This window comes from Mesoplodon densirostris, chromosome 18 (genome assembly GCF_025265405.1).
Source record: "Mesoplodon densirostris isolate mMesDen1 chromosome 18, mMesDen1 primary haplotype, whole genome shotgun sequence".
In the NCBI taxonomy this organism is placed as follows: domain Eukaryota; kingdom Metazoa; phylum Chordata; class Mammalia; order Artiodactyla; family Ziphiidae; genus Mesoplodon; species Mesoplodon densirostris.
Window position 1 is genome coordinate 1,898,606 of NC_082678.1, and position 63,659 is coordinate 1,962,264.

The 63,659-nt window shown below is 52.9% G+C and overlaps 1 protein-coding gene across 2 annotated transcripts; it reads right to left on the reverse strand.

Moving 5' to 3' along the window:
- Positions 1-2,597: 2,597 nt before the first annotated feature.
- ITGA3 (integrin subunit alpha 3) lies at positions 2,598-31,288 on the reverse strand. 2 transcript variants are annotated; one of them, XM_060080522.1, is made up of 27 exons: positions 31,271-31,288; positions 30,490-30,697; positions 22,865-22,992; positions 22,465-22,544; positions 20,430-20,679; positions 18,817-18,903; positions 18,248-18,455; positions 17,622-17,818; positions 15,901-15,989; positions 15,638-15,774; positions 15,385-15,471; positions 14,372-14,439; positions 14,160-14,296; positions 13,414-13,563; positions 13,225-13,322; positions 12,779-12,926; positions 12,428-12,508; positions 11,734-11,813; positions 11,547-11,624; positions 10,382-10,484; positions 10,093-10,275; positions 9,789-9,911; positions 8,937-9,050; positions 7,881-7,979; positions 3,947-4,072; positions 3,443-3,584; positions 2,598-2,687 (listed from the first exon to the last, which is right to left on the reverse strand). In XM_060080522.1, the coding sequence occupies exons 2-26, from the start codon at positions 30,693-30,695 to the stop codon at positions 3,474-3,476; spliced, it is 3,168 nt and encodes a 1,055-aa protein (XP_059936505.1). In that variant the 5' UTR covers positions 30,696-30,697; positions 31,271-31,288; the 3' UTR covers positions 2,598-2,687; positions 3,443-3,473. The 2 variants fall into 2 exon arrangements, with proteins under 2 accessions (XP_059936505.1, XP_059936504.1); XM_060080521.1 differs by lacking the exon at positions 31,271-31,288 and adding an exon at positions 31,132-31,246.
- Between the last annotated feature and the right edge of the window lie 32,371 nt (positions 31,289-63,659).

The following is a 63,659-nucleotide window of genomic DNA, read 5'->3' on the forward strand; positions in this document are numbered from 1 at the left end:
TTAGAAAGGGTCCTTTTCTATAAAGTGGACATTGCTGCATCTCTGCCAGTATGTTTCTTTCATGAAAGGGTAGCTGCACCAGTCCTGAAAAATGACTACTTATTCTCACAACTGTGTGTGTGAGACAGACGGTGTGTTCTTATCCAAACAGGTGCTCACAGGAGGTGGGGGGCCTGGGCCTGTGAAGCTGGCCAGAGGGATGTGGAGATCCCACTTCTTTCTTCAGCAGGAAGTGGTTGCAAAGGACTGGACCGAGCTGCACGGAACTCTGCTCAACCTGAGCTGGGCTTTGGCAGCCCACACGTGTATTATTCCTGGCTCAGTGAATAACCCAGATTCTGGAAAACAAACCGAGGTCTCCAGTTACTGGTTCTGGGAGCTCTGGGTAGGGGCTGGGGTTTTCCTGGAGGAATTGGACATTTCACTGTCAATGAGGGGGTGGGCTCTGGTAGAGAGTGGGGAGAGCAGACAGCTGGCACAGGAAGGCAGACATGTCAGGAGGAGCCCGAGACAGCGGCTGGGTCCGAGGGCTCTGAGTAGCTGAATTGAAGATCTGCCTCTAGGCTTCTCTGGGTAGTAATTTCCGGCCTTCTTTCTTGCCAAAGGCCACCACCTTAGGGACAATTAACAGAAGGACCTGTGCCACAATTTAGGACAACCTTAGCGCAGAGGAGGCAGCAGAGAGCTTGACCCAGTGCTGTGGCTCTGGACCCAGGACAGAAGCACGTCCAGAGGAGCTGCCGCAGACTAGGGCTCCAGGGACTCCCGCCCAGAGGCTAGGACGCGGATACTACGACCTTTCGGTTTTTCCGGGCTTGGGTCACTGGTCCACCTTCTGCTCGACTCATCGTGGGGCCTAGGCTGGCTGTGGGGACACTGGGGCAGTAAAGCAGGTTCTTGTCTGAATTTCGCCACCAGACGAGGGCTCTCGGCTCTCCACCTGTGCACCCAGCCTCACTCCACCGTTACCCAGGACTACCTGCTTCTACAGCACAGTAGCCTCCTGCTTCTTCCAGACCCTGCACTCCACCACCTCTTCCCCAGGCCCTGCGCACTCTCCACCAAGAAGCCATTTTGGATTCCATCCAGTCTACTCAGGTCTTTTCGTTCATCTCATGTTCTGGATCTCAGTCATGTGACCATGACCATCCCTTAGACTGGGACACCCCTGAGAACAGGAGCAGGTATCTCCACCGTAGAGCTTCACCCTCCCAACCTCTATGAGCCCTGCACCTGGCTTTGTCCACCTGGGGGGTCAGCTAGATAGCATGATCCGTCAGACCGAATGGCGTTGGTGAGGCATGGGGGTGGATGGAGGCAGATGCAGTGTGTACAAACTGGGAGCTCTTTACTGGCTGCCGTGAGAAGCCTATATACAAAGAAGGCACGAGGAGGGGGAGGGAGCTCCCCTGCTACAGTACCATGGAAGTGGGGAGGGGTTGGGGAGGGGGCCTGCCAGTAGGCAGGGGTCAGGAGAGGTTTTCTGGAACCAGCCTCAACTTCTAGAATGGGCCACAGGGGAGAAGGCAGAGCTAACCTGGCTCTGAAAGCCAAGGACAGCCAAGAGCTTCACTTCTAGGTCTCCAACCCATGGTCAGTGGGGGCAGAGTAGGGTCTGGCTGATGTGGCATCTTGGGGCTCCCTCCCCGTTCTACATTCAAGTGTCGCTCCCTCTGTGATCTTGTGGGGGTCCCTCCAGGCCAGGCTGGTAATGTGGCTGAAAAGTGGTATCTGCTCTGCATCCCTCCAACATCTCCTTGGCCCAGGACCAGTCCCCTCTTCTGTTGAGGATTCCACTGTGCTCCCAGGGCAGTCCCAGCAGTGTGTCCCGGCTGCCTAGCACTGTGTCCACCTTTGTTTCTTAGGGCTGAATTTCCTGCTAGTGCATGGAATGGCCGTGGCTGAGGACAGAGGTTTCGCAACGATTCATGAAAGAAAGCCATCCTGGGGGCCTTCCTTCTAGTTCCTTCTGCTCTTGGGTCTGAGCATGCCAGGTCCTGTGAACACCCCCTTGGACAACCTCAGGCAGGCTCCGGCTCTCTGGCATGGGTACTGGGAGCTGCACCGGGGGCCTGTCAGTAGTTTTCATCTTGAGGACAGAGTCAATCCAGTGACTACGGCTCACGATGGGTCCAGTGTCAACAGAGGTGTCACCACATGGGGGGCCTCTTCCTCCTGGCTCTGGTGGAGGCCCTTCGGCTTGGTTATGGCCCAGGCAGAGGCTGGGACACGCACGTCCATGCACCATCTGTGGTGCACAAGCACAGTCCACAAGCAGTGGGACCCATATGTGCTCATATGTGTCCCGGGCACAGGGCTGCAGTGCTCAGCAGTGCAAGTTCCACGGCCCCAGCCCTCCTTCGGGGAGAAGGCCATGGCCGGATGGCACGTGCATACACTCGAAGAGGTGTGTGTGCCCGAGCCTGCTGGTGCCAGCCAAAGGCAGTAGCCCCTGTGGACTGTCAGGGCATAGCTTATGATAAATAGAACAAGGGGACACTAGGGGAGCAGGGGTGGGATCAGGGAGGATGTCAGTAGTATCGGTCCCGAGTCTGCCAGCTGGTCACCCAGTGCTTCTTGGTGGGCAGGGTGCTCCCTGGAGGTGGGTAGCGCTCCTCCTCCCGGATCCGCACCCCGTGGTACTTGGGCATGATCCGGTAATAGCGGGTCCGCTTAAAGAAGTCACACTGGAGAAGGGGAGAAGAGAAAGGCCCTTAGCATCCAGCTTTTGCGCCAGTGGGAAGATGTGCCCAGCCCCTTCCTTCGCCGCCTGGAGGTCCTCAAAGCCAGGACCCCTACCCAAACACAATGCCATCTCCCTGCGCTGAGACGGGAAGGACAAGGTTCCCCATCCCGGGCCCCAGAGGAAGGAGGAGCTGAGGAAGGCAGAGAGGAGAGAGAGAGGCAGATGTAGACAGAGGGGCAGTGGCTGAGACTGCTGACGGAATGGCTGGGAGGGGTGGTGATCTACCCTGACCACGATGTCGGGAGGGGTCAGTGTGTCACCCCAGGGGACTCCCAAGAGGAAAAGGGCTGGTTCCCAGAAGAAGGACTCTACTAGTCCCTTCCTTCTCTAGAAGTGGGGGATGGGGTTGTGGAATCACTCTGAAGTTTGTCTTGTGGCCTACAAAGATGGGGCCTAGCCTTGGCCTTGACCCTTTTCCAATCCCCAGAAAGCAGAGGGGGCACAGGGAGGGTTTTATGGTTCCCTCTTGGGGTCCCAAGTCCTTGAGGGGCTCAGCGGGGAGGCTGGTGAGAGCAGACACCCCGAGCTCTCGTGGGGTACGGAGAAGGAGGCCGACAGAATGGCCTGCTCTTTGTGGTGGTGCTGGGGACAGAGTGAAGTGCAGAGAGGGCCCGTAAGGGAAGAGGAGCAGAGAGAGCAGAGTCAGAGGCCCCAGCCAGCTGGGGGCTTGGGGAAAGGGGCCAGAGGCCGCGTTACCCAGGTGGACCGGGGTTGGGGGCTGCCCCCCTCAGTAGTCGTCTGTCAGCCTCTCTGTCTCTGACGGCTGGCTCTTCATCTCCGCCTTCTGCCTTTTAGCTTCATACAGGGCCCGAGTGCGGGCTCGCTTGAAGAAGCCGCACTGCGGAGGGGAGGAGGTGCGGAGGGGCCATCAGGGGGGGTTGGGGGTCCTTGCCAGCAGCACTCATGAACTGGGGCTTAGGGCTGGGGAGCCCGGATGCCTGGGTCCCAGCCCCAGCTTGGTGATGTAGCAGGAGCCAGAGCTCCTGGTTCCCCTTTCTGGCTTGCATGTCCCCCCATTAACCCAGGCAGGAGCATCCTGGATGGGGCAGGGGGTGCGACTGGGAGCTGGGAAGAGGGTGGGGGGACTCGGGGGATGGGGGTGAGATGGACATGAGGACTGAGATGAAGGGAGACTTGGTGAGGGTCTGCTGGCAGGAGGTCCCAGAGTAGGCGTCCCAGTGGCGGGTTGGGTGTCCTGACCTTCCACAGCAAGAGGATGATCAGCCCCAGCAGCAGCAGCCCGGCGCTCACGGCCACAAGCACCAGCCACAGCTCGATCTCGGCTGGCAGCTCCTCCACCAGCTCAGAGTCAATGTCCACGGAGAACTGGAGGGGGTGAGAAGGGGCTCAGCCTTGTATCCATGCCCTTAGGCCCAGAGCTCATCCCTCCTGTTCCAGCTGGACCCACGACCCTGCTTTTTATTTTTATTTTTTTAGTTGCACATATATTTTTTTAATTTTTATTTATTTATTTATTTTAAGCATCTTTATTGGACTATAATTGCTTTACAATGGTGTGTTAGTTTCTGCTTTATAACAAGTGAATCAGCTATACATAGACATATATTCCCATATCTCTTCCCTCTTGCGTCTCCCTCCCTCCCACCCTCCCTATCCCACCCCACTTTGGTCACAAAGCACCGAGCTGATCTCCCTGTGCTATGCGGCTGCTTCCCACTAGCTATCTATTTGACATTTGGTAATCTATGTCCATACCACTTTCTCACTTTGTCCCAGCTTACCCTTCCCCCTCCCCGTGTCCTCAAGTCCATTCTCTAGTACATCTGCGCAGGACCTTGATCTACTGCCAGTAGGGGGCACTCAGGGACTGGAAAAGCCCCTGCCTGCCCACGGACAGCAGCAGATTCCTCCATCCTCCCCTTTCTCCACAGGAGCAGCCTCAGATCTGGGAGGCAGCCTGTAGTCTGGGTTTGTGACCCACACATCTGGGCTTGGGTACCAGCTCCATCCTTCACAAGCTGTGGAACCTTGGACTAGTAATTTCATCTCTCTGAATCTCCATTTCACGCTCTCTGATAAGGGGATCATAATGCCTCCCTCATAATACAGTAGAGAACCAAAAGTAAAACCCAAAGCATGGGTTCTGGAGCCAGACTACCTGGGTTCAAGCCCTAGCTGTGTTATTCACTAGTTGTGTGACCTTGGGCAAGTCGCTTAACCTCTCTGTTGTTCATCTATAAAATGGGGATTATGCTAATAATACCTACATCATCACAGGTTGCTGGAGAGGATTAAATGTGTTTAATATGAGTAAACTGCTTTGAGCAATACCTGGTACACAGCAACACTCCATAAATATTTACAAAAAAACAAAGAGTAGGGCCTCCCTGGTGGCGCAGCCGATGCAGGGGACACGGGTTCGTGCCCCGGTCCGGGAGGATCCCATATGCCGCGGAGCGGCTGGGCCCGTGAGCCATGGCCGCTGAGCCTGCGCATCCGGAGCCTGTGCTCCGCAACGGGAGAGGCCACAACAGTGAGAGGCCCGCATACCGCAAAAAAAACAAAAAACAAAAAAAACAAAGAGTGCACAGCATATAGTACAATTTTTTTCTTCCCCTACAATGAAGATATATATATATATAATATATGTTTCATAATATGAAGTTATTTCATATATTTTAAATATATGCTTATATATAGAAAAATATTTTTTCTGACGCTACATTATTATTTCTTAAAAAGTTATTCTGATTATTTTTTTTTAAAGATGACAAGAAGAAAATGAAAGGTTCCCAGTAATTTTACTCCATAGAAAAAGCTATCTTCAACATTTTGTTGAGTCTCTTTCCATATATATATAGAGAGAGAGAGGGAGAGAGAGAGAGAGACAGAGAGATTTTTTTTTTTTTTTTGGCTGTGCTGTGCAACATGTGGGATCTTAGTACCCCGACCGGGGATTGAACCTGCCTGCCCTGCATTGGAAGCGTGGAGTCTTAACCACTGGGCCGCCGGGGCAGTGCTCTTTCCATGTTTGTAAACGTATGTGTTCAACATATATATTGTTTCTTCCACATAAATGGGATCTGTGTGTACTGTACGCACTCTTCTGTGACCTTTTTCATTATCTTTCGATGTCAATTAATAAAGATCAACCTCATCTCTTCTGATGACTGCATAGTCATTGGAGGAAATGTACCGTAATTTATCGAACCAATCTCCCGCTGAAAGACGTTTAGATTGTTTCCAATCTTATGCCATTATAAACAATGCTTTAAAAATATCCCCATATATTTATGTTTGCAAACTTGGCCTATTAGCTCCTTAAGGTATATTATCATGTGCAGGATCAAAGGAAATGTGCAATTAAAAATTTAATAGATATTGATAAATTCACCTCCAAAAAGAATCCATCAATTTATATTCCAGTCAATAGCATTTCCTTCTACCTCAGCAGCACCAGACAGCATTATTCTTTTTAATATTTTCTAATATGATAGGAAAAAAATCTTATTGCTATTATTTTTATTTCTTTATTATTGAATTGAACATTGGTATTTCACTCTATGTACACTGCCTGTTTATCTCTATGCCGCCCTTTATCTTTTTTCTTTTCTTTTTTTTTTTTTAATTAATTTATTTATTTTTGGCTGTGCCGGGTCTTCATTTCTGTGCGAGGGCTTTCTCTAGTCGCAGTGGGCGGGGGCCACTCTTCATCGCGGTGCGCGGGCCTCTCACTGTCGCGGCCTCTCTTGTTGCAGAGCACAGGCTCCAGACGCGCAGGCTCAGCAGCTGTGGCTCATGGGCTCAGTTGCTCTGCGGCATGTGGGATCTTTCCAGACCAGGGCTTGAACCCGTGTCCCCTGGACCAGCAGGCAGATTCTCAAACACTGCGCCACCAGGGAAGCCCCGCCCTTTATCTTTACATATTAAAAATATGTCGGGCTTCCCTGGTGGTGCAGTGGTTGGGAGTCTGCCTGCCGATGCAGGGGACACAGGTTTGTGCCCTGGTCCGGGAAGATCCCACATGCCACGGAGCAGCTAGGCCCGTGAGCCATGGCCGCTGAGCCTGCGCGTCCAGAGCCTGTGCTGCGCCATGGGAGAAGCCACAACAGTGAGAGGCCTGTGTACCGCAAAAAAAAAAAAAAATGTCTATCAATACTTTGTCATGTATGCTATAAACTTTCTTAAAAGCAATATATCATTTACCTTTTTAGTTTCCTTACCATCTCTTTTGCTGTACACAGATTTAAAATTTCATATAGTCTCTTATAACTGATTCACTTTGCTGTACACCTGAAACTAATACAACCTTGTAAATCAACTATACTCCAATAAAAATTTAAAAAATAAAATAAAATAAAATTTCATATAGTCAATTTGTCAAATTTTTCCTTTGTGACTTCTGGGTTTAATAACTCCCTTTTTCCATAATTAAAGATTATTATTAAATTATTTCCTGAATTTTCTTCTGGTATAATAGATTTTATTTCCGATATTTAAATATTTAATCTAACTCAAATGTGTTTTTGTTTATGGTGTGAGGCAGGGTTTGCCTTTACTTTCCAAATGTGTTCCCCCAATACTACTTGTTGACCTTTTTCTCCTGATTAAAAATGCCATCTGTATAATAAAGTCAATTTCTATCCTGTTCCATTGACCTTTCTGGCCCTTCCTATACTACCTTAATTTATTTTAGGAAATGTGCCATAATGTATTTAACTAAAACTTCATTCACCTCCTATACCTATCCCCTTCATATCTCCACTTATATCCTTTTCATAACAAATTATTAGCAATTTTGTCATATTTAGTCTTCCATGTGTAACTCAGAATCAAGTTTGGGAACTTTCTTTTCAAGTTTCCACAGAGATGGAACATCTTCACAGAGATGTCGTGCAGATCAAATGAGCTCAAGCAGAGGTTCTCAACCCTGGCTGCACAGCAGAATCACTGGGGGGTACTTTTTAACATACCAACACTGGGGTCCCACCTCCACAGACTCAGATTTCACTGATCAGGGGTGTAGTCCGGACACCAGAAGTCCTCCAGAGGACTGCAATGTGCTGCCAAGATTGAGACCACACAGCTAAGGCATGTGAACATGCTCTGAGGAGATGCCCGGTTCTCCCACGCCCTGGCCAGGCACTGCCGTCTTCTCCGCACGGTCACTCACCCGCACCGTCTTGTTCTCCATGTTGATGGTGGGGACCCCAGTTCGGAGGAACAGGGTGGCCCAGCTGGCTACCCTGACTCGGTCAAAGTCTTTGTAATCCTGGAGGGGGGAAGGATGGGTCAAAAGAAGCAGCTGAAGCCCCTCTGAGCCTCTCTCCTGATCCTCCCTCAGGATCAACAACAACTACCAGGACACCATCCCCCCAGCCTTAAGCAGCGCCCAAAAGGACCTGACACCAGGCCTCTCCTCCACACACGAACACACGTCATTCATTCATCTGTGCGTCAGGTCCTGTGTTGGATGCTGGGGACAGCAGAGACAATGAAGGTCACAGTCTAGGTCCGGCCTGTGGGCTAAATCTGGCCCATGACCTGCTTTTGTAAATAAAGTATTTCTGGCACATAGACACGCCCATTCATCTATGTATTGTCTGTGGCAGCTTTGTGTTACTATGCAGAATTGAGTAGTTGCAACAGAAAGCACGTGGCCCACAGAGCTGAAAAGATGTTTAATCTAGTCATTTACAGAAAAAGTTTGGTCTAGGTGGCACGAGATGGCTGGCGCTGCAACCCAGAGCAGAGCATGGTAAGTGGCATGCGTGGTTTCTGAGAAAGTTCTATGCGTGTCCAGAGGGGAGAGGTCATTTTCAGCTGGAAAAGTCAGAAAAGACCTCGCTCGTGGTCTCTTGAGGGAGACTGTGAAGCCTGAACAGAAGTTTACATGCAGAGATGACAGAGGGGAGCTGGCGTCCAGGAGGAAGGAACAGCATGGGCTAAAGCAGGGAGGTGGGAAAGCAATGGACTCATGACAGAACAATGAACATGTGAGAGAAGGTCATCTTGGCTAGAGACAAAATTGTGTCATATCCCCCACACAGATGCACAGACGAGCACTGACGCAGGACACAGTAACAGGCGCACAACCCGGCACGTATCAGTCTCCATGCAGTCACTGACACACACTCGGGCACACACACGCACTCTGGCCTCATCCTCTCCCTGTTGCTCTCCCTGCCCGGGTGGGTGGCAGTGGAGACCTCCAGACCCCAGCACTGACCTCGATGAAGGTGCTGTTCCACACTCGAGCCTGCACTGTCACGTTGGTGATGACGGGGGCATCAGGAATCTGGCACTCCAGCCACACACAGCGGGTGTGGTCACCGCCACAGCTCTGAGGTGGGCAGGGAACACAGAACACGAGATGGTCTGGGTCTAGATTCTTCAGGCTTCGCCCCTGGCTTTGTCCCACCCATGGCTGACCTGGAGGGGCCTTCCCTAATCCCTTCACTCATGCACACTGCACTTACGTGTTTAAGGCACATTCTTTGGGCCAAGCATACATAGATGCTAGCAACAGGGAGAACGGGAAATCTGATCCTTGTTCGTGTAAATGGGGCCCAATCCCAAACGCCACCTTTCCAATGCCTTCCCAGGCTGAGCCTCTGTTCCTGCCAGCTCCCTCTACTTGGAAGGCCGCTTCTGCCTCTCCACCCAGCTAGACCTCAACCTGCTGCCCAGGCCTGCTCCCCTCTCCCTGCTGACAGAGGGCGCCCTGCACCCCATCTTCATCTTGCCTCTGCCCGTTCCCAGCCCTAATGATCAAAGCTGTGAACAGCTATATCACCCCCAACAGGTTGGGGCTCCTGGGAATAGAATCAGTATTTCTTCCTTCAGTCCACTGTCCTGGCTGCTCCCCAACACAAAGCAAGGACAGCGGGGTCCCTCTGAGGGCAGGAGATGAGTCCCTCCCCCTGACTGGAGGCTCCTGAAGGCAGGGGCCACATCACCTCATCAGACTGGGTTCTCCTGGAGCGTAGCACCTATCTCCCTTGCTTCGTGTGCCCCCAGGTGCCCACCCACCCTGTGATGGGTGGGCGCAATCCCCTGCAACCTTGCCCTGGTCACTCACCAGCTGGATCTCAGACTTGGCTTTTTTGGCAGCAGCCAGAGTGACAGGCAGGGGGCCCTGGCCTCCCCCAGGGTCCAGTTGTCGCCGCCTGCGTTGTGGAGATGGCGGCCTGTCCCCAGGAACCTGAAGGGGGAAGAGGCGATTTGTTGGAGGGAGGATCAAGGGTGAGGAGAGGACGAAAGGGCAGGTGGAGGGGCAGGTCCCAGAGATGGAGGAGGGGAGGGAGAGGAAGACGCTGGCCTTTCTGCCCTGCAGCTTGCAAAGGAAATGAGACGCAAGTGAACGCTTCCCCTGGTGTCCTTACAGAGAGAGTGAGGTTGAGAGGGTTGACAAGGTCTCCAGGTGGCAGGCAGTGCCAGGACCCATTGCCGTGGACTGTGATCTCCGTGGGGTATAGCAGCCACTTGCCATTGCTGACTTCATAGGGCCACTCCAGCCCCAGGACCAGGGTACCAAGGGCTGCCAGCCCTTCCCCCACTGGGCCCACCTGTGGGTACAAGGGGTGTCACGGCCACTGTCTCCTGGAAAACCACCTCCATCTCACCAAACCCCACCCTCACACCCTCAGACCCTGGACCCAGAGGTCCCCTTACCTGGAACTCATACTTGAGAGGGCTTCCCACATCCTCCACAGTTTTCATGCCAGACTCACCCATCACTGTCCCCCCAAAGAAGCTTTGTAGCCGGTGACTCACCCTAGGAGTAAGAAAGATGCTGGAGTCACAGGGAATGGGAGGGGCCCTGGCGGGGGGAGGGGCACCAAGGTTAACTACAACTCCTCTGATACCAGGCAGACCTGAGATAAACCCCAGCTCTAGCATTTACGAGTTGTATGGCCTCAAACAAGTTATTTATCCTCTCTGAGCCTCAGTTTCTTCATCTGTAAAGTGGGGTTAATCTGTTAAGCAGGGTCACTATATAATGGGGCTGTGTGAGAAGACAATGAGATGATGTATATAAAATCCTTAGCATTGTATATATGTGCCACATCTTCTTTATCCATTCATCTGTTGATGGATACTTGGGTTGCTTCCCCTAGAGTCTATCATACAGAGTGAAGTAAGTCAGAAAGAGAAAAACAAATACCGTATGCTAACACATATATATGGAATCTTAAAAAAAAAAAAAAAAAAATGGTCATGAAGAACCTAGGGGCAAGACCGGAATAAAGATACAGACCTACTAGAGAATGGACTTGAGGATACAGGGAGGGGGAAGGGTAAGCTGGGACAAAGTGAGAGAGAGGCATGGACATATATACACTACCAAACGTAAAATAGTTAGCTAGTGGGAAGCAGCCGCATAGCACAGGGAGATCAGCTCGGTGCTTTCTGACCACCTAGAGGGGTGGGATAGGGAGGGTGGGAGGGAGGGAGATGCAACAGGGAAGAGATATGGGGATATAAGTATATGTATAACTGATTCACTTTTTTATACAGCAGAAACTAACATACCATTGTAAGGCAATTATACTCCAATAAAGATGTTTAAAAAAAAAAAATCCTTAGCACAACAAGCTCTCATGAAACGGTAGGGCCACACCAACACCTTAGCCCCAGAGGTTCTGATTCCTCCACTGCTGCCTGCTTTGCAAGGAGAATAATAATAATAGTAAGAATAATGAGAGTGAGGCTGTTATGTCTTGGCCTAAGGATACCAAGCCAGGAGAGGTGTCTCAGAGGAGCTTGAGAGACACCTTAGGGAGCGGAGACTCTAGCTCAGGCCCAGCAGGCTGGGGTTGGGGGGAGGGGTACCCACATGCTGAGTGAGGCCTGGAGTGTGTAGTCCACCAGCAGAGTCAGGGTCATGGGCCACAGGTCATCCTGGTGACTTGACCTGGGGAAAGAATGTGGAGGATAGGGGAGGTACGTGTCAGCTGAGGCTGGGGTGGGGGGGCCCAGGACATCTCAACCCCGACATAGCCTGGCTTCTCGAGGTCACTCACGTGGAGAGCTGCAGCTGTGCCTGGAGTTCCCTTGTGTGCAGGGTCACCCCAATGACCTCGAAGGCAATGAGCAGCTCCATCTGCCATGAGGGTGAGGGAGGCAGAGAGGGGCGTTTGGGGCCAGGCAGGGGTGACGCCATGGGGAAGCGAGGGGCTGAATGCTACACTAAGGAGCTGGTTCTCTGGCCTCCTCCTCCCATTCAGGGTGCGGTCTCCCACTGCCACCTGTCTCCACGTGTCCACCTTCCTGTGGCCCCGCGTCTGTTTCCCTTTTCCCATTCTCTTCCGTTAGTAACATCTCTACTACTTTGGAGCCACATGACCTTGAGCAATCACTGAAACTTTATAAGCCCATGTTTCCTTTCTGTAAATCAGCATCTACCTCCTCAGAAGGTTGTGAGAATTATATCATATAAAAGAAGCACAGCTTTGGGGTCAGGGCCTGGCACATAGTAGGTGCTCAGCAAAATCGGTTTCCTCACCTCCACCTGCTCTAGCTTTGTGCATAGCTCCCTAGTGGCCCCGTTTTTCTGTCTCTGGGTCTCTCCCCACCCCCTACTGTATCCCCCCCTCCTCCACTCTGGCTCTTTGCTTCAAGGAAGCCTGGGAAGCAGGCAGGCAGAGTGAAGACAAGGAACTCATCAGAGGAGTAGCCTGGGACCCACAGGGTTGGGAGGGTGTGGTCGGCGCTCACCCTCTGGTTCCGTTTGAAGGGGTTCCCCAGCTCGCAAACGATGGTCATGGTCTCGGTCTCGTTGGCTTGGCAAGCTCCAGGCTGAAGAAAGAAGACAAATCAGGTCTGGGTGGTCAGACTAGGGCTTGTCCCGCCCCTCCCCTGTGGTCCAGCGCCTGAAGCCCTAGAGGCCTGAGAACCGATGTGTTCCCCTAGCAGCAGAGACGCTGCAGGCACCTGAGGGAGCCCAGCCTAGAGGAGTTGGGGGGGGGGGACACATGGCAAATGACAACACATGCACAGGACATGTATGAAGGATACATATACGTGGTGGAGCCGTGATTGGGCTCCGAGGGGGCGGGAGGCACTCACGGGGCGCACTGCGGACAGCAGCAGGGCGGGAGGCATCGCCAGGGTGAGCAGCGCCTCGTGGGCGTCTTCCCCAGCCCGCTCCCGGCTTGGGGTGTTGGTCAAGTTGATGCTCAGCAGCAGTTTTCGGAAGTCTCTATTGTACTGGAGCCTGACAGGGGAGGAGCCCCGGGCTGAGCCCAAAGCCCCGCCCCCGGGCCCGCCCCAGACCTGTTAGGCCCCGCCCCCCAGAAGAAAGCCCCTTTTGTGGCCAGGGAAGGCCAGTCTTAACAGCTCCCACCCCGCTAAGTAAGGTCCCTCCTCTCCGACTCGCCTCTCTCTGAGACCCCTCCCCTCAGATCTTACCACTTCTCTCCCCTCTTCCAGACCAATAGGGCCCCGCCCCTCACTTCCCCAAAGCCAGTGAAGTCCGCCCCACCCTTGGCCAGTCCCCGCGGTCCAGAGCGCACCTGCTCAGCCGCTGCCCCAGCTCAGACACGAAGGCCGCCTGCATCTGCAAGTTGCTGTCGCACTTGTTGTCCGGCCCGCACTCCTTCTGGAACTGGACCTGGGGGTGGTCGGAGGCGTGGAGGGCCCACCACCCACAGCGCCCTCTCGCCCCACAGCTGTCCGGGCCCCTGTCCTTCGGCCTCACCCACCTCCGTGTGGTTCTCCAGAGCCTGCGCCTGGTTGAGGACCGGGTAGGCGTCCAGGGACCGAAGCCCCAGTCGGGGGCGCTCAGGCATCCGCAAAGGTAAAGAGTAGTTCATGGAGATGATGATGGGTCGGAGTTTGTCACGGACGTTGTCCTGGGAAAGGAAGGTGAGCTGAACCCAGCTCTGCACTGCCCTCCAAACCAAGTTGAATCCTCACGCCATCGTAAACCCCTAGGGAGGAGCTGAAGGCCCCCACCCGGCCTCAACCCTGAAAACCCCCTGTAAGGCTGAATCCCCTCCCATCTGATCACCATATTGACCCCACTGGTACCACCTTGACCCACAAGTGAGAAGGTGGGGCTCCTCCTCTCCAGGGATCCCTCTGCGGGGAGGGCTGAGCTTCCCTTCATCCCTGGGGTCCCCAGGTTGAGTTCTCCCTTCTCACCCTGATGTCCCCGAGAGAGCCTGAGCTCGCCCCTATGAACGGATGCCTTTCCCCCAGAGGTGAGCTGAGGCAAGAATTTCACACCCCTCACCGTGGCCCCCGTCTGCACTCCAAGGGTCTCCTCTCTCCTCTACCACGGGCTGGGTGCTGTGCACCGTACCCCCTACTTACCTACGGCCTTCCAGGCCGACCTGCCACCTCTGTCTCTGGGGAGACCTCATTCCCTCACCCTTGACCTTGGGGACTCTGGCTACCTCCTCCTGGGACCACGGAGCCCATGTGCCACCCCTCGCCCCTCCCTCACCATCAGGAGCAGCTCCAGCGTCTGGCAGCGCATCTCGGGCATGGAGAAGAAGCCATGGAAGGTAGCTGACCCACTGCGTGCAAAGCGGAGCCGGGGTGGGCGGCGGTCCCGGTCGGCCTCCAGAGTGTAGGCCAGGGCTGCAGGTGCACAGTGTGGTCAGCAAGTGACCAGGTGAGCATGCCCTCCCCCTCGCCCTGCAGCCCAGCACTCACTGATGTTCCGCCTGTACTTGGGGTCCCCGGCACTCTGGTTGTAAGCAAAGCACAGCTCTACCTGCACACTGTTGAGGGTGGGGGACATGGAGGAGGGTCTGGTCACAGTGGGACCCAGATATCCAGGCCCTGGCTTTCACCCCCTTTCCTGGGCAAGGCGGAACAGGGCCCTTCAGGGAAAAGGCAGCGACAAAACTGGGGAGTCCACAGGGTTGGGCTGGGGTGTCCCTGGCCCCTTCCCTCCCCACTCTCATCAGAGCCTTAGAAAACAGGGTTAGAGGGCACCAATGGGGAAACGGAGGCCCTGAGAGCAGGAGTTGCCTGAAGTCAGTAGTCAGTTGTTGGCCCAGCCCAGTCTCGGGCAGGATCCCCAGTCCAGATCTCCTTCCCCACCCCGCCCCCCACTTCCCTGCCCTATCTCCCCCTGCCTTCTGATCCAGTACCTTCATTCACACACAGACCTTGGGGTCATCACCATCATTATTGTAACCATCTTAGCAACTAACATTTTTTGAGCACTTAGGGTTTATAGAGAGCCATGCTAAGGGCTATTTGTATATTATCTCATTTGATTATCACACCAGCCCTGTGAATTGGTTATTAACTTTGTTTTATAGGCAAGGAATCTGAGATTCAGAGAGATTAATTTGCTCAAGGCGGCTCTCTCTCCTTCCCCACCTCCCATCACCTAAGTGTCTTTCTCTTCCCTCCCCTTCCAGGATCTCACTCCCCAGAGCCCATCCCCACCACTGCAATGGGCATAGCTGGAATTTGAACCAGGCAGTCAGAGCTCCCACTCTCAACCACCGTGCCCTATTGCCCCCACCCCCAATTCACCCGTGACCTCCTGCAAGGAATTTTGCTTTTTAATGAGGTTGGGTAGGGAGGGCCGTGCTTACCCAAGAATCAACCCTTTAATGGTGGGATACCAGGTGTTGCCAGGGGAGGGTTTGGGGGGAGTCTTCCCAACATCGGGAGGAATGGGTGGGCAGGGTGGGGCCTGAGGGTCTCACCAGGAGGTGGCTGTGCAGAGTGCGGGGTCCAGGACAGAGGGCCTGGCCACCAAGGTCCTGTGGAGGATGTTGATGACAGGCCGGGCCCTGCATAGAAAACCCACAGACATCAATGCCTCCGGCCTGTCCCAGGCCAGGCTGGGGTCGGGGCTCAGGTTTGCACGGACATGGTGCTGAAGGTGGACAGAGCTGGGCTCCGTGCAGACAGGGGTCGGGGAGAGAAAGGCCCCCGTCCACTGTGGCCCCGGCTCACCGCAGCAGCACGATGTGGTCCGACAGGCTCCCCACCAGCAGGTCTGGGTAGAGGTTCTCATCCACATCCATCTGCCCGCTCAGGGAGTAGCCGAAGGTGGCCAAGCCAGGCAGTCCCAGCTTCTCTCCGTGTATTACCTGGAGGCAGAGGGAGGTGGTGGGGACAGGCTCTGGGGTAGGCTCCAGGGAGTGGGGCCCAGGGGGAATAGGGAGGGGTGGATGAGGGAAAGGAGGAAGGGCCCCTCCGGCCCTGTCCATCCATACCTGCTGGGGCTGTCTGAGGAGCCCCCTGGAGCTGCCGTGGTAGAGGTACACTTTGCCCAAGCCCTCGAAAGGGGCTCCCACAGCAACGTCTGGGGGAGAGACAGTACAGGGTCACCCCGTGTACTATGGGCCCCACAGGTCCCCAACCCTGTGCCCCAGGCCACAGAGCCCAGCATGGCATTGACCTCCCTGTCAGACAGTGCTCAGAGCATCAGGGAACAGAGCTCTGTGGCTCAGGATTAAAACTGGGACCACTGGGCGCCCACCTGCCGCTTTTATATGAGGGAAATTAGGCCCGGAAGAGGGAAGTGACTTACCCAAAGTCACAAAGCAAGTTAATGTCTCCAGCAGGCCTAAACACCAGATTTCTGACCACTGCCTGTTGTTTGTTTTCCCTTATTGCAGTGCCTTCCTTCTCCCTCACCAACCACCCCTCCAGACACCTGGTTCTTCTAATGACATTTCCATGAGGGTCACAAAAGCAGGTGTTCTCCACTGGTGACTTTGCCCGGTAGTCATCCAGCACTCATCTCGTCCAGTCCTCACAAGGGTACTGGCAGTAGGTACTTTTACTGTCCCCACTTCATAGATGAGGAAAAAAGCTCAGGAACCCCAAAGTCGCACAGCTAAGGAGCAGAGAAGAGGCGCTAAGCCCATGTCTGTCGCTGTGTGGGGGCTGGGATTTTAACCACAACACTCTAGTGAGCTTTACTTGTTAAAACGGCCACAGGCTTTTTAATTCTAACCATTATTTCCACGAATAAATCCAAAACGTTTTGTCTTCTTTAACTTTCTAAGTTTTCTGCTTTTGACCTGATAAGGTCTAGGTAACCAGAAAGCCAGGCTTGTTAGAAGAGGAACAGTAAGTAGGTCCTGAGTGACAACGGGGCAACCCTTGTATCAGTTAAGTGCTTGGGCTTCATTGACTAGACTTTCTAGCACCCGTTTTGTCTCTTTAGCGGCGCCTCTGCCTTCCTTTTGGTTTTCAGGTATGTTCTAGGAAGTTGAGGTTGTCAGAGAAATGATTTACAGATACGCCAGGTGCTCCCGTGGCAACCGGGCTCAACCCCTTGATTTGTCCCTCTCCTTGATACACCAGGTCTGATTGGTCCCCAAGTCCTGCAGAGCGCTAATGACATCCCCTATATCTGGGACGTCTACCTTGTCCCAGCGCTAACCTCCCACACCTGATATACTATATTCTTGATCTTAACACCCCCAGCCTTGCTCCCCGCATCCATCCATCCCACATCTCCCTCCAGAATCATCTTGCAGGGTACCAAGCTATCATATCAAATCCCTGCCCCCAAATCTCTTTGGACACCCCTCTGCCATAACCCAAATATAAAGCCCTAGTTTTTCTGCCTGGCTTCCAAAGCGTCCACCCCACCCCTACACTCCCTCTCCAGCCTCATCTCAGATGTGAACAACCCACACCTACTAGATTTGAGCACATCAGGCAAGTGTACCACACTCATGTTGTGCCCCTTCTCTTCCCTCCGCTGTGCACACTCAGCCCAGCCTTGGATGCCCAGTGGTCCGTCCACTCCTCCAGGAGGTCTACCGAGCCCGCCTCTGTGGGGGCTCCCTTTGCACGCTCTCCAGCACGGCTGTGAGCTCCCCAGACCTGAGCCCCAGGCCGTCTTCTCTTCGGACCCTGTCAAGCCTAGTATGCAGCTGGCTCTGTCAGTGGGTGCTGGGGTAGGAGTGCCGGCTCATACCCTGGAATCCATCCTGGTTGATGTCACCGATGCTTGCCACGGAGAAGCCAAAGGCAGAGCGACTGGGGCCGTGAAGAAGGAGGGAGGGGTGGGCCGGGAAGGAGGTGCCTGCCTGGTTCATGAAGACATAAATGGCACCCCCTACCTCCTCTTTCCGCTCAAAGTAATAGGGGGCACCCACCAGGAGGTCCTGCCACCTGCACAGGGGAGAAGAAGGTGGAGATGGGACATGCAGCATAACTCTTATTTAGCAGACACAACTGTGCCAGGCAGGGCACATGACTCTACAAATGGCGCCTCTGGCCATAGATCGTGGGAAGGACAAGGAAGTGTCACTGTGACCCGTCTAATAGAAAACACATGTTGTGGAGAAGCCATGTAGACACAGATCACACCCAAACAGCCCACATCCACTAGAGCCGTACAAATGACAGGCACAGATGAGGAGATGCAAGCCTCACAAAATTGACATGCAAACACCCAGAATCCCATAAAGTCTGATTGCAAATCAACATGCAAAATTGACTAGCAAATCCTTGCAAACCTCCATTTCTCTGCCCCGGTTTGGGCAAGCCCGCCCCCCTCACCCTTCTCCCGGCCCCAGAGAAATGTCCCTGGATTCTCACCCATCATTGTTCAGGTCTGCCAGGGCAATGGCGCTGCCAAAATAGGCGCCCACCTGCCTGCCCTCCAGCACCTGCCTCCTCCGCAGGTCTCCACCTGCCTCCTGGCTCAGCAAAAAGACAGCGCCCACATGTTGGTGCCGAGGGGCACCCGTCACAATGGTGGTGTTCGTAGGGTGCAGGATGGCACTGCCCACCTGCATCGTGTAGCCTGGGAAGCGGGGAAGGTGATCAATCAAGGCTCCAGTAAGTTTTGTCCCCTTCTCCTCTGGACCCATCTCCCAATATCCCCCCATTATCTTCTATTCCTCTATTCTAAGTTGGGCAAGAAGGTGGCCCTTGGATGCCCAGCCCCCAGTCCTGCCTGCACACTGGACCGTGAGCTCCATGAGGGTCATGACTGTGCATCTTGGGGGCATCCAGGTGGTGGTCACCAACTGGGCGCTAGCTGAACTAAGTGCCCCTCGTCGCACTGCACCCTGGTCTCACTCTTCCACCAGACACTGAAGGTGACAGGGCCACTGAGCCCCTCTCCTCCTCTCCACCCAAAGGGCCACCACACCTGGACTCACCAATGTAGTGGTTGCCTTTGTCCTCCGGGTCCTTGTAACTGTATTCGGATAAATCCCAGTCCTTCCTCTGAATCATGTAGCTGTTTCCTTGACAAGGATTTGAGGAGGGGGAGTATAAGCCACCACTCCTTTCCTCCACTATGTCCAGGCCCCCCACCTCCAGATAAGGATAATCATAACCCCTTTTATTTGTGAGTACGTTGCCATCTGCCGATCACTTCCTCTTTATTTTAACGATTCTGTGAGGTAGAATGATGACCCCCGTTGTGCAGATGAGAAAAGTGAGGCTCAGGGATGGAGAGCCAGTTGTCCAGCTGGAATCCAGTCATCCAGGCACCCGGCTACTAGATGACACTTCCCTCACCCTAGACCGAAGCCAGACTCCACACCGTTATGTCCTCCTAATCCTGCCCCAAACTCGGGCTGCCTACCCCGACCCTGCTCCCCAGGGCTGCTGCTGGAGAGTACCTGGGGCCCTGCCAAGACTCTGAAGGAACAAGGGGTGGGAGGTAAGACTAGCAGAGGGATCAGAGGCCTCGGCCTCAGGCAAGCCCAGAGCCGGGACCACGCCCTGCGCTACCTGCTGGTCAAGAGGGGGAAATCAGTCAATCATTGGGATGAAACACAGAGCCTAAGAAATATAGGCAATAACAATGTAATCACTTTGTATGGGGACAGATTGTTTCTTCCCTTATAGGGGTGAACATTCTATAATGTATTTAAATGTTGAGTCACTATGTTGTACACCTGAAACTAACAAAATATTGTATGTCAACTATACTGCAATGAAAGAAAACAAAACAGGATTCTGGGTTCCCTCTGCCTGTTGATTCTGCAATGGTAGGTGCAGTAAGGGAAGAGGGGCCACTGTCGCTACAGCCTGTGTGGTGGAGAGAGGCAGGTGGAGGGGGTGTGAGCTGTCAGACTCCTGAGAGGCAGTATGTGGTGTGGCAGATACAAGCATGACTTTGGATACCAGGAACTCTCTGCAGCCCTCCCAAAAGATTGCCCTGTATGTACTGAAATGAAAAGATGCCCACAGTTTATCGATATGTGAAAAGGAAGTAGCAGAACAGTATGTTTAATGTGATTTTGTGTGTTGTGTGTGTGTTAAGATACCTATACCTTCTAAAATAAGTCTGGAAGGATCCACAAGACACTTAGCGGTATACACTGGGAAATGGGACAAGGAAGATGGGAGAGAGGAAGGGCCCTTTTCCTCTTTATTTTACTGCACCATTTAGTAGTTGCACCAGAAACGTGCTTTATTTTTTAAGTTTTTAAATGGTTAACCTGGAGTCAGATGGACCTGCGTTCCAACACAGGTTTCAGAACTTACTGTTTGGCCTTGGGTGATTTACTTCACCTCCCTGAGGCTCAGTTTTCTGTAAAATGAGTATAAGAATGCTCATATTTTAAGATTAATTAAGATAATAGGTGTAAAGCCTCTGATACCTAGTGAGCACTTTAAAATAGCAGAGGTCGAGGTAGTTGCTGATGTTGGCAAACGAATGCTCTCCTCTGCCCTCTCGTGGGGAGGCTCTGGCAGGCTGCCCTCGGGCCTAACAGGGGTGGTGGCCTCTGCTCCGCTTCCCGTCCCCCACGGTCCCCACCTTTCCAGTTGTAAGCACCAGGAGCGCCAAAGTACACAGTGTTTCGGGTGAAGCCGCCGCTGGCGCCCAGCTGGCACATGCCGGTCTCCAGGTAGTCGGTGTTGCTGTTGCACATCTCGTTGTGGTAGGTCTGCCAGTCATCACTGGGGTCCAGCTCCAGGTCGTTGCCCCTCACGTAGCACTTGCCCACCATGCGCCGCTGGTCCTCCGACCCCGACCACAACACCTGGGTGTAGCGGTGGGCACAGACCTGGGGACCCCAGCCCCCACCAATGCACACAGCTGAGCCCGCGGCAGGGACTCCGGAGCAGTCTCCCCACAGCCCTGTCCGCCTCTGGCTTTGCAGGAGAGGAGTGGAAAGAGGTCTCCCAGCTTTTCTTTCTTCCCACAGTGGTGCCTGGACCTGCACTGCCTTTCCAGAATTCAAAAACCTGCTCTGAAGGCTGGGAACACTTTTGGAGGACCAGAAGGTACTGGATTTGAGAGCGGCTTAGAGATCTTGGCAAAAGGAAAAGGGAAAAGGATGAGGGAATGTGGGGTTCAGGCCCTTGGGTCTAAAAGGAGCTCAACACAGAGCAGGTTAGGAATTTGCTTCTCTGCTGTCCCCCGATGGCCTTGCCCTCTTAATGAAAGGTCAATATTAGAATAACAACAACCAGAGCAGCAGCTGCTAACACTTACTGAGTGTATAGTAAGTGCTAACACTTACTATATGCCAGACACAAGTTTGAGCTCTTCACATATTAATTCTTTTAAGCCTCCTACCAGCCCTATGGAGTAGGGATAATTATCTTCCCCATTTTAGATAAGGAAACTGAGGCACAGAGAACTAAGAAACCTGCTTAAGACCTCACGTCTAGAGAGAGGCAGGGGATATTCAAACGAAGGCTGTCAGGTTCCGGGTCTGAGCCCTTAAGGATCAGGCTGTGCTGCTTCTCCTGAAGCTTCTCCCTGCACATGGAAGGTGCTCCATAAAGAGTTATTGGGCAAATCAATCAGAATAGGGTATTTGTAGAACAGCCAGGGGCCAGGGGAGACCCAGAACCAGGCCTAGCTCTTGTTTGCTTGCCGTTTGCGTCCCCGTCCAGCTGCGAACCAAACCCATGCTCGTGCTGGCCTGAGCCTGTCCCGGGTAACTACAAAGTCTGTAGTGTGGGCTCAGTGCAGGGGGCACACAGGACGTGCTCACCAAAAACGGACTGAATGAATGGATGGGTGAGCAGAAAACTGCTGAAGGACCCAGGATCTAGAACTGACTTAAGTGGAAACCAGGACCCACACCATCCTTAACAAAAGACTAGAAAGGGTGTTTCAGGGAACTGGTCAAACCCAGAGCTTGTGACAGTGTTCAAAGGTGACAGAAATCACAACGTGATTCAAAGGGGACGGCTATGGGGGTGACGGTTGGCTGGAAAGCAGTGCGCTTTCTGGAATGATGTAAATACGCCATTTCTTTAATGGGGGTTGTCACACAGTTGTATAATTTGTCAAAACGCAACTGAAACAAAATTTGTACATTCACTGTATGTAAATGTTACATGAATTTAAAGATGAAAAATAAATTGTCGATCTGGGACTCAGAAATTGAGATCCCAGGAACCAGCACTGATGGATGCGGGCAGGAGGTGACCGCTGACAGCAGGGGGGGGCCCCAAACCCCAGCCGGGTGAGCGGGGGCAGCCGGCCTCCCTGGAAGGAGCACGCGCAGGCCGCACTGCCTGAGGCCCTCTCTGCCCTTTCCATCTCGCAGTTCCCTCAGCTCATTCCTACGAAGGGTGAGCACCCTCCGGTGGGGGGGGCAGTGGGTGCTTCCAACAGGACCCAGGCTGGCCCTTGGAGAGCGCCAGACACCCTCCCCACCCCCACCCCCTGCTACAAGTGCAGGATGAAGGGACACACAGCCACAGAAAGGGACATTTGCGAGGCTCCAGCTCATGCACAACGGACCCTTCTCCTGCCCTCTGCTTCCCTCCGAAGCTCCTGGGAGCTGAAGGAGAGGGCTGGAGGGGGGGCCCGACGCTGAGCGCCCACTTACCAGGACTCTGCCCGCAGGGCCCTGGCTGGCCACAGTCACCCCGAGCCACATGTCCTCAATAATGTGACGGTCAGGGTCACCTGTGGGCGTGAGAGGGGTCATGAGCCAGGGCACCTCACCGCACCCTCCCAGCATCCAGAGCCTCCAGAGGGCAGGGGTTGGTCCCTCCCGGATCTTCCACTCCAGCAGGGCAGCCCTCCCTCCCCGCCCTCTCCAGCCCATCATAGTCTGAGCTCCACAAATCCCATCTGGTCCCACTCTAGGACTCCCTCTTCCCAGCTGGACAAGAAGGGACTAGAAGCTACCCAGGCGAGCCTTCTGTCTGTTCCAGTCATCCTCTCTGTGCTATGCCCTCCACCAGGCTCCTGACCCAGTGCCCATTCCCAGGCCCTCTGCTCACTTTTCTCCGCAATGTCCATCCGTTCACAGTCGTCCTTGTGGGCGGTGAGTGGGCACAGGTACACAGCACCGGTCTGGTTGGTATAGCCATCAGGCACAGCAAGGTCCCGGGGGGCGCCAGCCAGGAGCCTGGGGGCAAGAAGGTAGGTAGTCCCCAAAGCCCGCTTCAGACAACTCACTGCTCAACGTGCACGGGCCGGGCATCTGCTCTGTGCCAGGCTCTGCCGTCGGGAGATGAATGGCTCCCCGCCCCTGCCCTCGAGGAGTGCCCAGGGTAGGGGAAGGCAGGCAAGGAGACAGACGCCTGTGGTCAGTGCCTCATGAGAGGAAAGCAGGGAGCAAACCAGCCCAGACTCTGCGTGGGGGGCAATCAGGGAGGCCCACAGAAGAGGGGACCCTGGCCTGAGTCTGATGACCAGGGCTTACCAAGTGAAGAAGTGGAGGGGGGGCTCTGTAGGCAAAGGTCTGGCATGTGCAAGAGCCAGGAAGCATGAGCAAGAGAGTGACTCAGGGACCTGCAAGGTACAGCTGGAGGCCAGAAACCTGGGGAGGGACAAGAGGCAGTGTGGGAAGGGGAACCATGGAGGGATTTTCAGCAAAGGGAGCGACACGGCCAGATCTGGGTTTGGGAAGGAATGATTGGCCTCTGAGTGACATAATCAGATCTGGGTTTGGGAAGGAATGATTGGCCTCTGAGTGACATAATCAGATCTGGGTTTGGGAAGGAATGCTTGGCCTCTGAGATGAAGGCAGGGGGGAAGAGAGCAAGGCTGGAGGAGTCCTGGTCCTACCTCTTTGAGCCATCTGAGGACTTAGATCTGGGGGCGGGCACTGAAGAATGTGCGCAGGAAAGGACAACTGACCCTAAACCAGAGCTGGGTGGGCCGAGGTCAGCAGGGCCCTTATGTGACCTGGGCGATGTCTACTCTCCCCCTCCCCCCCACGTTGAGACAGACATATGAGATATAGGGGTGGTGGCAGGGGAGCTGGGTACCTGACACTTTGGACAATGTGGCCCCAGGGCAGAGTTCTTGGCTGGTGGGCATGAGAATGGGGATGGGTGAGGACTATAAATCACCTTGTCCCCAGCCTGCCTGGAACCCATCTTTAGGGACACCAACTGCAAGTCCCCGCAAGCGTTCTTAGGGCCCTAGCAGCCCTTCCCATACCAGAGAGGTGACTAGAGGAGAGGAAGGCGGGTGATCAGCCTTGAAATATTATCTCAAAAGACAGCTCCTGGACCACCAGAATCAAAAATCCCTGCGACATTTGTTAAAAAGGCAAATTCCTCAGCCCACCACAGACAACCTGGATTGAATCTGGGGGTGGAGCCCTGGAGCCTGCTTATTTAACGCGCATCTCAAATAGTCACACCACAGCTTGAGAACCCAGACCTACCACCCCTTGCTCCCCCAGCATCATCTGTCTGCAGCCTCTGGACATTCTGCCAAGACCACCTCCTCAGTCCTGCTGGACCCAGCCTCCTGGGTGGCAGGCACCTCCTAGGTAGGTATCCCTCCATCCGGCCCCAGCCATGCTGTCACCTGAGGCGCCCAGCTCAGCACTTGGGTGCCAGGCCCCCTGCCAGTGTCTGGACGTGCAGAGCAACAGCCCTGCCTGCAGCTCCTGCCTGGGACCTGAGAGTGAAGGCTGCAGGGAGTGGGCAGGGCAGGGCCTGGGCATGCCAGGGCCTGGGTGCCTCGGCCCACTGGGTGTCAGGAATGCGCTGCCTGGGGGTGCCGGGAAGGGGACCTCTGCCTGCACCTCACACCTCAGCTCAGACCTCACCCTGGGGGAGGGTTCCTGGGGGCAGGGGTATAGCTTCTCTAAGCAGAGCAGGGCTGGGAGCTCCAGCAGGAAGGCTGGCAGGGGCCAGTGTGGCAGCCAGGCCCTGTTAGTCACCCTCTGTCTGGGCTGGGTAGGGTGCCTAGTGAGTCCGCTGCCTGACCACCCATGGACATCTGCCCCCAGCCTGACAGGTGCGAGAGGGGAGCTGCTGCCTGTGGGAAAGGAATATCTCAGCCTTGGAGCTGAAGGGCCTGGTTCTAGGTTTGTTCTGCCTCAAGGGACAATTTCTTTTCCCTCTCTGAGCTGTGACTGACTCATCTGTAAAATGGGACAGCAGGTGTCCCACCACCCTCCAGGGTTGTTGGGGGAAGAAGTGGGTTCACTCTTTGAAAGGGCCTCCTGACTATGAAGCCAAGGCCCACGTGAGCACTGTTGTTCTGCTCTCTTGTGGCACCAGGACTGGCCCTAGCACACCCCCAGGCCTTGCTCCGGGGACCCAGGAATTTCTGCCCCACTGGGTTAGGGGACCTGAAGCAGCGCGCACAGAGCAGACTAGTTCGGGTGCTTAGGTGGGGCAGGGGATGAGACGGAACACTTCCATGGCCTGAGGCAGTCAGTCAGGTGGGGGTGGGGCCCTGGCAGCTAGTCATTCTAGGGTGGGAGCTCAGATCTGGCTGGAGGTGGCAGGTGGGGGTTGGCTACAATGACCTTGCAGGGGTGGGTCCAGGCCTCAGTGGGCAAGGGGTCCCTGGAGAGCCCAGGTTGCACTCCAGGGCGTGCAATGCAAGGGAAGTGTTGCTGTGCCTACAGCTCTCTGGGCCCTAGTTGTCAGGGTGGGAGGTGGCTGAGGAGCAGGGTGGCCACGCCCTCCCAGCTCCCTCATCTTAGAGGGAGTGGCCTGAGGGTCCCCTCCTCTTTGTCTCCCGTGTTACAGAGCAGGCAAAGCTGGGCATGAGTAGCAATTGGATTGACATAAATCCCCTTACCACCTATACCCTCTCCACTCTCACCCCGCACCAGCCTTGTGCCCATTGATGGTCGGTGGGGCAGGGTCCTAATCCCAGCCCTGCATCCCAGGCCCCTCCCTCCCCAGAGATTCCACAGGGAGCACCTCCCACCTCCCTGGAGTATTTTTAGCTCCTACTTGGCCCACTTAGAGGCCCTTTAAGGCCCTCTGGCTCCCAGCCCAGGATCCAATGGGTCTACGGCCAGAGACTGGGAGTAGATGGGGGGAGGAGGGTGTACAAGCGGGCCGGGTCCAGCTTCCTCCAGCCACAGTCAGGTGTGGGAAAATCCAGAGGGTGGGAAAGATCTTACCGGTATGTAAATGAATGTACGTTACTATGCAAATGAGCACATTGCTCCTGCTGTTGGATCTGGTCCAGATCAAAGAGTCGAGAAGCTGATCCCTCTCAAACCACCACTGAGGTCACCCTCCCAGCAGCAGCCAGAAGCGGGATGCTAAGTGGGATGCTTTGCCCAGCTCTTGGAGCAAGGAAGAAAGGAGACTGGACTGCCTCTTTCCTGGAGTCAGGCTGGGCTGGGTGGGAGCAGGTATCTTTCCAGGAGGTAGGGAGAGGAATAAAATGACCTCGCAAGGGCTTTCAAACAGCTGCCTCTTCACCCTGTCCTCTGGCTCCGGCCAGACAGCCCCTCCTGGGCTTTGTGGAGGCCCCTGAGCTCCAAGTTCCGGAGAAGCACTTTCTCAGTCCTGCCCCATCACTCTTCCTGGGGCAGTTCAAAGCTCATGGAACAGCCAAGTAGAGAGCAGTAGCATCAGAGGAGGCAGGGGAATGGGGCCCAGGAGTGTCAGGGCACCAGGCTGGCTCACCCCAGAGAAGATGGCCCCCTGGGGGATACTGGGGTGGGGTGATGCTCAGAGAAACAGCCTGTAAGATTCCACTTCCCAGACTCCTCACCTCAGGGAGGCACTGGGTTAGCCCCAGTGGAAAGACTTCAGTTAACAAGGAGCGTCCAGCGGGTCCAGCACTCAGGCACCAGGCCCCCATGCCTTACTCCTTAGGCCAGGAAGCCAGTTGGGGAGGGGGCCCACTCCAGCTCTGAGCCCTGGGGTGGGTTGGGGGCAGCTCTCAGATGCCTGGATCCCAGCTCTGTGCCAGTCCTCCTGACTGAGTTAGCCATGTCCCCAGAGGCTTCTCCTGCAGTGGCTGAAACTGCAGCCCTCTCAATCCCCGCCTTACTCCTCCTTACGCTACCCCCAGCTCCCTTTCCCCTCTGGTGACTCAGCCCTAGAATCAGAGCAACAAGCTGGAGAAAGCGAGAGAATGAGAGAGAACAGGAGAAAGAGGCCTTGCTCAAGCCTCCAGTAATAAAGAACAAGGCTGTTTTTCTCATTTCTTCTCCCTGTCCCTGGCTCCTTGGCGTTTTTTCCACATTTGATCCCTTAGGGCCTTCTTCATGTCATCTAACCTCAGCCTCCCTTGCCGTAACCGCCATCCTCTTCCTTCTTTGTTTAGTTCTGACCAAGCCCCTTTCACTTCATTTTCCACAAGATCAGGCTTCCCTTACCTCCTGCCCAGTTTTAAGCTCTCTGGCTTGGCCTGGTCATTGGAGAGAGCCAGAGAAAAAGGACACTATGCATCCAGGCCTTCTGCTTGCAGCCACAGCTGCTATGCCCATTTCCTCTGGCACGAGCTTTGGAAGCTGCCAGGTGCCTACCCTGCCCAGGGAAACATGTTTTAGGAGAGCAAGTAAGCCTAGTTCCTGCCTACCTCAGGTATGAGCTCATCTTCCAGGAGCTGCAGCCACCCCCGCCCCAGGCTTCCCAGACACCCTCATTTCCAGGCAAGAGCCCCAGAGGTATCTCCCATAGCCCACAAGGTCAGGCCAGACCAGGACACCTGGATTCCCAGGAGGGAATGACAGAACAGGTGCTGGGGGAAAGGGGGGAGGTCAGTGACCATCTCCCCGAGGAATAGTCCCTCTGCTTCCCCAGCGGTCCTCATGTATCTCACCAAGAAGCCCAAAGAACCTTGGTTCCCTGCCCTGCTCCTGACCCCTCACTCCAGGGACTGCGAAATTGGGGCCGGGGTTGCAGTTGGCCTCCGGTGTTGTGGGCGCGGTACCTCGGTCTAGAGATGAAGGTGATGGGGAACAAAGACACACCTGGGTTTTTAACCATTTCTGGAATAAGGCCGCCTTTGGGAATATAATGAAAGCTATGCTCTCCCCGCCTCCAGGCCCCAGAACAATGCACAAACACGCCAGACTTTGCATACACTTTCCAGGATCCCTGCATCTCCTGAAAACCTTCAGTGAGCTTCAGGCTAAGACTTTGTTCAGGATCATGAACCCTCCCCCTTTTCCAAAGGGACTTTGAAGCTAACAGAACTGCCACTTGACTTGCTGGTTCCCCTGAGCTGTGCACTCAGACAGCTGTTTACATCTGGCTATACAGCTGGCTGCAGCTAAGCCCAGCTGGCCCAGCTGATTCTCCCAAACGGTCATGGGGCAGAATTCAGTGAGATGAGGAGATGACCCAAGATGTAGAACCACCCCCGGAAAAGTCTGAGGATACCCAAGTGAGTCACCCAGAACGCTATCTAGAACTACCTGCCTCTCCGAGATTCATTTGTTTTAGAAACTTCTGGGCTCCTGGCAGGCCTAATGCCATCTCTAGCTGCCCAGGAAGAAAAGTAGGACCCCTCTGCTCAGCCCTCTTGGGTGAGGTCCTTGGTTAGTGAGGGTGCATCCAGGTCCCAGCTTCAGCACAAGAGCCCTCAGCTACTCCTGGGAGAAGAAGGCAGATGCAGAGCATTTTACACAACTTATCTCATTAAAAGCTCACTATCGGGCTTCCCTGGTGTCGCAGTGGTTGAGAGTCCACCTGCTGATGCAGGGGACACGGGTTCGTGCCCCGGTCCGGGAAGATCCCACATGCCGCGGAGCGGCTGGGCCCGTGAGCCATGGCCGCTGAGCCTGCACGTCCAGAGCCTGTGCTCCGCAACGGGAGAGGACACAACGGTGAGAGGCCCGCATACCGCAAAAAAAAAAAAAAAAAAAAAGCCCACTATCACCCCATGAAGAAGGCATGTGGTTCCCCTCCCCCTGACATGTAAGATAATTAAGACTCAGGTATTAGTGACAGATTCAAGACAGGAAACTGGCAATGGGACTTGGAAGCCTCTTCTTTCTCCGCAATGCCAAGTTGCCAACAGAGGCAGGAAGGAGTATATAGATCCAGACCCAACCTCTCCTTGGGGAAAACTGGCCCAGAGAAGAGAAATATCCTGCTTAAGGTCACATAGCAGAAAAAAAAGGGGGGGGGGGAGTTATTACAGAATCTATTATTTACTCCAGCTTTCCATTATTTACCCTTGCTTTTCTGATATTCTCTTTACACTACATTGCCTTATGTCATGCAGATTCAGCACTGAAAATCTGAAAATCGTTTTCTGGGCTGGGGCAGGAAGAGCACCAATACAGAACCGTGTGCTGATGATCACTTAGGGTCTCCAAAAGATGGAAGAGTGGCTAAGGCCAGACCGCAGCTGCTGAGGCCAGGCTGGGAAGGGTGTGGTGGCCCTAGCCTCTGCAGAAGCTAGATGGAATTGAAGCCAAGTAGGTAGGTGGCCTGGGCAAGGGCCGGGCCAGGAGGGCAGGGAACAAGGCTGGGGCAGTCTGAACTTTGGACATTCCAACTTCCTCAGGTTTCTGCAGGTTCCAGCCAGAGTTGAGAAAGGTTTCAGCACACCCTTTATCTGACCATGTCCTCTTGCTCAGCAGGGTTTGACATCTTGGTAGGTCCACCAGGAGAGCTACTGCCCAAAGAGGGCCTGCCTGTCCCGTCCTAACAACCTTCCCTCCTGGGGCAGCCTCACCTTCCCCGGCTGCCCTCTTCCCCTAACTGCCAACCTCAGCACACTGAGCCCATGCAGAGGAACTTCTCAAACTTGGACATGCCCCTCTGGGCATGAGTAAGTGGGGGGCAGGGGGAGCAACACAAGCAGCTGGACGCTCTCCTTCCCCTCCCTCCCCTCTGCCTCGCTCTTTCTCCTCCTTCTTGCAGCTGTTGGGGAAGGAGAACAGAAGAAAGAGAAAAACACCATTTCCCTCCTGACACCAAAACAAACACACTCAGTGTTGAAGATTCAACATGAATCCGTGGAATGCGGGGAGGACGTCTGGCGGGAGGGCATCACTGCTGGGGGTGGGGGTAGGTTGCAGAAGACCAAGCAGGACTTGGGACAGCTGCTCCTCTCACTTCTACTTCTGCATCCTCAAGGGGTCAGAAGGAGCACCTGGACAGCTCCAAACGCCCAGACTCGCCCATCACTGCACTCTCCAACCGCCAAGCAATTGAGAAGGCCCTTCAGTGTGGTTCTGCCGAGGGTGTGGCTGGCGGGCCGCAGACTATGTGCGAGGTGGGGGCGGGCTTAAATGCATGTCCCCGTTGGTTCTTCCCAGGAAAGGGGAAAGGTGTTTATCTTGCAGTTTTCCCCAGTTCCCAGCCCTGGAGAGAAGAGGCATTCGGTATACTAAGCACCCAGTCCCCAGAATGGGAGGGGGCTCAGGAAACGGGGACCCCACTTCTACTCTCAAGAGAGGTTTAAAGGCCTGAGGGGCTGAGTCTAGACAGGTTCTGGTCGGGTCAGCACTTGCCAATAATTACTGCCCCCCATCCCACACCCAATCCCTTTACTTCCCGCCAAGCCTCGGCAGCAGAATGGCTGCCTAGGTCCCTGCTCCCTTAATCGTCGCTCCCCAGAGCTGGAGGCCTGCGAGCCTGGAAGCCAGCTGGCCCAGGGCTTGGGCTCAACTCGGGATCCGCACCCTGTACACACACTCTCCCGCCCCACCCCGGCCAGTTTCACTTACAGGTAGCGCTGCTGCCGCTCCGTCTGCCGATGGAGGGCGACCGAGTAGCCGAAGAGGCTGCCCGGGTTCCCGGCCTCCTTCACCACCAGGAATCGGGTGTCCAGGTTGAAGGCGGAGGCGACGCGGTCGCTGGCGGCCACCATCAAGGCGAGCGCGCAGAGCATCGGGCGTAGGACGCGGGCGGCGCGGCTGGGGCCGGGGCCCATGGCTGCGGACGGGACCCGGGGCCCGGGCGAGAGCGCGTGAGGGCGTGGAGCTGGGAGCGAGGACCTGTTCACCTGCTCCCCCGCGCCACCGGAGAACACTCTGGCGTCCGCTTAGTTGAGCCCCGAAGCGCTGATCAGTTTCTGGCCCCCAGCCCTGGCCAGTTTCACGTCCGCTCACGGTCTGAGCTCTCAGATTCCCCTCTGAGGTCCGCAGGTCTGTTCTCCCGCCTGCACTGTCCCGGGTCACCGTGCCCCTGCCCCGGGCACCCTGCCCCCCAACTCGTGCCGGCCGCGCCCACTTGGCCGCACTGTCGCCTCCGATCCAGGCTCGGCAGCGGATCTGGGCAGGCAGACCTGTCGACCGCAAGGAGGACAGGAAGGAGGGGTCCCACCGCGCGCGCCCCGCCTCTCCACGCCCAGCCCCGCACCTCCCCACCTTGCGCGCCCAGCCGGGGCTAGGCTTTCCTTCCGGGGAAAGAGAAAAGGTCCCGGCTCGGCCGCCTCCTCTTAAAGGGGCAGCACCGCCCCTCCCTCTCCATCCTCCCTAACCCGGCTCCGCCTTCTCCCCCAAACACCTGTCCGGAGCCCCCAAAGGCTTGGATTACTCCTCCCCGCCCCTTGTTTCTCCCGAGAAGCGTCGCCTCCCGAGCAAGATGGATTGGACGGGCGGGGCCGGGGGGTGGGATTTGTCCCGCTGCTTTGCTGCGGAGGCTGCAGCTGCTGGAAAGGCCGTTCCGGACGCGGCCACCTCTGTGGGTCCGGCTGGAGAGCCCCGGCGTTGGCGCATCTGGGAGCCGACATCCGCAAGCCACTGGCTGGAATGCCCTCGCCTCCGCCGCGCGGTGAGCCCCTGAGAGAAGGTTAGCGGTCTCTGGGCGTTCCTCCTCGTACCCAGCCCTTCACCGTCCTTGTCCAGATTTATTTCTTTTGCCCACTCGCTCCCACCCACCCTGATCCGACCTGGGAATGGTCTCTCAACAAAATCAGACAGATATTTAGCATTAGTAATAACCAAGCATCGCTGACTGTAATTAGCAACAAGACAGCGTTTTCCCCAAAGGGCTGCGCCTTCTGATATCTATTTTGTGTCATGGATATCCGGTAGGTGTGGAAAGAAGTCCCTTCTCTTTAGAGTGTCTGCGTGGCCAGGGAGCTGGGCCCAGATTGTACCCATTTCTCATCCACCCTTGCCTTCAGGGCCCAGCCCAGCAGAATCCCAAAGGCCCCCTCCAACCACGCAGGCTCCAACTGAGCGTTTGGAGACCGGCGGGGACTCCAGCCCCCACGGGTGTGTAGTGGGTGGCGCCAAGGTGGAGGAGTTAGGTGGGCGAGGCCCAAAGGTCTGGTTATCCGCAGAAGAATCGAACTGAAAGGGAACTTAAAGAGATCGCTCTGTATTTTCTTGAGTCTGACAAAGATTCCCCTTATTGCAGCACAAAGACCCATTTCCCCTGACCATTCTTTTTTCTAGGCTAAAGGAGCTTTCTTATTTTGGTCCAGGAGTTCAGTTCTCAGCGCTTACTTCCTTGAAATTCATTTTAGAGCCCCTATCTCTGAGAGTTTATGATAATAAGAAAACCACCATATAGTACTGCTTGTGCAGCAGAAACTATGCTAAGTGCTTATAAATATTATTAAATTAAATTCTCACGGCAATCTTTGAGGTGTTATCTCTGTTTTAAGATGAGAAAACTGAGGCTCAGGGAGGTTAAGCAACTTGAAGGCTGTGCAACTTGGATTTTAATCCTGTGTTATCTGAGCCCAGGGCCCTACTTGACCACTTATGCTAATAATTAACATTTGTACCATACTCAGGGCAGATCTAGGTTTTGTGGGGCCTGAAGCTTGTACAATTTGGAGCCCTCTTCAAGGAAAAAGATAAAGAATTAGGAGTACAAAATTAGATTCAAAGGATTAGGAGTACAAAATTAGATTCAGAGCCTGGGAAGGGACTCGAGATGCACTTGTGCTTATGAATCCTTTCACCTGCAGACTCTCATATTCTCCCGGCCTCATTTGACTCCTCATTTGACTTAAGGAGGAACCTGGATGTCCAAGGTCACGCAGCTCATGGGAGGTAGAGCTAGGACTGGAGGCCACTGGCCACAGCTGTGTCTTTAAGAGACAAACTCCAGATGTTGGTCAGACAGCCAGACATGCCTAAACAAAAGCAGCTGTGATATCAGGGTTCTCTGCGGTGTTTGGGGAGAGGACACTCATCCCTGTCTGCCCTTCGAGCAGCATTTGTTCCCAATCTTTGACTCTCAGAGCTGCCCAGCTTCTCTCCATGGTCTGCTTTGTGGCCCAGAGCCTCCAGGGGTTAGGACATGTGGGGCCAAGGAACAGGAAGCTGACCTGGATGGAAGTTGAACAGTTACCTTGCTCTCCTTCCAGCTGGCTGTTGGGTTCTCCACCTCATTCTTAGTAAAGGAGGAAACAGACAGGGCCAGGAGCCCAGGGGCCAGGGTGGACACTCAGTGTGGACAGGGGCCCCACCTGAAGCAGCTTTGAGAGTTCTGTGATGACAGATGGGCTCCATGCCAGGTGTTATCTCTTTGACCATCCCAAACAGGAATGACCAGCATGTCCGATCCCAGGGCTGGGAGCAGGAAAGGGATGAGGGATGGTTTTTCCACTCTGAGGGAGTGTCCAGAGGGAATGTGGGAGTGGGAGCACGGGTGCCTGGTAGGGGGAGGGCCCCAGCTAAGGAATGTGGGGGAGTGTCAGACAGATCTGGGGGAGATGGAATGGGAATGGAGGGATGAAGGGACTGGCAGGGTCTCTGGGCTGGAGAGATGCAGAAAGAGAAATCCCCAGTTCATGCCAAAGGTCCAGAATCCTCTGATGTAAGTGACATTATCATCCACAGCCTCATCTCATCCCTCAGTTGACTTTATCATGCCAACCCTTCCCTGTAGAGAAGGGACCCACCTAGAAGTGTAAACATGGAGAATAACGTGTGTAATGAGGAGTCTGAGCCCATTTTTTGATGCTTGACTGCTGACTTTTTTTTTTTTTTTTTTTTTTTTTTTGTGGTACGCGGGCCTCTCACTGTTGTGGCCTCTCCCGTTGCGGAGCACAGGCTCCGGACGCGCAGGCTCAGAGGCCACGGCTCACGGGCCCAGCCGCTCTGCGGCATGTGGGATCTTCCCAGACCGGGGCACGAACCCGTGTCCCCTGCATCAGCAGGCGGACTCTCAACCACCGCGCCACCAGGGAAGCCCCTGCTGACACCTTCTGAGCCGTCCCCTCTCCCCCTCCCCTTGTGTCTCCCACCTGGACAAGCTCATAAGGAAGCCTGGGTGCTCTGCTGCCTCCATGGGAGACTCGAGCCATGCAAGCCCCTTTCCTCACAAATGCTCACCTGGCCTCACTCCCTCAGCACAGTAAAAACCCAGGCCAATCTCCTTTCCTCGCTCTCTCAAGCCATTTTGGACCTGTTTGAGAAGCCAGCCCTGCTCCTCCAGAGACCTCAATTATGTAAATAATAAACCTTTTCATTCCCTCTTAGTGTGCGTGTGGCATCATCAGTCTTGGCATTGAACCAAATCTTGGATGGGGTCCATCTGCCTCTGTGGGCAAACATGACAACATACAAACTGTGGGTTCTGCTGTAGAGTCAGGGAGGCTTCCTGGAGGAGGAATATCTGGACAAGTGAGAAGGAAGGGATTATTAGCAAGAGGGAGCCTCAAGAGAGGAACGCAGAAGAGTCGGGGCCCAACTTGGGGTGCAGTTTTCCCAGTTGTAACATGACAACGTCATTTTCTGTAAAGGCACCTTGCATTTATTCAGTGCCCGCTGAATAAATGCCAGCCTTCCTCTGCCGCTCCCCCCGCCACACACACACAACACTCCCCCGCCCCCTCTCCCTCTCCCAGAGCCCCAGAGCACACCACTTGCTCACTCACTTCTCACAGGAAGGTCAGTGCAGAGATGTAGAGATACGGATGGAGTGGAACCGTGGCTCCACGAGGTCTGGATGCAGGCTGTCCTCTGCCCTCTCACCTTGCACAAGTTCCTTTCCTCCTCCAGGCCTCGGTTTCCCCATCTATGAAACGAAAGGGCTGGAAGGAATCCCTTATTATTCCTCACCTGGCATCCCTTGTGTCCCAAGGCTCCTAATATTCGTTGAACTAAATGGACCAAATCTCAGCTATGCACTAAGACTCCGGTCTCTATCTCTGAGTTGAATTGAAAATGCAAATTACTGAGGAGGGAGGGAGGAGCAGTGAAGCATGAATGGGTTTATCAGATTTCCTTTCTCCTGTGCCCCAGATGTGGGGGCGGGACAGGCATCCAGGCCAGGCAACTTCTCTGGCTCAGGATCTGTCAGTTTCAAGCGTTTCTTGACAACCTGCTAGGTCCTGGCACAGAGCTGAGAACCCTCAGGGGTTCAAAGATGAATGAGAGCATCTTCAGGAGGCCAGGGTTTCATCCTGGCCTCACGTTCTGAAAGCTCTCAAATTTAAACAGGCTAAACCCTCATCGCATTATGTTTCAGGGCTGGTGATTATGGGACAATGGGGGTGTTAGAAAGAACATTTTGGCTACAGCATGAAGTTGGCATTGCCAAGACGAACTGGGCTGAGGAGCAGGAAGGGGCTGCTGTACTAATTTAGGCAATGGGTGAAGTGGGCTGAGCAGGGGCAGGAGGGAGGGAGAGAGTGGGTGAGAAGGACCCAGGGCGCCGATTTGACTTGGACTTGACTTGGACTTCAGGTACGTGTTGCGGGGGCGGGGGGGTACGCAGCGGGCGGGGGAGGAAAGAGCAGAGGGGCTCCAGGGATAAATGGGCAGTGACCCCCCACAGGGGCCTGGCGAGCAGGCTGCAGACATCAGGAAACTTCCCTGCTGGCCAACCCCTTTGTCTTTCTAGTTCCTTCAACCCTCTCCATGGTCCCCTTGCTGCCCGCCATGGCCTGGCCTTGCTGCACAAGCCCTGCCCTCCTGGCTGGGAGATTAGGACTCTATAGCATTCTCTACCTCATGCCAAGGTGGCCTCTTCAAGTTTGGGAGGCCACGGGGGCCCACTTGGTAGCCCCAGCTGAGTGGAGTCACCAGCCCCCTAGGGCCTTGCCATTTCCTGGGGAGATGCCTTCTTATTGGCAGGATTCTTATTGGCCAGGTGGGAAATCGGGACAGTTGGGGGCCTTCATCTACCTCCTCCACACGCTCCTACTCACTTCCTAGAGGTACTGCTAAGGGTGGAGGGCCATGTGTGGTTGTCTATGGAGCACTCCTATATACATGTTGATTGGAGCATGTATCTGTGCACATGGTCCCTTGCACATTCACACCTGTTTGCCTATGTGACTATGTGTCTCTGAATGTTTTATGAACATTTGAAATCAGAAGGGAAGCTTACGTTTATTGAGCGCCTACTGTGTGTCCCGCCCTTTATGTATGTTATCTTCTAATAACCTTATGAGGTGGAGATGTCTCCCACTTTACAGCTGAAAATACTGAGATGCCCAAGGTGCAAGAGGTGTGAATATCTCCACCAGGCACCCCGCTCCCCCCATCCCCCAGTCATCTTGGCTGCCTTCTGTTCTTCCAGGACACACACAGCTTAGAAGTCTCATCCTTGGGATCAGTCACGTGTCTGCTCTCCCCGGAGTAGGGGTTCTGCCCTTGGGTTGTCTTGGTCCCTTCGACCTCCCCAACCTGGCTTCAGCCCCCTGTCTCACTGAAACCTTATCCGCTTGGGAACCAGCCTCCTCTGAGGGGCACGCCCGGTAGTAGTCTTTGGTTCTTTGCCCCTGACCTCTCTGGGCGGCAGCAGTGCCCCTGTTGACGGCCCCCTGCGCCCTCTCTTGGCCCTCCTCCCTCACTGTCTCTGCCCAGCACCCTCACCCCCTTGCGAGATTCCTCAGCCCCCTGCCTCCCCAGATCACCCTCTGTGCGTGACCGTTCTCCTCCATGCTGATGGCCGCCCCCCCAGCACCTCCAGGCTCCAGCCTTGACGTTCAACTCTTGCCAGGCACCTCCAGCTGGCCACCCACAGGCTTCCCAGATTCTGAGCATCCGGAACAGGCTCAGCACCTCCCCCTTGTCCCCACAGCCTGCTCCCCTGTAACAGCCTCTGTCGCAGTGCCTTGCCCCGGCAGGATTCCACAGACACGCCAGGGCTGGTCCGTGCCACTTGATTTCTGCACATGCTGATACCTCTGCCTCCCTACACCCCCTTGTTCACTTGGAAAGTATCCACTTGTTCTTTGAAATCTTTCATGAGTTTTCACTTTCTTCCCTCACCCCTGCCCCCTGCACCCCTGTGTACACACACACACACACACACACACACACACAGATGTAATCACTCTTGCATCTTCCAGGCCTTGCACTGACTTGTAGGCTGGGCTCATAGTATGATTACAGACTGATAGGGCTGCGACCTTGGACAAGTCCCTTCACCTCTTAGTCTCAGTTTCCTCACTATAAATTGGACACAGATACCAGACTCACAGGTTTGTTGAAAAACAGCAGAACTGGGACCCAGACGTCGCTCACTAAGTACTAGTTGTGCTCACTGTCAATTACACCTGTATTTCCAGCACCCGTGACAGTCCCTCACACACAGTAGGTCTTCAACCACTGCGTGTCTGGCTGAATCCAGTTGGCCGCATACTGTTTATGGCCCTAAAACAGTGAACCTGGTCGAGGTGAGTGAGAGGCCAGCTCTGTCTCGTAAATATCCTCCCCTCCCCTCCCCTCCCCTCCCCTCCCCCACCGCAGGATCCTGTTGGGACAAACGTCTTGGCTCAGTGGGTTGAAAAGGAAAGTCAGAATTCTGAGGCATGAATTGCTGTGCCCACTGACTCACTTCCTCCTCCCCGCCTGCTCCGGACGGGCCAGGGCCCTGAGTAACACAGGTTGCAGCCTCCTCCCAGCTCTTGCCCCTCATCCCAGCACCGCCCCGTCCCCAACCAGCCCCTCACTTGGGACCTCACCCCCGAGTGGCCAGCAGCAGCAAGCAGGGCAGTGGGGCGAGTTGCCGCTGATTTGAAATCTGCTTGCAAGTTTCAGGAGCTAAAGAGTAGATTACAAGGCAGACGGAGGCGGGAGGTGCAAGCCTGCTCTCAGGACCCAGAGTCTGATGTGCAAGGCAGGGCACCCTTCTGGACTCTGATCTGGGAGAGAGCAGAAGCTCCTCCTCCTCATGGCCCTCTCCTTTCCTGCCAGGATCACAGAAATTCTCACCACTGGGCAACCTTCTTGTGGCTTAAGGCCTGTTTCCTGAAGGTTGCTATTAAAAGGCAGGGAGCCCTACCTGGCAGGGATGGGGCAGGATGTTACAGCCTCGCACACAGAAACCAGGGCCCTGGGGTATAAAATGACTCAGGCAGCCATGAAGGTGGGTGGGGCAGGGAGGAAGTGGTGCTGGGGGAAGAGCTGGGACAAAGAATGGTTTAGTGGGGAGTGGGCGGGGCAGGCAGGGGCTCCAGACAGGCCCTGGCACTGCCCTCTTCGCTTAACTGTTAGCATGATGGGGGCAATGATGGAGATTTCACTTTCCTGTAAAACAATCCCCCAGGGGCTTGGCCTTTTCCCTCTGGGGGATTGTCCTGGGCATCAGGGACTCATCTTAGGTAAAGAGTCAGATGGGGCTTGGAGGATGTCAAGGCCACTCCCGAAGTGGCTGAACTGCTCTGGGCCACGCCCCTGACAGGTATAGCTCTGCGTTGGGTGAGAGCACAGTCCACCACGGCTGCTGAGAAGGGAACTTACGAGTAGAGTGTGGAGAGCTGGGGGGCACTGCGATGCAGTAGGTAGGACAGTGGGCAGCAATCACAAGTACAGCTGGCTGTAAGGGACACGCTCAGGAAAGCACTAGAGCCTGGAGTTTGGGCTTCAGCTTGCTGGCCTTGGAACTGAAGGGAAATGATGGGTTCATGCCTTGGAGTAAGCTGACAGCCTTTGTGGATTCAAAAGCTTCCTCTGGTTGGGAGTCAGGGAGACCCAGCTGGGGGCTGATGTGGAGATAGAAGTGAGAAGGGGTGAGGGGCTGCCTTACTGTAGAGATGTAGGTGGACTGTCGAGATATTTGGACGAGCAGTGTGGGCAGGAGTTGGTGGCTATGGGATGCAGGGCACACGGGAGAAGTCAGCAGTAAGGACAGCCAGCGAGTCTGGGGGACCTCTAGGGCCTCCTAGGCGGAGCTGCAGGTCTGGCTGGCAATCTCCCCGAGGCCCCAGGGCAGGGCTAGAGATAGACATGGAGGCCAGAGTCCAGGAGGGACCCCAAGGTTTGTACCCCAAACCCAGGCCTTTCCCCAAGAGCACCAGCCTGAGCTCTGCTGTTGATCAGGCCATGCCAGCCTGGTTCTGTGTGGTCGGCCAGGCCCACCACAAACTCACTGAAGAGAACCCCTGCGGTCCCACCCCCCGCAGGCCTCTCACCACCTGCACCCCGGGCTCCAGCCCCTCAGGTCTGCGCTTCCTTCCTTTCGGCCCCCTGTTGTTCTAGCTCTCTTGGTGACCCCATTTGTAACCCCAGAAGCCCCACCTCTTTCATTCCATGTTCACCCTCCTCTCTGCACCCACAGACACCCTGAGAAGACCTCAGAGCACTCCACACCCACCCTCGCCGCCAGTGGGCAAACATGGTCTGGGGCCTGGCCTCACCTTAGGGAACAGGGGTCCCCACCCCAATGCCATTAGCCTCTAACCCACCTCTGGTCAGCTCTGAGCCTCAGTTTATTTACAAAGAGGTGATGATCATGCCCAACTCTAGGGACTGTTGGGAGGCTGAGATCATACACGGGGAGCACCTGGCATCGGGCTACCCACCTCACCTTTCCCTTCTCTCCCCCTAGACAATTGTCACCTGGCCCCAGGAGGCCCTCCTCCTCTCCTCTGATCTGACTCCACTTAAAACACTCCCTTGGATGCCTTGCAGAACCAAACCTGAAGCCCAGGTCCTCAGCCGGGGGCTTGAGGTCCTCCATGACCGTCCTGCTCACCTCCTGCCCTTGCCCTCCGCACTCCCACCGTCCTCCCCACACAGCCCCAGCTGCCAGGCAGATCTTCATCCCCCAAATGCCTGCTCGCCCCCTTCTCTCTCTCTCTCTCTTTTTTTTTTTTTTTTGCGGTACACGGGCCTCTCACTGTTGTGGCCTCTTCTGTTGCGGAGCACAGGCTCCGGACGCGCAGGCTCAGCGGCCATGGCTCACGGGCCTAGCCGCTCCGCAGCATGTGGGATCTTCCCGGACCGGGGCACAAACCCGTGTCCCCTGCATCGGCAGGCGGACTCTCAACCACTGCGCCACCAGGGAAGCCCTGGCCCCCTTCTTGAGGGCTTTGCCTGCAAGCAGTGCTCCTACTTCTTCCTGCCCATGAACAACTCCTCTTCCTTCAAGGCCAGCTGAAACCCTTCATCTTCCCAGGCTCCCTGGATCTCAGTGGATGCTTTCTGCTCCAGCACAACCCTGTTTCTCCCTCTGATAGAGCATTTGTCACATTTGGCCAGATGTCACTTATTCACTTGAGCAAATTTGCTTAAGTTCTTTGTGCCTCAGTTTCTATATCTGTAAAATTGAGTTTAAAATTGCACCCTAAGCATAGAGAGTAAAAGAATTTGCACAATGTCTATCACATAGTAATAGCTCAATAAATGTTATTTTTTACTGCAGTGGGTGTGGGGGTGGCCGTGGCTATCTCTCCCCCGATAGCTCAGTACTCCAGGAAAAGTAAGCTCAGACCCCCCTCTCTCTCCACCTGCCGATAGCTCCTACCACAGTGCTCTGCTTGGAGTCGAGCTCAGTGATGTGCATTGAATTGAACTGGTCCATTGAAAAACTCATGAAGCTCCCTGTGGGTCCCCTTCAGCCCCATTCCCTGTGAGACATGGACACGTCTATGTGAGAGAAATGGACACTTGAGAGCTCGTGGAGATATCAGCACCTGGAGAACCCCATCACAGCATCTCCATCACGCAGGAGCCCAGTTGGCCTTCCCCAGGGCTCAGACTGGGACCCCAACACAGGGATGGGGAGACAGGGGAAAGAGGGCATCCTGGAAGGCTTCCTGGAGGAGGAAAGTAGGAAGAGCTAGGCTGAGAAAAGAGGTAACGTTTCGTATTGGGCGTCTCATTGTGCTAGGCCCCTTATGTAGATTATGTCTTTTATTCTTCATGACAAACCTGTGAGGTCAGTCCCATTGTCCCCTTTTCCAGAAGAGGAAACAAAGACTTAGACTGGCAAAGTGACAGGCCCAAGGTCATGCAGCTGGTGGAGGGAGCAAGATTCTCATCCAGGTCTGTTGGGCTTTGAGGGACAGCCCATCCGAGAGATGGCTGAAATTGAGGATGGTGGGAGAATTCCAGTCCCAGGCCAGCTGCCCACTCAGCCAGGGAGGTTATGGGTGGAGCGGAAACAACCACCGGAAGTCAGGGGCACGCAGCAAACAAGGGTGCCAGGAAAAGAACTGGAGCTGGGGCCCTTCCTCCCGGCCAGCTCTGTGCCCCTGACTGCCTGCCATCTCCCATTCTCAGCGCTTCCTCCAAGGGAACGGGGAAAGCTGGGTCGGAGCCCAGGGGATGGCCCTTGACACCCGGGGGGAGCCCTGCCAGGCCTAAGCCCCATTGTCCCCGGGGAGGGAGACAGGGCAGGGTCCCAGGGGTCTTGTTCTGTTTGTCTCAGATGGGGCTCAGACTGGGGCCTGGCACAGGCAAGGAACTCAATAAATGTGTATTGAATGGAGACACAGCAGGCATGGCATCAAAACTACCGGCAGGGGCTTCCCTGGTGGCGCGGTGGTTGAGAGTCCGCCTGCTGATGCAGGGGACGCAGATTCGTGCCCCGGTCCGGGAGGATCCCACATGCCGCGGAGCAACTGGGCCCGTGAGCCACAACTACTGAGCCTGCGCGTCTGGAGCCTGTGCTCCGCAGCAGAAGAGGCCACAGCAGTGAGAGGCCCGCGTACTGAAAAAAAAAAAAAAAAAAAAAACCTACCAGCAGGAGGTGGAGACCTCGCCCTGACATGGTTTCTACCCCACCTTGTGACCCTGGGTGAGTCACAGAGCCTGTTATCCTGGAGTGTACCCCACATTCCAGGAAGCTTGAGGCCCTTCCAGCTCTGACAATGCAGTTCTATTCATTCTTTTACTCATTTGCTAACTTGGTGTTTCAGCAAAATACATAGTAGAGTTCAGTAAATATATTTTGGTACCAGTGAAGTAGTGGGCAGAGTGGGGGGTGATAAACGAAGGTTGATTGGAGGGCAGTGATTTGTTAGATCAGGGCCTCTGGAGGCAGACGGTCTGGGTTTAAATTCTCCCTCCATCACTTGCTAACTGTGCAACCTTGGGCAGTTTACTTACCCATGCTGAACTTCAATTCCCTCACCTATAACATGAGGATAATAGGCGTATATACGTCATAGGGTTAGTGTAAGCATTAAATGAGATAATACTACAAATAAAGTGCTTAGGAAAGTGGTACGTAGCAAGTGCTCAATAAATGTTAGCTATTATTATCCCTTAGAGGATGAGTGAATTTCAGTAGGAAAAGGTGGATGGTGTGTGTGAATGTGATAGTGGTTGGGCGAAGTGTTAGGACAGTATATACTAAGGCCTGGAGGCAGAAAAACCCAGTACAAGTCTAAGGAACAGCAAGAGGCCAGTTGGGGGCAGAGGATGAGAGGCCTTGGCTAGGCTAAGAAACTTGGACCTGATCATATAGGTTGGCAGTTCCCAATTGATGTTCCCTGAAACACCAGGGTTCCATGAGATGCTACTGGAGGTTTTGTAAATATATAAGGGGGGCTGCAGGGGAGGACTGGGATATTCACATGCAGAAGAATGAAGTTGAATCACTACCTCAAAAATTAACTCAAAATGGATCAAAGACCTAAATATAAGAGGTAAACTCTTAGAAGAAAACATAGGGGTTAGTCTTTGTGGTCTTGTATTTGGCAATGGATTCTTAGTTATAACACCAAAAGCACAAACAACAAAAGAAAAAATAGACAAACTGAATGCTGTGGTCTGGATGTTTGTGTCCCCAACCCCCACCCGTATTCGTATGTTGAAATCCTAATCCCCAATGTAATGATTTTAGGAGGTGGGACCTCTGGGAGGTTATAAGGTCATGAGGGCAAAGCCCTCATGACTGGGATTAGTATCCTTATAAAAGAGGCCCACAGAGCTCCCTAGCCCCTTTTGTCACGTGAGGCTAAAACAAGAAGTCTGCAATCCAGAAGAGGGCCCTCACCTGACCATGCTGGCACCCTGATCTTGGACTTCCAGCCTCTAGAACTGTGAGACATAAATTTCTGTTGTTTAGAAGCTACCTAGTCTGAGGTATTTCATTATAGCAGCCAGAATGGATTGAGACACTGAACTTAATCAAAATTGTGCTTCAAAGGACACCTTTAAGGACTTCCCTGGTGGTCCAGTGGTTAAGAATCCATGCTTCCACGGCAGGGGGCATGGGTTTGATCCCTGGCAGGGGAACTAAGATCCCTCATGCTACGTGGCACGGCCTAAATAAATAAAAATAAATAAATAAAAAATAATAAAAATAAATAAAAAGACACCTTTAAGAAAGCAAAAAGATAACCCATAGAATGAAATAAAATATTTATCAATCATATATCTGATAAGAGATTTGTATCTGGAATATATAAATAACATTTACAATTCAATAATAAAAAGACAAGTAACCCAGTTTAAAAATGGGCAAAGGATCTGAATAGACATTTCTCCAGAGAAGATATACAAATGGTCAACAAGCACATGAAAAATGCTCAACATCTCTAATAATTAGGGAAATGCAAATCAAACCACAATGAGATACCACTTCACACCCATAAGGATGGCTAGAACCAAAAAGTCAGATAAGTGTTGGCAAAGATGTGGAAAAATTGGAGCCCTCATGCACTGCTGGTGGGAATGTAAAATGATGCAATTGCTTCAAAATAGCCTGGAATTTCCTCAAATAGTTAAACATAGAGTTACCATTTGACCCAGCAATTCCACTCCCAAGTATATACCCCAAGAGAAATGAAAACACACGTTCCCACAGAAACTTGTACATGAATGTTCATAGCAGCATTATTCAAAATAGCTCTGAAGTAAAAACAACACAAATGTCCATCAACTGATGTAGCTTATCCACACTATGAACAATTATTTGGCCGTGAAAATGAATGAAGTACTGAGACACATTACAATATGGATGAACCATGAAAACATTTTGCTGAGTGAAAGAAGAGTCACAAAAGGCTGCATCTAGTATGATTCCATTTCTATGACATGTCCAGAACAGGCAAATATAGAGATAGAAAGTAGATTCGTCGTTGCCCAGAGACGAGAGGGAGGGATAAGGGGGGCAGGTTGGGGTATGGGGTTTCTTTTGAGGGCGATGAAAATGTTCCTAAATCGATACTAGTGATGGCTGCACGTCTCTGACTATACTAAAAACCATTCAACTGCATGCTTTAAATGAGTCAGTTGGATGATTTGTGAGTTATATCTCAATAAAACTGTGAAAAAGAAAATACAAGGTGAGGAGAGTGTGAATTTATCATCAAATTCATTTGGGAAATGCTGGGTTAAGGAGGGGAATGTTTGCCTTGGGACTTCCTTGGACCAACATGTGTTGGCAAACTCCTGGCATGGGTGAGAGGACGTAGCATTTCCCCAAATTGTGACCATAATTTGACCATGGAACCATCTTCAAAGGAACCTCTCCTGACCTCTCCCAAAACACTTCTTTTTTTTTTGCGGTACGCGGGCCTCTCACTGTTGTGGCCTCTCCCATTGCGGAGCACAGGCTCCGGACGCGCAGGCTCAGCGGCCATGGCTCACGGGCCCAGCCGCTCTGCGGCATGTGGGATCTTCCCGGACCGGGGCACGAACCCGCGTCCCCTGCATCGGCAGGCGGACTCTCAACCACTGTGCCACCAGGGAAGCCCCCAAAAGACTTTTCACAGAACACAGTTTGGCAAGTTCAACTGCAAGCAGTGGGGAGCCATTAAAGGTTTAAGCAGGGAAGAGCCTGGCTAGAGCCTTACTTAGCAAAGGACAGGCTGCTACAGGGAGAATGGATGCAGGCAGGACAGCCTAGTGGCTTGGTGCCAGCAAGGTGGTTAAAAAGCATTTGAATAGACATTTCGCCAAAGAAGATATACAAATGGCCAATAAGCGCTTTAAAAAAGATGCTCAACATCATTAGTCATCTGGGAAATGCAAATCAAAACCACAAGGAGAGGGCTTCCCTGGTGGCTCAGTGGTTGAGAGTCCGCCTGCCGATGCAGGGGATGCAGGTTCGTGCCCCGGTCCAGGAAGATCCCACATGCCGCAGAGCGGCTGGGCCCGTGAGCCATGGCCGCTGAGCCTGCGCGTCCGGAGCCTGTGCTCCGCAACGGGAGAGGCCACAACAGTGAGAGGCCCGCGTACTGCAAAAAAAAAAAAAAAAAAAAAACCCACAAGGAGATACCACTTCACACCCATTAGGTATGCAGGCAGAGGTGGTAGGGGTCTGAATGCCACCTTTGGGTGGGACTACCCTGCTCCCTCTCTCCTTAGCTCCTGGAAGGGGTGCTTCCCTACTCCCTGGGCTCCCTAACCCAAGCCCTAGGAATTCCCAGACCTCCCTGACGCAGACAGGAACCCCAACTATCCTGGTACTTCCGGAGAGGATGCTGGGGCTCTAATCTATCTCAGCTGTGTTTATGTCCTTCTTCCTGGAAGTGGGATGGGCACCAGGCTGGCAAGGCTGGAGGAGTGTGGAGGAAGACCCTGGATCTGGGGTCCCGTGAGAACACGGCGGGGAGGGCAAGAGTGGATGGGAGCAGGTCGGCCTGCTCAGGGCAGGCAGATTGGGGCAGGGGTTCGTCCAGCCCCAAAGTATATTATTTCCTACACAGCCTTCCTTCCCCCAGGCAATGAGAAGCACACCCAGAACCCAGGGCTGAGGGAACATGGACAACTTGGTCTTGGAGTCTTAAAAGTCTTAGTAATAATGGTTAACATTTATTGAATACTTACTGTATACTCTATCCCATGCATATTACACGACAAGACAGTGGGCCAAGGGAGTATCATGAAGTGAGGGCAGACCAACAGAGCAAAATTGGAAAAGCACACACGAGCACCTTCTTGCCCGCCCTGACTCCAGCTTTCCTGCTCCATAGCCTGTCCCAAGGCTCTAGGAGTGGGGCAGGGAGCACCCTGAGACTAATTCAGCCATCCCCCTGCAGCCGGTGGCCGCTGGTTCCCTCCAATTCCCAGCTGCCTGGCATGGGAACTGTCCAGAGACTTCCTTCAAAAGACATCCTTGTCTTGATCTGAGGCCACGGGAGAGGGGGAGTTGAAGGCTGCTGTTCCCCTCCAGGCTCCCGATAGGGCAGGAAAGGGGACTCCCAAGGAGTTTTGGGGCACCCACCCAGGGCTGAGCCTTTCCAGACAGGGTGACAGCGGGCAGACAACTCTCCAGGCGGGGGCACAGTGGAGCAGGTTGAGGACCATGGTTAACTTTCCAAAGGCCAGACCAGTTCATTTCGGTCCCAATACCAAGTAAAGGGGCCCCTGAAGGACAGAGGCTAGATTTTAGAAAGAACATCCATCAGCAAGGCTGATGAAGACAGACACCAAGGCTTCCTTCTCTTGCAAGCCTTCTGTGGCTATATGAGTCGGCTGTGTGGGGAGGGGCGGGCACCATTCACTCCCCAAATATTTACGGACTGTGTTCCTGGCGCTGGGCCCAGAGCCAAGGAACTTGGGTCAGGCCCTGGCTGCATCCATTACTCTCGTCTCACTCGGGCAAGCAGGTCCTGGACACGGGGAGGGGAAGCCGGAGGAGGCAGGAGCCTGGCTCACCCTTTGAGGGGGATGGGAGATGCAGAGAACAGTAGCCGGCCTGCTGATCCTCCCACAGCCCACCAGCCCAGCAGGAATCTGGCTGCATCCCAAAGGCTCTGGGCCTGCTCTCAGGGGAGAGGTGGGAGAGCTGGGGGCAGGGAGGGGGGCCTCCCTGGCTCCCAGGGTGGTGGTGGGAAGAGCCTCTCTTGTCACGCTGGCTCAGGTTATTCAGCCCCCTGTGGGAGGGGGCTCCCCCAGGACCAGGCTGGGTCGGACAAGCTGCTGCCTGCCTTACATCCTGGGCGGGAGGCTGTCCCTGAAGGCAGAGCTGACAGGAAAAAACAATCAAGGAGTTTGACAGGGCTGGGGGTGTCGTCCCAGGCCTGTCGGCCTCACAAGCGGCCCCCACCCAGGGCACACCGCCCCATCGTGTGTGGCAGCCTCAGACACACCCTCAGAACTGCCCTTGGGTGCGAGAGGCAGGGGCCAGCCCCCAGAAAGTTACGATACTCTTTCTGGGCAGTGTACAGGGGCCAGACCTGTGTAGCTCCTTCCCTCTGGGCCAGGAAACTGGGCAGCCATGCTCCACTCCCAGTGCCTTTGCCCGAGTGCCTTCTGGAGCCATCTCCCTTGTCCCCTCCCCTGCCCCCATCACCCACCTCTGCCTTCTAGTCCTGTCTTCCTCTGCCTCTCTCCTCATCTCTCATCTCTGCACAGACAGGCTGGGACAAGAATCCAGGTGCCACCCACCCAAGCAAGGTCTGGTGGAAGGAGGGGCCAGGCCAGGAGAAGTGGTTGTGCATCCGCACAGCGTGTTGAGGACCCAGACACTCAGCTTTCTCGGTCCCATCCGGCCCCACCCGTGCCCTGGGAGGTTTGAAGCAGCAACATAGGAGCAAACAACATCTCTTTCCCCCTTGGCCTGTTTAAATAACTAAACTTGAACTTCAGCCAAGCCTCTCCCAACCAGGTAAACACCTGCTCGCCTTCCCTGAAGGCCACCCTTTCCCTGCGAACACCCCTGGGGACAGAGGAGGAAGCCGCACCGCCTGCCTCCTGCGGAGCCCCAGTCAGCTCTGGCCAGCAGGGGGAGGGGCTGTGGGCCTGCGAGACTCCAGGCCCTGTGGGTCCAAGGGCTCCAGGGAAGGACGGGCCGTCTGCCCAGGCACGGCCTCTCCTCCCCAGACCTGGGCTTCCCTGGCTGGGCCTAGTTATGGGGATGGGCTGGTCCCCAGCCGGGGCAGCAAGGGCCGGTCTGCCCTGGAATCAGGGTTCGGTGGGCATGTGGCTGTCAGAGGAGATCTGAGCACCCCCTCTTCTCCCCTAAATTCTGGAAGGTCCTCCTGCCTCTCCTGGGCTCCCTCCCTCAGGAAGTCTTCCAGGTGGCGTGGGCCCCTCTCTGGTTGACTCAGAAAGTGCTGGTGAGCACCTGCCCTGTGCAGAGCGCACCTTGGCAGCCTGGGGGAGACCCAGAGGGGCCCTTGGCCCTGCTGTTCAGAGGTCAGTCAGTGCTCAGTGGGGAGACAGGCAGAGCAGGCCCTCCACTCAGGTGGGGGGCTGGTGTGCCTGTGTTCTGGGAGTGCGGGTTGGGGATGAGGATGGGGACAGCCTCTTTAATGAGGGCATCTGGGAAGGCCTGCTGGAGGAGGTGACGTTTGGAGATGGGCCTCGATGAGGAGGGTCCTATCTCTCTTGGGGGCTGTGTCCACCCCTGCTGCCCCCGCACTCCCACACCAACCCGGAGCCTCCTTATCCGCCAGGAGCAAAGCACGGTCCTCGCCCTCCTGCCGCCCCACCCAGGGCCGGCCTCTCCTGCGCGCCCATGACTTCCCAGCTGTGTCTGGGCTAGAGCCTCTCAGAGCCTCAACAGTGTGAAAGAAATGGTCCAACACTGCCTCCTGCAGTCTTCCTGCTGACTGACTGGGGTCCTGAGAGTGACAGGTCTGAGAGAAGAGAGGTCCTGCACCTCTGGGCCAACAAACTAGACCTACTGCAGGTGACTGGGGTTTCTAAATTGTGAGAGGCAAAGGAGATACTGTGGTAAGCGTCCTCCCACTTGCCCTGGGGGGAGCTGAAGCCCCCCCGCTTCAGTCTCAGCTCCTCAGGGCTGCTGACTCTTCCCTTGGGGCCTTGAACCCCTGTTTCTTTGAGTGTCAGAGTCCTTCCACCCAAGGATAGGCCTGGACAGGGCAGGGGTGGGGGTGGGTTGGGAAGAGGGGCTCCTCCAAGCTCCCAGATGTCAGTGAGGTGAATCTCCATGGCCTCCTCCAGCCATCCTGGCCTTTGGTCACTGACATTCTCCACGGTGTTTGTGTGTCTGTGTAGTATCTGGCTGAAAGGTCTGACCTTCTACAGCCTGCACCAGTGCAGGAAAGGGCTTGGGGAAGTTAGCTGAGTGCAATGGGCCCTAAACCACACCCAATCTCCCCTGCCTGGTTCACATGAAACCCAAGGGTCAGTCACCCAGGGAGCTCAAGTGCTCCAGATTTCTAGCCTCACCCTTCCCCTTCTCACATTAAAAATCATACTGGGGGCTTCCCTGATGGCGCAGTGGTTGAGAGTCCGCCTGCCGATGCAGGGGACACGGGTTTGTGCCCCGGTCCGGGAAGATCCCACGTGCCGCGGAACGGCTGGGCCCGTGAGCCATGGCCGCTGAGCCTGCGCGTCCGGAGCCTGTGCTCCGCAGCGGAAGAGGCCACAGCAGTGAGAGGCCCGCGTACCGCAAAAAAAAAAAAAAAAAAAAAAAAAAAAAAAATCATACTGGAGCAGCATGAGCCCCCCACCCCAAGGGTCTGGCTTTTGCTGAATTCTCTACATCTTCTCTGCCTCTCACCTGTGGGCTGTTGGCCCTGCACTTTGTCAGCCCAGGTGTGGAATGCACCCCCTCCTTCCTTAATTCCTCCTTGAATACTAGTCACCCAAGGCAGTGAAGGTGGAGGATCATTCCTGCGGGGTGGGGGTGCTGGAGGAGGGATGGAGTGATGAATATCAGATACCACTGGTCTTCAAGCCCCACGGCTGCCCTCTCCTCTCATGGCCGGCCGCCATGTTTTCATCTCACCCTGGTCACCCACCATCTTGTTATCTTGTTGGTTCTCAGCCTCTCTCTGTCTCTCTGTCTCCCCCCACCCTCCCGCCCCGCCCACATCTCTCTTCAAGAACTCTTCCCTGAAACCCAGAGTGCTCCAGGCTATTAGCTGGGGCCATGCTGCTCTTCCTTTCATGCCCAGAGAGAGCCCAGCAAGTTATTTCCCAAGCAGAGCCTCCTCTCAGGGGAATTCTGCTGTCAGCTTTTATAACAGCAACTGTGGTTTTGTTTTCTTCCCACTCCACATAGATGGGGGGGAACAAAGCAGGAGTAAGGGGCTTCCCTGGTGGCGCAGTGGTTGAGAATCTGCCTGCCAATGAAGGGGACACAGGTTCGAAACCTGGTCTGGGAAGATCCCACATACCACGGGGCAACTGGGCCCGTGAGCCACAGCTACTGAGCCTGCGTGTCTGGAGCCTGCGCTCCTCAGCAAGAGAGGCCACGACAGTGACAGGCCCGCGCACCGCGATGAAGAGTGGCCCCCGCTCGCCGCAACTAGAGAAAGCCCTCGCACAGAAACGAAGACCCAACACAGCCAAAAATAAATTAAAATAAATAAATAAATAAATAAATAAATAGATTTAAAAAAAAAAAAAAAGCAGGAGTAAGAACCTAGGACTTTAACTGCCGGTCTAAGAGCTGTGTGACCCTGAGCAAGTTCACAGGTCTCTCTGGGCCACCATTTAATTTTGTTGTAACGTGAATGTTTTATTGAAGTGTAACATACAGACAGAAAAGTGCATGGGTTTTCACAAAATGAACACAATATGTGGGACTTCCCTGGCGGTCTAGTGGTTAAGACTCTGCACTCCCAATGTAGGGGGCCCGGGTTCGATCCCTGGTCAGGGAACTAGATCCCACATGCATGCTGCAGCTGAGTCCACATGCCACAACTAAAGACCCCACATGCCACAACAAAGATGCCGCGTGCTGCAACTAAGACCCGGTGCAGCCAAATAAATAAATAAATAAATAAAAGATCCCACGTAGCATGGCCAACATCAACAAAAAATCAAACTTCTAAAAAAAAATGAACATAATATGTAACCAGAATGCAGCTCAAAAAAAATAGATTAATTCCAGCATCCCCCAAAGCCCCTCTTGCCTCCCCCTAATCTCTACTTTCCCTAAAGGTAATCACCACCCTGACTTCTACAACCACAGAGTAGTTTTGCCTGGCTTTTGAACTTTCTATCAACAGCATCGTACAATATGTGTTCTTCTGTGTCTGGCTTTTTTTTTGTTGTTCAGCATTAAGCTTGTGAGATCTTCCATGTTGTTTCTTGTAGTTGTAGTTTGTTCCTTTGAGTTGCTGTATAATACACCATCCTATGAACATACCACCCTTTATCTGTCTATTCTACTGCTGATGGACATCCAGCTTTTAAAATTTGTGGCTGCTGACAATAGTGCTGTGGTGAACACTCTTGCACCTGTCTTTTGGGGCATAATGTATGCTTTTCTGTTGGATACATGTCCAGATGGGAAATCGTTAGGCCATAGGGGTTGGGTAAGTTCAGCTTTAGTTGATGCTACCATAAAGGTTTCCAAAGTGGTTGTGCCAACTTACTCCCACCGGCTGGGTACAAGAGTGCTATGTGCTTCACAGCCTGCTAATACTTAATAGTGTCGGTCTTTTCCATTTTAGCTCCTTATGGTGTCTGCATCTCCCTGGTGACTGATGATATTGAGCATCTTCCCGTATGTTTACAGGCCATTTGCAAAGTCTTACTTGTGAAGTGCCTATTCAAGCCTCTTGCCCATTTTCTGTTGGGTTGTCCATCTTATTTCTATTGATCTGCAAGACAAGCCCTGGACACAAGCCCCTTGCATTGCAAATACCTTCTCCAACTCTGTAGTTTGCCTTTTCACTTTCTTAATGGTGACTTGTGATAAATAGAAGTTCTTAATTTTAGTGGAGAATAATTTATCAAGTTTTTTCCATTATGGTTAGTACTTTGTGTGTCCTATTTATGAAATCTTTGCCCACCCCAAAGGCATGAAGATATTCTATGCTTTCTTCTAGTTTCCTTACCTTTTACATTTAGAACTAAACTTATCCTGAATTTATTTTTGGTATGGCGTGAAATAGGGATCAAGATATCTTTTTTCCAGATAATAACTAGAATTATTGTGGTGATCATTTTGCAATGTATACAAATGTAGAATCATCATGTTGTACACCTGAAACTAATATAATGTTGTATGTCCATTATACTTCAATTTTTAAAAGATACTTTTTTTCCAAATGAATATCCAATTGACCCAGCACCATTTTGAAAAGACCATTCTTTCCCCAGTATAGCATAGTAGTATCATCTGTGTCAAAAATCAAGTGGCCATATTTGTGTGGATCTGTTTTGGGGCTCTGTATTTTGTTCTATCTGGTCTATTCTTGCACTAATACCACGCTGTCTTAATATCTGGTGCTGGAGTTCTTTTGCTTTGCTCTTCTTCAAGAGTGTCTTGGCGTTTCTTGGTCTTTTGCATTTCTGTAAAAATTTTATTTTATTTTTTTATAGGAGTAAATTTAGAATCAACTGGCCAAGTTACACACACAAACTCACACACATACACATTGTCACTAGGATTTTGATTGGGACTGCATTGAATCTATAGATTGATTTGTGGAGGATGAACACCTTTACAATATCTAGTCTTCCAATCCATGAACGTGGTACACCCCTCTGTTAATTTAGGTATTTTAAGGTATTTCTCAGTAATGTTTTGTGGTTTTCTGTGTACTGACTATTCTTGCACTATTTTGGTTAGATTTATTTCTAGGTAGATATTTTCTAATCTTAAGGTGTATAAATGGTGTTTTTAAAAAAATTCCTTTCCCTAATTGTACATTGATAGTATATTGAAGAACATTTCATTTCTTATACTGATCTTGTATCCAGTGACCTTGTTAAATTCACTTATTTAGTCTAATATTTTGTATATTTTATGGATTTTGTCTGTGTATCATATGTCATCTAAATATTAGTAGTTTTCCCAATGTTCATAGCAGCATTATTTACAATTACCAAGGTATGGGAAGCAACCTAAATGTCCATCAACAGACGAATGGATGAAGAAGATGTGATACACACAAACACACACATATACACACAATGGAATACTCAGTCATAAAAACGAATGAAATTTTGTTATTTGCAGCAAAGGTTGGACTTGGAGGGCATTATGCTAAATGAAATAAGTCAGACAGAGGAAGACAAATACTGTATGATATCACTTATATGTGGAATCTAAAAAATACAACAAACTAGTGAATAAAACAAAGAAGAAACAGACCCACAGATATAGAGAACAAACTAGTGGTTACCAGTGGGGAGAGGGAAAGGGAGAGGGGCAATATAAGAGTAGGGAGAAAAAGGGTTATTATGCGATTACATGAATTATGTGTGTGAAACTTTTGAAAATCGTAAAGCACTATAGAATTTAAAGAATCTTTCATTCAATAAAAAAAAAAATAAGATAAATGATTCAACACCACTCCCCACCCCAAAATACTGGTAGTTCTATTTCTTCCTTTACAATTCTTATAACTTTTATTTTTTGCCTCGTTGTCCTGTCTGGGACGTCCAAGTGTAGTGTTAGTCAGAAGCGGTGACAGTGAAATCCTTGTCTCATTCCTGATCTCATAGAAAAGTTTACAGTAATTCACCATGAAGCTTGATATTGGCTGTGTGTGTGTGTGTGTTTGTGTGTGTGTGTGTGTGTGTTTGGAGATACTCTCCATGGTACTTCTTTTTTGGACACATTTTTCTGATAAGAGAAGGAGGACCTGGGGTGGGGAACACCTGGGGGAGGAGTACCCCTGGGAATGGCCTGCTCCTCATTCAAAAACCAAAACGGAGCTGTGTCCAAAGGGGGAGCACCTCCCTGATAACCCCCCCTCACGTCCTCCACCAAGCTTTAGTCTAGTCTAAGGGGTCACTAGGTGTTCCCCTTAGGCTCAGAAACATGAGACCACCGGTCCATTCCTGTCATTCCTCAGGGAAACTGAGGTTCAGAGCAGGGTGGTGACAAGCCTCAGGTCAGTAAGTTCGTGGCAGGAGCCAGAATTAGAACTCGGGGTTCCTGGATCCCAGCCCCCCTTCAGCCACTGCTCTCTGGTCAGGAGTTGGGAGGTGGCCAGAGGGCAGAGGGATGTGTATGTGTTTTCGGTCAAGGACAACTTTGTCCGAATATCCACAGATGCTGTGTAAAGAAGGTGGGTAGGCAGCCCCTCCTCTGGCAAGAGAGGAAGGGGGGGCCGGGGCTGGTGGAGGTGGGAGATGGGCGGAGGAGCCGACCCTCACTTCTGGTCCTGCGCAGTTCGGAAGGGGGCTTTGGGGGAACTCTCAGAAGAGACTAGAAAAGGATGAGGGACTAGACATGGGGTCCAAGATTCGAGGGCCTGGGAGGCACATGGGGGGGCCCTGGGCCCTGGGCTGGGGTGGGTGGTGGCGGTGGTGGGGAGAAACTGGAGCAAACAGAGACACAGGATGTTGAGGTCAAGCAGCTTCTCCTCTGCTGTCCTCCCCTCCTCCTCTGCCCAGGGGAATGTTAGGAATGTGATGAACTGAAACGACCGGGACTCCCACTCTACCTGGCACTGAGTACTGGGGCTGGGGTGCTCTCCCACCCCCACCTACAGAGGGGATTTTCTTGAGAGTCGGGAAGTTTCCAATAGATATCATCCTAATGGAGGAACTGCATGGAAGGTGTGAGGGAGGGGTGCTCCTCATGTAGGGCAACGGGCCAGATGCCAGGGCCATGGGCATGGCCAGATGTTTTCTAGCTGAGCTGAACCATGAGTCAGAAGGCACGGGGCTTGGTTGAGCGAGGGGGTTCCCAGTTGCCAGGAAAGCTGGAGCAGGAAGAGAGGGGAGTGGGAAGCAAGGCCAAACAGTGGCTGGCACTCTTCCAGAGGACAGGGCTCCGTGGCTGCTGGCCAAGGAAGCCATCTGGGGGCCCTGTCCAAAAAGTGACCCCAGTGGGTGCTACCACACCCCTGCCGGGTCTGGAGTTCCGGTGTGTAAGGAGCAGACTGGGGCTCCTGCGGTCCTCATGGAGGTTGGTCCAGGGGGTCCTCCGTTTCAATTCAAGGCAGTTACTTGGACACATGGACACTCTCGGGTGTGGGTTTTTTTTTTTTTTTTTTTTTTTTTGCGGTACGCGGGCCTCTCACTGTTGTGGCCTCTCCCGTTGCGGAGCACAGGCTCCGGACGCGCAGGCTCAGCGGCCATGGCTCACGGGCCCAGCCGCTCCGTGGCATGTGGGATCTTCCTGGACCGGGGCACGAACCCACGTCCCCTGCATCGGCAGGCGGACTCTCAACCACTGCGCCACCAGGGAAGCCCTCGGGTGTGTTCTTAGCATCCAAGTTTACCCCTGCCCAACCTGCCTTCCTGTGGATCCACGGGGCCTCCCACTGAAGACCTCAAAGCCTTTACATAGCTGCATTCTGTCACCTCCATTGAGAGATCCAGCCCACGTTTGTTGAGACGACTATGTGTCAGGCACTGTGCAAGGTCCTGGGGCTTCGATGGGGAGCAAGCCGTAGTCCCTGCCCTTCTGAGACTGTATCTCAGGTGGGGACAGAGACAAGACTCAATGCTTCCAGCACACAGGAGACCAGTGCTCTGGAGGTAAACACTGGCCCCGGCTACCCAGAGCAGGGGTGGGGTAGGAGCCAGGTTTCAGGAAGGCAGAAGGCGCACAGTGACCCCAGGGCACCCAGGACCTGGGTCTGCTCCAGGGGCCCACTTTCTGCTCGCTGGATGCACATTTCTGAGGAAAGCTGCCAGAACAGAGCCCTGGATGGGAGGACGAGGGGAGGGGAGGGGCTGGTGGTTGGAGGTTGGGCCTGGTTGGAGGAGGAACAGAGATAGAGAAAACCGCAGCCCCCGGGGACCTCTGTGCGGCTACACCTGAGACCCGCTGTGAGCGACCCGACACAGGGATGGGAGGCCATCCAAACCTCGCTCAGGGCCCACTGCCCGTGGCCCTTGCTGCAGAACAGAGGCAAGGGGCACCATCCCACGTGGCTGCAGTAGGAAGCGACCGAGGCCGCAGGCTTGACCCGCAGACACACCTAGCTGCCCTTACTGAACCCCGTCTGCGCATGGGACGGGCTGCTGAGTAGAGAGGAGCTGTGCGAGATGCCTAGAACACAGCGCTTGTCTCGGCCACTTTTGTTTCCTCCTTACACCTAGCACAATGCCTGCTGGCACATATGAGGAGTCCAAAGTGCTTGGGGAATAAAAACCACGAATGAATAAATGATGGATGAATAAACAAATGCGGTAACCCATCTGAGTTCCCAGCAGCCGAGTCCTCATCCGTTAGAAATGGACAGACCTGCCACCTGGTGGTGATTGCGCTCACTGCAGCACGCGGTCAGGGCCCAGCATCGCCCGTCTCCAAACCGCAGAAGCCTGGATTGCAACCGTTCAGACTCATCCAAGGGCCGCCTTGACCCTTCTCCTGCCTGCAGACCACACCCCCTTCTTTTCCAGCACACTTAGGCAGTTTTCTCTTATTTTTAAAAATCTCCAAGGAAAGAGATTTCTCCCTCACCTTTGCCCCTTGGAAAATCCTACCTATGATCTGACCTCTTATCCTCAAGACAGAGAAAGACTGAGAGGATGAGAAGGCTCCTGTCCCCTCACCCAGACAGGATGGTCAGCCTGAGGAGGGGCCAGGCCCTGGACTGGCAGGAATTCTGTCTGTCTGCCGGTTTCTCCTTCGACTTCTAAATATATTAAGTTGGCTGGTTTGTGCCAGGATGGGGTGTTGGCTCCTGCCTCTCTCCATTTGTATGAGAAAACTTGGCCTCTTCCTCCTCAGAGGAAAGAAGGCAGATTCCAGGCTGCTCTGGAGGGTCTGGGCAGCCCCAGTGGGCACCCAGGGCCCAGAGACACACTGCCTTTCACCTCACAAAGCAGATAACTATGGGGACCTACCAGGGCCTGTGATGAACTCGGCAGCTCTAACATGGGGAAATGCCCGGCCTGGAGATGGGAGACATTGCTGTGTGGCTGTGGGCAGGTCACCGGCCCTTTCTGGGCCTCAGCTACCCCATCTGTGTAATTGGGTGCCTCTGCCTCTCCATACCTGGCTGACGTCTATGGCGTGTCTCCCCTCCTTCCACTGGCCCAGTTTCCAGAACTGTCTCCATTCTCTCCATTCCTTGTCCTGCTCTTCACCCTCAGGGCCAACTGCAGAACAAATGGTGACTTCTCAGATGTCCCTGTACGGAAACATCCCAGGGTAGTGAAATCATTGGTTGCCCACCCCTGACAACCACTCTTCCCTTCCCCCTTGGTCACAGACCCCACTTTTGCTGGGGACAGCAGGATCTCTGGAGGGGAAGCCCAGGAATAAGTGCAAACCTTTCCCCGGGCAGTGGGTGCCTGGCTGCACCCATGCTGCTCCCCCTCCCCCACTCCATCCCTCCAGCTGAGCTCCTTTGCCCACAAAACCACACCAAGGGGACTTGATGGTGTCCTGGGGAGAACACCAGTGTCCTTCCCAGGGTGCTGTCTTCCAGTGTTCCTCACACTGCAGCCCCTGGGTGCCAGAGTGGGGCTCAGCTCTGATGCATGGGCCCCACAGCAGCTGTGCTGGGGCTCAGAGGCTCAAAGTCTCTCACATAAATGCTCCTGCCACCTGCCTAGTCAGGAGCTCAGCCTAGGCCGTGGCGTTGGGCAAGGACGGATGCCTTGGCTGACATCTTCTCTCCACTCCCCCAGCCTATCACAAAACAAACCCCCCCATGCTTTTTCTATACCTGTCCCTCCCCGGTTTTCTGTCGAGGCAACTAACCCTCTCCAAGTGCTCATCTTCTCGGAGACCAACGCTGCTGATTGGCACGCCATGCCTCTGCCAGGGCAGGGACCAGGACGGCCAAGCCTTTAGGGGAAAGACCTCAGGGAACCCAGTTAAAGGTTAAGAGAGGCAGGGGCTGACAAAAGAGTGGAATACTGCAGGTAAACTGCTTTGCAAAGGAAAGTGCTCCTGACCAGCTAAGGAAATGCTATTCATGGTAAATATCTGCTTGTCATTCCTTTGTCCAAAGGGGTAGTCATTGTGTCAAGGTGGGAATGATGGGGGAGTCCCAGTGTCTGGGCAGGAGGAGCCCCAGGGAAAGAAGGCTGCATTCTGAGTCACAGGTAGCTTCGAGCCCGAAGGAGGTGACAAGGCACAAAGAGTGGAATGGGTTGGGAGGGTGAGAGCGGAAGGTGGGGGAAGGGCCTTGGGAGCTGGACTGAGAAGGGATGCTGGTCAGAACAAGTAGGCATGGGTCTCACTGGGCACAAAAGTGAGGTGGAAGTTGTCCCCAAGCACTGGGAGAGCTCATCCCTGTATTTCAGGAGCTGGCAAACTATAATCCACAGGCTAAATCCAGCCTGCTGCCTGATTTTGCAAACACATGTTATTTATTATTGTCTGTGGCTGTTTTCTTGTTGTAACAGAAACCATAGGACCTGCAAAGACTAAAATATTTCCTTTCTGGCCTTTTACAAAGTTTGCCAATCTCTGCTGTCCCTGGTCCGCCGATCATCCATGTAACAATTGATGAGCACCTACTATGTGCCACCCCTGTGATAAACTCTGACTGGAGTCCCAGCAATAAGGGGTATCATCCTGCCCTCTTGGCACTCACAGTCTAGAGGGAGAGACTGGGAAGTAGAGAGACTGCCTGTCTAACCAAGAGGTTTTACCACAGGAAGCCAAATTGCTGTCGAATACAACAGCGGGCACACGGGTACGGAAGAGAAAAGCACAGAGAACCTAGGAAGCCAGAGGCAAGGCTCTCAGCTAGGGGACCAGGCTGTGTATTATGGAAGGCTTCTTGGAGGTGAGCTTGGTCTCCAAGGACAAGAGGGGGTTAGCACCTGAAGAAGGAGGAAAGACACCAAGAGGGGCACGTGTTCCCAGCTGGCCCCTAGGGAATGCAAGGATGTTGACAGGGCTGGAGCCTGCAGGGTTGAAGTGCTGCTGGTGTGGGCTTGAAGGTGAAGGTGACGCACCGGGGAGCTTTGAGCTGGAGTATGGTTACAGAGGAGGGGCAGGCTGAGGGATACCTGGCGCAGGACATCTGGGAGGGATGCTGAGGCCTGGGCATGGTGGGGGGCAGGGCAGTGGGATGGGGATGTTGGGAAAGTTGACAGGTATTTGGGAGGCAGGATCAGTTACACTCAGGGAATGACTGATTGTGGCCGATGGGAGCGTAGTACATTGAGTGACATGGTGCCGTTGTTGAGAAGAGGAGAAGTGAAGGAGAATGTTTAGGATGAAGAGGCAAGTTCAATTTCCAACAGATGGAGTTTGAGCTGCCTTTGGGACAACCAAGTCAGGGGGAAGGTCTGTGCTGGAGCTACAGATCGAACGCCACAGGAGTGGAAGAGATTGTGCGAGGCACATGGGACATGAGAGCTGAGAACAGAGGCAAGAGCAGGATCCCAGGGACATTACTGAGCATCTACGATGTGCCTGGCTGAGTGCAAGGCGCTGGGGACAGAGCGGGAATCAGACGTAGTCCCTGACCTTGAGAAACTCACTGTCAAATCGGTAAGAGAGACACATCAATAGATCATCTCAATATAATATGGTAAGTGATAAAATGGATGCGTGTTTGGCTCCAGGGAGCTGGACAAAAACGATTTAGTGGAAAGCATTTTGGCTCGCAGCTGACCGGGTAATGGACAGCTGAGGATGCTTTTGCCTGTGCATCATCTATTCCCCCTTCTGGTAAGAGCTCCTCAGTTTCCTTTTAGGGAAGAACTTCTCCACTCCCGTAACCAGTGTTTGAGGGAGCTGGCTCCCTCCAGCCTCCCTCCCACTTGGGTGAGCACATCCAGGCTTGGCAACTCCCTTTGAACACCACCATGCAAGTGGTCCAGGGCATCTGCTGAAGCCCAGTCCCAGTACTTTCCTGGCTAGGACTGCTGGGTGAGGATAATGTAAGTGCAGGCAGCAGGGGGAACCAGAGAAAGCAGACAGAGAAACAGAGTGGACCTGGTGACATCATCTGAGCTCTGTGAAATGAATTCTACCCGGGCCCTGGCTTTCAGAATGCAGGGAATCACCTCATGTATGGGTGACCAATTTTTTAAAGTCAACCTGGGACACAGTCATACCAGACAAAATCTCTAAGAGCATAATAAAATCATATATAGTATATACATGTTTTATGACTTTAACATTAATATATGAAAGTAGTTATTTATTTGAAATTATATGTTATTCTCTGTTATGTACTTTTCTGGTCCATAAATGCGGTTATGTAAACAAAACAACAATAGGACTAGTTAAAAGAGGAGATTAGTACTAATTGATAGTGAGACCAATTAAACAAATAACATGTGCGAGAAAAATATAACAATATTTTTATAACATCTCTTCTTGCCCTCATATAACTTTATAAATTTATTTTAACTCTTGAAAACTTTTCATTGGATATTAAAATTCTGTGGGCTATATTACTGTGTATTCTTTTAAATTTTTATTTATTTATTTATTTATTTTTGTTTGCATTGGTTTTTTTTTATACAACGTTCTATTAGTTATCTATTTTATACATATTAGTGTATACATGTCAATCCCAATCTCCCAGTTCATCCCACCACCACCACCACCCCCGCCACTTTCCCCCATTGGTGCCCATACATTAGTTCTCTGCATCTGGGTCTCAATTTCTGCCCTGCAAACCAGTTCATCTGTACCATTTTTCTAGGTTCCACATATATACGTTAATATACGATATTTCTTTTTCTCTTTCTGACTTATTTCACTCTGTATGACAGTCTCTGGATCCATCCACATCTCTACAAATGACCCAATTTCGTTCCTTTTTATGGCTGAGTAATATTCCATTGCATATATGTACCACATCTTCTTTATCCATTCATCTGTCAGTGGGCATTTAGGTTGCTTCCATGTCCTGGCTATTGTAAATAGCGCTGCAATGAACACTGGGGTGCATGTGTCTTTTTGAATTATGGTTTTCTCTGGGTATATGCCCAGTAGTGGGATTGCTGGGTCATATGGTAATTCTAATTTTAGTTTTTTAAGGAACCTCCATACTGTTCTCCATAGTGGCTGCACCAATTTACATTCCCACCAACAGTGCAAGAGGGTTCCCTTTTCTCCACACCCTCTCCAGCATTTGTTGTTTGTAGATCTCCTGATGATGCCCATTCTAACTGGTGTGAGGTGATACCTCATTGTAGTATTGATTTGCATTTCTCTAATAATTAGTGATGTTGAGCAGCTTTTCATGTGCTTCTTGGCCATCTGTATGTCTTCTTTGGAGAAATGTCTATTTAGGTCTCCTGCCCATTTTTGGATTGGGTTGTTTGTTTTTTTTAATATTGAGCTGCATGAGCTGTTTATGTATTTTGGAGATTAATCCTTTGTCCGTTGATTCATTTGCAAATATTTTTTCCCATTCTGAGGGTTGTCTTTTCATCTTGTTTGTAGTTTCCTTTGCTGTGCAAAAACTTTTGTTTCATTAGGTCCCATTTGTTTATTTTTGTTTTTATTTCCATTACTCTAGGAGGTGGGTCAAAAATGATCTTGCTGTGATTTATGTAAAAGAGTGTTCTTCCTATGTTTTCCTCTAAGAGTTTTATAGTGTCTGGTCTTACATTTAGGTCTCTAATCCATTTTGAGTTTATTTTTGTGGATGGTGTTAGGGAGTGTTCTAATTTCATTCTTTTACATGTAGCAGTCCAGTTCTCCCAGCACCACTTATTGAAGAGACTCTCTTTTCTCCATTGTATATCCTTGCCTCCTTTGTCATAGATTAGTTGACCATAGGTGCATGGGTTTATCTCTGGGCTTTCTATCCTGTTCCATTTATCTATATTTCTGTTTTTGTGCCAGTACCATACTGTCTTGATTTGTAGTATAGTCTAATGTCCGGGAGCCTGAAGTGGGTCTGTTGTAGACAGCATATATATGGGTCTTGTTTTTGTATCTATTCCGTGAGCCTGTGTCTTTTGGTTGGAGCATTTAATCCATTCACATTTAAGGTAATTATTGATATGTATGTTCCTATTACCATTTTCTTAATTATTTTGCGTTTGTTTTTATAGGTTCTTTTCTTCTCTTGTATTTCCCACTTAGAGAAGTTCCTTTAGCATTTGATGTAGAGCTGGTTTGGTGGTGCTGAATTCTCTTAGCTTTTGCTTGTCTGTAAAGCTTTTGATTTCTCCATCGAATCTGAGTGAGATCCTTGCTGGGTAGAGTACTCTTAGTTGTAGGTTCTTCCCTTTTATCACTTTAAATATGTCATGCCACTCCCTTCTGGTTTGTAGAGTTTCTGCTGAGAAATCAGCTGTTAACCTTATGGGAGTTCCCTTGTATGTTATTTGTCATTTTTCCCTTGCTGCTTTCAATAATTTTTCTTTGTCTTTAATTTTTACCAATTTGATTACTGTGTGTCTCAGCGTGTTTCTCCTTGGGTTTATCCTTTATGGGACTCTCTACACTTCCTGGACTTGGGTGGCTATTTCCTTTCCCATGTTAGGGAAGTTTTCAACTATAATCTCTTCAAATATTTTCTTGGGTCCTTTCTCTCTCTCTTCTCCTTCTGGGACCCCTGTAATGCGAATGTTGTTGTGTTTAATGTTGTCCCAGAGGTCTCTTATGCTGTCTTCATTTCCTTTTATTCTTTTTTCTTTATTCTGTTCCACAGCAGTGAATTCCACTATTCTGTCTTGCAGGTCACTTATCCGTTCTTCTGCCTCAGTTATTCTGCTACTGATTCCTTCTAGTGTATTTTTCTTTTTTTTTTTTTTTTTTTTTTTTTTTTTCTGTACGCGGGCCTCTCACTGCTGTGGCCTCTCCCGTTGCGGAGCACAGGCTCCGGACACACAGGCTCCGCGGCCATGGCTCGCGGGCCCAGCCGCTCCGCGGCATGTGGGATCCTCCGGGATCGGGGCACGAACTCGTGTCCCCTGCATCGGCAGGCGGACTCTCAACCACTGCGCCACCAGGGAGGCCCTCTAGTGTATTTTTCATTTCAGTTATTGTGTTGTTCATCTCTGCTTGTTCTTTAATTCTTCTAAATCTTTGTTAAACATTTCTTGTGTCTTCTCGATCTTTGCCTCCATTCTTTTTCCAAGGTCCTGGATCATCTTCACTATCATTATTCTAAATTATTTTTCTGGAAAGTTGCCTATCTCCACTTCATTTAGCTGTTTTTCTGGGGTTTTATCTTGTTCCTTCATCTGGTACATAGCCCTCTGCCTTTTCATATTGTCTATCTTTCTGTGAATGTGGTTTTTTTCCCACAGCCTGCAGGATTGTAGTCTTCTTGCTTCTGCTGTCTGCCCTCTGGTGGATGAGGCTATCTAAGAGGACTGTACAAGTCTGCGTTGGGTTTTCCATGCTGCGCGCGGGCTTTCTCTAGTTGCGGTGAGTGGGGGCTGCTCTTCATTGCAGTGCTCGACTCATTGGGTGGCTTCTCTTGTTGTGGAGCAAGGGCTCTAGGTGCGCGGGCTTCAGTAGTTGTGGCACGCGGTCTTAGTTGCTCCGCAGCATGTGGGATCTTCCTGGACCAGGGGTCGAACCCGTGCCCCTGCGTTGGCAGGTGGGTTCTTAACCACTGCACCACCAGGGAAGTCCCTATTACTGTGTATTCTTAAGATACATAAATGTGAGGCTTTTAAAAAGCAAAACAGAAATATAATAAGACAAATTAAACAGATATTACCCATATTTAATTTTAAAAAGAGCAATGACGTGTTTCTTCCTGTCCCATGACATGGTAAGGTAATTTGATTCTTTCTCTTTTCTCTTCCAGTAACTGAACTGCCTGAGGTCTTTACTTAGGATGGCTTTCTCTTCTTTTATGTAATAGTGCAACTCCAGACAGGCAAATGTAAAATTCACTTGGACCTACAACTCTGCTCTTATCAATCCTACATTATACTGATTCCTTGGTGTCAGTCCAGTATGATGACGTGAAACTAAAAGTCCTCTCAACATAAACATTTGAGAGTGGAATACTTAGGATTTTACTTACTGACAGCAGCAGATTTTTAGACTTGTGGAAATCAGCTTATAGCTC

Coding starts and splice junctions, on each gene's coding strand:
- ITGA3 (XM_060080522.1), bottom strand. CDS start 30,695: ATGGGCCCCGGCCCCAGCCGCGCCGCCCGCGTCCTACGCCCGATGCTC. Junction 15,990..17,621: donor CAACCAGGATGGATTCCAGG/GTATGAGCCGGC, acceptor TCTCTCCCCCAG/ACGTTGCTGTGGGAGCCCCT. Junction 11,814..12,427: donor CCTTCAAACGGAACCAGAGG/GTGAGCGCCGAC, acceptor CCCTCATGGCAG/ATGGAGCTGCTCATTGCCTT.